We start from the raw sequence: 72,089 nt of genomic DNA, 5'->3' as shown, positions 1-72,089 counted from the left end.
ACTTGAGACTTAATTGCAGTACGAGGTTGATAGGATATATCATGCTCACTAAGTTCGACTGCCCACTTGGTTAGTCTACCAGATAGTTCTGGTTTGTGAAGTACATTCTTTAATGGAAATGTGGTAACTATAACCATCGGGTGGCACTGGAAGTAAGGTCTTAGCTTCCTGGCAGCCATTACTAAGGCCAGGGCAAGCTTTTCTAGTTGCCTATAACGTGTCTCTGCATTGAGTAGAGACTTGCTAACATAATAGATGGGTAGTTGCTTACCCTTTTCTTCCCGTACTAGTACTGCACTTACTGCGGTTTCAGAGACTACTAGGTAGACATACAAGTATTCGCCTTCTTGAGGCTTAGACAGTAAGGGTGGAGAGGTTAGGTACCCTTTCAGCTGCTGGAGTGCCTCTTCACATGCTGGAGTCCACGCAAATTCTTTGGCCTTCCGCAAAGTAGAGAATAAATGGTGGCACTTCTCAGAGGAGCGTGAAATGAAACGGCTAAGGGCTGCTACTCGACCAGCTAACTTCTGCACATCTTTGATGCATGTGGGAGAAGGGATGTTTATCACTGATTGGATCTGGTCCGGGTTGGCTTCCACTCCTCTGTGAGTCACCATGTAGCCCAAGAACTTCCCTGAAGAGACACCGAAGGAACACTTAGTAGGATTAAGTTTCATATTGTACCTTTTTCTAGAACGTCAAATGCTTGTTCGAGATGTTTGAGATGTTCGTCGACCACCAGAGACTTGACTAGCATGTCGTCGATGTAGACTTCCATGGTGTCCCCCAGCATACCAGCGAACATTTTGTTTACCAATCTCTGGTAAGTTGCTCCAACGTTCTTCAACCCGAATGGCATGACCTTGTAGCAGAAGATGTCTCTTTCTGTGATGAAGGCAGTCTTCTCCTGGTCTGCCGGGTGCATTAGTATCTGGTTGTATCTTGAGAATGCGTCCATAAAACTGAGTAGTTGGTGGCCTGCAGTGGCATCGACCAGCATGTCGATGTGGGGTAGCGGGAATGAATCCTTGGGGCAAGCCTTATTCAGGTCGGTGAAGTCGATACAGACTCTCCATTTTCCGTTCTTCTTCTTCACCACGACAACGTTAGCCAACCAGTCGGGGTAGTTGACTTCTCAAACAGACCCTGCTTCAATCAGCTTCTGGACTTCCTCATTTATCACTCTGTTGCGTTCTGGAGTAAACTTTCTACGCTTTTGTCTTACTGAAGGATGGCTAGGATCTACTTGTAATTTGTGTACTATTACCTCAGGGTCGATTCCTGTCATGTCAGCATGAGACCAGGCGAAGCAATCATGATGGGCCGTAAGGAACTCGACCAACTTGCTTCGCAACATAGGACTAAGCTTAGAGCCAATCTGCACTTTATGATCTGGGAAGTCTGGGTGGATCTGGACTTCATCTAACTCCTCTATGCTTGGGCAGTCTGGATCAGTGCTACCGAGCATTTCCTTCTGTAATTGCTATAAGGTTGACTTTGGCGCTTTCATTGCATATTTGTAGCAATTTCTTGAGGAGCTCTGCTCCTCTCTGACCTCTCATACGCCCCATGGAGTTGGAAACCGGAGCACTTGACGGAAAGTAGATGGTACTGCCCTCATGCTATGAATCCATGGTCTACCAACTATGATATTATAGGCAGAAGGGCAGTCTAACACAACGAACACAATACTAAGGTTGAGTCCTCCTGCGAAGACGGGAAGGGTGACTTCCCCTAATGTGTGCTTTTGCTCTCCACTGAACCCTACCAGGATAGTAGACCGTCGGCAGATGCAAGATTCGTCTAAACCCATACCTTGCAAATCATTCAAGAAAAGAACGTTAATAGACGAACCATTATCGATTAAAATACGCTTAACTAAAACATTTGCGATATTAAGAGAGATGACAAGAGCGTCATGATGAGGGTTGACGAGCCCTGTTGCTTCATTATCTACGAAGCTTATTGTCTGGTTGGTGTAAGCATGAGGAGTGGCTTCTGTAGAGTGGGTTAGAGGGTTGGCTGCAATTCTAGCACTCTTCTTGGCGGCAGAGTGGCTGACTCCACTCACTTCAGAACCTCCTGAGATTACTAGACAGTCTTCGTAGGAATCGGCTGCTCTGGTTCCTTAACTTGGGTGTCTTGTCGTGCCAAGGTATTCTTCCCTTTGTCTGTCAATAAGTAAGTAAGGTGACCTCTTTTCAGCAACTCTGCAACTTCTAGCCTAAGGGCTATGCAATCCGCAGTGTTATGGCCGTGATCCCCATGGAACTCGCACCACTTGGTAGTGTCCCTCTTCTCGCTAGGAGTCTTTGTCTTTCTTGGCCATCTTATTGTACTTCCCATGCCCTTCATAACTTCTACTAGTTCGACTGGTTCAATGCTTAAGTTGTACTCTGGAATTCTGGTGCGAATGGGTCCTTGAGGCTTCTCTGTTGGGCGACCTGGTGGAGGGTCAAGTGGCCTTCTGTTCTCCCTAGGCGGGCCACGTCTGGAAGTTGGGTAGGGCTCCCCTAGTCTGCTATCTGTTCTCCGATCTGGTTGTCAAGAGCGACGGTCCCTGTTCCTGTCATCATAAGAATAATATTTGCTTCGGTGGGCTTCGTCTTCTTCCAACCGAATTTCCACCCAGGCGCGAGCCAAGGCGTCTTCCATGGTAGTGTAGTTAAATTTAGGAAGCTTCTTGTACAGCTCGCCTTCTGGTAGCAAGCCTTTTCGGAATGCGTCAACTGTAATCTCCTGGTTGTAGTAGGGAATCGACACCTTCTCTGGATTGAACCTCCCCACAAAGTCTCTAAGTGGCTGTCCTCTTCTCTGGTGGACTCGGTAGAGGTCGCCTGATAGCTTTTCTAGCTTTTTGTTACTGGCGAACTGCTCTACAAATGTGTCTGTGAGCTGGGCAAAGGAGGCGATCGAATTGTTGGGCAGGTTCGTGTACCATTGCAAGGCTGGACCAACAAGGCTTGAACCGAAGCTCTTGCACATGCATGCTTCTCTAAGATTTCTTGGTATTGCAGCAGTGAACATCCTCTGCTTATATGAAGCGATGTGATCGTCTGGATCGGATGTTCCATCGTACATTTTCATGTTGGGGAATGAAAATTTCTTAGGCATTTCTACCAAGGCAATAGCATCGACGAAAGGTGAGTCTGCGTAGCTCTGGGGGCAGACTCTTCCTTAGTGGGGCTGGAACTCTAGGAATCTTAGTAATCATTGCCTCCATCCCTGCGAGTTTCCTAGCCATGATCTGCTCCAAAGGAGTACCTGTAAGAGACAAGTTTAGAATGTCAGCTTGTGAGTTAAAGGTTGTCCCACCTGCCACAGTGTGCGAGGGGGGGACAACAAACATTGAAGAAGAAAAGAGAGGAGCAGTAGTAGAGTGCAAGGGAAGAGTAGAGTGTAGGGGCGGAGCAGAGCTCTGGAATGAAGGTAGAAGCGTTATGAAAGGTGGTGTAGAGCCAGCTTGGGTTGCATGTAGTGTCGTAGAACCACTGACGGTAGTCGATTGCATGATAGGTTGGCAGGAAGAACTTCCTGGCTCCGGAGTTGAGAAAGGTTGCATTGAAGTAACTGGAGCTCGGAACCTTATTCTTGTTGTTCTTGGTACAGAGAGTTCAGTGATCTTCTTTTGAAGTAGTTGGTTCTCTGTTCTCATCAGAGAATTCTCTTCTTCCAGAGCTTTGAACTTTTGGGCATTCTCCTGTACTTGGGCCGTGAGAGCGGCTATCTGGGCTGAAACATCGATCAGAGTGGCTACCATGTCATCTGCCATCGCAAAGGTCGTCTTTGAAAGTTGTTGCTGAGGCCCCACGGTGGGCGCCAAACTGTGGACGGGTAGAAAGTCACACGGTTAGAGAGATCGTTAGGTGGGCACCAGCAACTAGGCTTCGGGCCTTCAAATAGACAGGTTGACGGGCAGAAGGTCGGGTCTGGTAGTCAGGTAGATGGGTAGACGAACGTCCGAGTAGAGAGCGGCTACTGGTAGACCAATGTCTGGGTAGGAAGCGGGTACTAGAGACCTGTTGACCTGCACAAGAGAAACAAAACCGTGAAGTCCAAGGGGGCAACGGAGATGGTGTCGGCCAAGGACCCTCCGACGGTCAAGTCAGTAACTTAGTTCGATATCGTAAATGAATAAACCGAAAGTAAAGTTACTAATGATAGTGGAGTCGTTGTAGCGTCAGAGGTGGCGCGACTCGTAGAGTGGCCGGAGCTCGGTTCTACGGAAAGATGAATCAGATAGCTTCTGGTTTACTCGGACGATAGAGTAAACTTCTGGTCACGGCAGAGTAGACTTATGATGATGGTAGAGCAGACTTCTGGCGATGACAGAGTAAGCTTCTGGTCACGGTAGGGTAGACTAGAAAGGTAGAAGAGGAACAGAGAGCCTTTAATAAGATCTGGTGAGGTATCGTAGACACTTCTGGCCGGAACCTCCTTCTTTGACTAACTTAGATAAGAGGTCACCGGAGTAGATGGATTCTAGTCGGAGCTTTAGTGGAGAATAATTGATGTGATCGGAGCAAAAAGGTTTCTGAAACGCCAAGTTGAGAGTAAGTAAGTAATTTCGAGTGAGAGTCAGATGATCCCTTCTGAGAATGAGGCCTCTTCTAGTTATAGAACTTAGAGAAGGATAACCACCCATTGGCGCGGGTTTGTTAGATCCAGAAAAGTAGGATCTCATTATAGTGCCTTCGTAGCCGTTGATCTCTGGATGGGGCGTCGTAGCCCTACGATGCCTACCGCCTTAGTCCGCTTGTTACCAGTAGAAGTGGCCTACTACTCCCTTAAAGTAGCGCAAGACTCGGTCTTCTACCATGACCTCAACGTATAGCGAAATGTTAGGTATTGAGGTGACTCGTTCTTTAACTGCTAGCCACGTGGTGGCGTGACCATACGGAGTCTGAGTGAGTTGACACGTCAGACTAGGGTTGTCACGCTAGAAGAGTGGGCTAGGGCGAGAACGCCAGACTGACTGGGCCTACTAAGCGTGTTGGGCTTGCTAGTGAGGAACTCTCGACGGGCTTCCTTGCCAGGATCGCTGGGTTGCTAGAGGAGCACACCTCATGTTGTATTAAGACGGGCGTAGAAGGAAGGCCCAACACGAATTTCGTCTCCATTAAGCCCAGATGCCGTTTTTGGCTATTACAATATACAAAAAAAAGTATAAAACTCTTAAACTACAACTTACATAAAAAAACCTATTTAGAAGGATTCGGTTTTAAAATAATAACCATTTTGATTATGAGAGAAGTCGTGAAGGTTATGAATCGTCGATTGTTAACCATATGATGGTTCGGTGGTCGCCGAAAGGAGTCGTTGAAGAGATAAAACTCGTGATGGTGCAGTGGTCGTGGATGGTTACACTGATTATCGAGTTTAGGATTGGTGGTGTGGTGGTGGTGTGCGGTCGAATGGTGGTGTACTGAGGTGGAGGTGGACGGTGGTGATGAGGCAGTTGAATTTTAGGGTTTGTAAAGAATGATTGTGTTGGTTTGAGGGTTTATATAGGGAAGATTTGATCCAATGGCTGGTGATGCTCAGCCGTTGGATTTTATAATTTGAGTATTATGAAGATGGGTTACGGGTACTTCAGGTGGGTATAGACGGGCAGGCGGGTCGCATGTATTTTCGGGCGGGCGGGTAATGGGCTCCCAACGGGCGGGTATAACGGGCCGGAACTCGGGCAGAGGGTCTTGCCTGAGTCCCGCCCACGCCCGCTCGAAATTTCGTGCCGGGTATGTCCGACTCGGATTTTATTCGGATTTCGGGTACTAATGGTCCGGGCGGATTGGGCCGGATCTCGGGTTCCCGGGCCGTTTTCCCACCCTAGTCACAAGAGGTAGAAGAGAAAAATTAGTGGGTGATGGCGAAAGGAGAATGTTTGGAGGAAAAATGTCATTTCCCACTAAAAATTTTGTGCTTGTTGTGGTAACAATCCCACATTGGTGGGAGACGGAATGTGGTGCTCATCTTAAGAGGTTAAACACCCTTCCCTAGTGTGGCATTTTAAAATCGTGAGGCCCAGATGTGCCAAAGTGGACAATATCACTAGTAGCCCAGAAGACTGGTCCACACCATCCTATAACACGTTATCAGCATGATTTGCACTACTATGATGTGGTCTTGGGAGGGTGTGTGTTTGCAACATCCCACATTGGTGGTGAGACGGAGTATGGTGCTCCTCTTTTAAGATGTTAAACACCATTCCCTTGTGAGGCCTTTTAAAACCGTGAGGTCTAGTTGTGTCAAAGCGGACAGAATTACTAGCAGTCCAGAAGGCTGGTCCGCACCATCCTATAACAGTGTTCTAATTTCTTTGTCTTTTTTTTTTTATATATTTCAAACAGCAGCCTTGACTATTAAACTTATTTGTTTATCTTCTTCTCTTGTTCGGATGTGGGACTGAATATTTTTATTTATTTATTTATTTATTTATTTATTTATTCTTTGTTTAAAACACGACATCTAGAATCTGTTAAGTAAGTTGACAATTATGAGTTTAATAAAAAAGAAGAACAAAAAGGAAGAGTTTGACACATGAATTATGGACATCCTAAATAATGTTTTTTGTACTTCCCATCTGTTATTTGGGTTTACCACTTCATTCATGGTAATTGAGTGTATCTGTGTGTATGTATTTTATCGTCTAAAACACAAATCATGTCCGTCTGCGCAAATGAAGAGAAGAATAAGATATCAAGAATAGTGACCTAGTAATGTCCTGATGTTTGTAAGGCCATACTGTATTGTACAATTTTGGTCAAAATACTATTGATAGAGATGGATTTTATTCGCAGATTACTTTTTTGTTTGTTGAGAGATTCGCAAATTACTTAGTTTATGAATCCACAAGAAAGGAAATAGCGAACTAGTATTTCTCTTGAGTCTAGCTATCCTCCTATGAGTTTGAGGTATCCTATTCTGCTAATAACAGAATTCCTATTCATTATCTGAATACCAAATATTATTTGAGAATGGGATTTTAGCATGCATTCATTTTCTACTCACCCAACTTAGTTGTAGTTTTATTGAAGAAAATGGTAAGTTAGAGGGTGGAAGCTTAGTCATTGTTTATTGAAGTGGTGAACTCAATAACTTCCTTTTAGAAGGCCGTGACTTTGGAGAATAAAGAAAAATCTCTAGGAAATAAATTTTTGGGGGAGTCTTTGTTCCTTTGTGAAATCTCTAAGGAATATTTTCCTGTAAGAAATACAGAAAAAATTTACAATTTACAAAATTAATTTAGGTAAAAAAAATTAATATTTTTTTATTTTAAGTCTTTCCTCTTCTTTCTTTTTCTTCTCTGGAGAAAAACTCACCCATCTCATCCCCCATAACTTCTAACCAAACGTTTTGTTATTCTTTCTCTAGTACTTTTCTTCTCCAAATCTCTAACTCCTACTACCCTTATTTCTCTAAAATCAGAAACAAAGTTAGAGAGCTAAAGAGGAAAAAAACATTATAAACCTTAAAAATCATCATACAAAATCTCTTGAAATTCTTAATATATCTTCTACGTGACGTCCAAAGCAAGTTTCTTCATCCACTAATCTTCCTCAAGAGAGGTAAACACATTCCAAACCTTAGAAATCAGTTAATTTTGAGCCCTAAAACATATTTTTCATCGCCTCTAAACATATTAGGTTTGTTCTCCATGTTTTTAGGGTTTAGTGATTATAAGAAAATAAAGTTTTATAGAAGAAGATGAAGAAAGAAGAAACACTTAATTTTGGGGTCCATGAAAAGATTTTGTTTACGTGTACAGTTCCTTCTAAATTTTTTAATGGGGTCTTCTAAAAACTTAATTATTTTTAACTCCAAAATTGAAAGCCCTTTAGCAACAAATAGAAACAAATGAACCTCAGTTAACCAATTTTATAGAAAACTTTTGTCCCCCGAAGATTTTTCTTTATTCCCCAAAGTCACAGCTTTTTAGAATTAACGAGGTAAGGTAAAATGACCTATTTGAAATATTCAAATGTGAAATATGGATAAAATTTATGTGTGGTTTAGTTGTTTGGATGCTTTTATCTTGAAAATAACAGTTCCCAACCATTAAAATAGATAAGAAAGACACCGTAAAACATCACAAACCTATTAAAAAAACATCAAATATAGATATAAAAATGGATGAAAAAACATCATTAAAAAAATCAAAACAGATGAAACATCAATATGACTCAAAACATATCTGATTTCCTAAAACACATACATTTTGTAGAAAACAAACAACAGTATGCAAAAAACAACCAACAATTTAAATCCTGCAAACAACATTTTGCATCTAGAAAAATAACAGTTTAACAAACAATTTTGTCACTATTACAAAAATATGAACTTCACCGGCGCGAGTGAACAAATTTATGACAGAAACTTTCATGTCATTGGTGTCATAAACTTTCATTAGATTATAATATTTTGTTTTTTTTGTGATATTGATATTTGGGTAGCTTTTTTTGGGTCATTGGAGCAAATTATTCTAGGCCAAACCACCTTTTTTTTCCTAATAAATTGGTGAATTTCTTATAGTAGTGTAAGCAAGCAAAAGTAAAGTGGTATATAGTAGCATCCATTATAAAAATTGAGTTGTTTGATTCAACTTAGTTTGCTGCGCTGGGCATCGGCGGTCGTACCTCTCTTATAAGTATTCGTACTTCTCACATCGGCAGTTGTACCTTTCTCTTAGTTTATGCTAACAAAAGGATTCAACTTGCAATAATTAATGGGTCTCTCTGCGTATTAGGTGATAAGTCAATTACAACCCACATGCTTCCAACAATTTCAGCCTAAATATTTGGGTCTTCATTCTATATAAAATTTTAGCCTCCCCTTATTTCTAATTTCTTTTTGAAAATGTCGACATAATTTACATAGTTTATTGAGGTAATGTGATAACACGAATAGACTACTATTTTGGTGTGGTGGTAGGTTACCCACTCTTTATCTGGAAGCTTCGTGTTTTATTCTTATAAAAGCGGAAACGGTGGTTTATTAAATTTTAGTACAAATGAAGTGAAAGTACATATAAATGAATTTTTAGATAATAGTTTTTCGATGACACTTAAGACTCAAAATAATTTTATGATGTAATTATAAAACATATCCACTTCATGATATGATATATTTATTATGTGTCTATGTGATGTAATGATGTAATGACTCTTCAATTGATATATGAAACAGAAAAACTATCTCTATAAAGTCAACCTCAAACGCAAATACAATATTCTACAACTTACTTATGTATATTCTCACTTAGTTAAAGGATTATTCGTATTTTACTCTGTTGTTCAAAATCAGTTTTCACATTACTCCTAATTGGCACAAAATGCTGGCCAACACAAGTATTTAAGTCTTAAAAAGTTGAGATACTCTAATTTCGAGAAAATTGAGGGCCAAAACGAAGCTGGTTATAAACTAGGTGGCCAAACAAGAACTATCTGCTCGAAAACTGAGTAGTCTAAGAATTACAGGAGGGTATCTATTCACCAACTTGCTCATGTTCGATTGAAATTTAATTAATGACAAGCAAACCTCCATTTCTGTATGGTTATCAAATTATCAATTAGCTTTATCTCTATAAAATAATAGAGGAGACTTTATGAAGTTGAATCCAACTTGCCACAGCCCACATGTTAGAATTGGTTTTAGACGAATCTTTGGGTCACATGTCAAATAGCTATATAAATTTAGAATAATTACAATGCCAAAATTCTAGACCAACTAGTGGTAAATGTTATTATTTTCTTTTTCAATCTGTCACTGGCATATAACATTTTTTCCGAATAAATTGAAGTAGCGTACATATTGTTAAGGAAGAAACATGCATCAAACCCTTAGAGGAAGAAGATGGGTATATATAACGACCAATTTACACGTCATGATGCATGAATCTGAAAAATATTGATGAGGATATGCTAACAAGATGTTGACAGAATGACAGGTGGATAGTTTCCCCGATAAAACAACGAGAGGGAACATCTTAATTGACTTACCAAATCTTGAATGAGCTCAGGAATACCTGAAAAGAACAGTTGAAGAGCAATGGATGTGAAAATTGAAGTACATAAAGACAGGACCGTGGCTGACAATTTAGGGGTCCAGTGCATAACTTTAGTAAGCCTTTTTGTACGAAAATATGTCGAGAGAATTTTCTTTTTTACGACGAGAGATATTTTAATGAGAAATCCTACGTTAGTCTTGGTAAAGTTTTTGGAATATGAAGTTTTTGGAATATAAATTTTTTATCTTCTCCATTAAATGTTTTGCAAAGACTTTAGATTTCCTACATAATTTCTTTGAAAATAGTAACTAGTAAGGTGCGAGCAGTGCATCTTCATTCGAAACGTATAACCCTTTTGTAATCTATTATTAAGTTGGATAGCTTATATATATATATATAGAGAGAGAGAGAGAGATAGATAGATAGAGAGGTTTGTGAGAAAGAGAGACTAGAGGGGGAGTAAAAATTTGGGAAAAGAAAATCTAATCAATGGCCAAGAGAAAAAAAAGACAAAAAAGAATCGCTTAGAGCATGTCCAATGTGGGGGGGCTGGGGCTCCCAAATTCAAAATTTGGGAGCCCCAGCCCCAGCCCACATGCTCCAACCCGGGAGCCCCGGGGCTGGGCTCCCGGTGGGGCTGGGAGCCCCATGCTCCCTGGCTCCCAAATGGGAGCCCGGGCTGGGTCTCCCAGCCCCAATAATATTCCCGTTGGGAACTCCCAACGGCTAGTTGGGAGCTCCCAACGGGAATATTGGGGTGGATCCCCTTTAAAAGGGGATCCACCCCAAATTTTTTTTCAAATTTCATTCTATCTCCTTCTCTCTCTCTCTATTTTATCTCTCTCTCTCTATTTCATCTCCTCTCTCTCTCTATCAATTTCTCCTCCATTAATTTTTTTTTTTCAATGGATCCAAATGTCAATTTGCATAATTTAGGCTATATGGAAATGTTGAACTCCGATTTCAATTATGTCGATGAAGTTAATTTATCCAATGATGGGATCGAAGAAAGGGTCGAAGAAAATCTTGATTGTAATGAAACGCCAATGTCGTCGGTTTCTAGTAAGCGTTATACTAATGACGATGATATTGTGCTCGTTCATGCTTATTTGCATATTGCCACCGATGCGATTATTGGTAATGATCAAAGAGCGGGTACTTTTTGGAGCAAAATTGCCGAACACTTCAACGAACGTAAAAATCAAAATCGTGTACCAAAAGGTCTTAAATGTCGTTGGGGCGAAATTAACAAGCAATGCGCGAAGTTTTGTGGGTATTTGGCATTGTTGCAAAGGAACCCAAAAAGCGGAGAAAATGATAACGATCGGGTAATTACTCTTATTTTACATTTTGACAACATTATGATTTATTTTTGACACATATTTGAAATTTTAAAATTTTATTTTTGTAGATAAAATCCGCAATGGCGATGTTTAAACAAAACGGCAACAAAGAATTTAAGTTCGAACATTGTTATAAAATTTTGAAAGACCATCCCAAATGGTCATTAAATTTATCTCAATCTTCATCACACAAAAGAAAAAATTCTTTTGACCAAGACGAAGGATCTCCCTCAATAACCCAACAAAGACCACTTGGAAGAAAAGCAAGCAAGGAGGCAAGAGATAAATCCAAAGGTAGTGAAATTTCCGCGGTGCTTGAATTTTGGAAAAAGAAACAAGATAGTAGAGATGAACTTATCAATGACGCCATTAATTCGCAAAAAGAAAGTCGACTACTTCAAAACAAACAATTAGAAATGAAAGAAAAAGAATTAGTCATCGAAGAAAGAAAATTAAACGCTAAAGTGATGCAAATGGGGATAGACTTGGTGGGCAAAGATACTTCATAGGATGTTGATCTCAAATTGGCAAAAAAATAATGGGGGTGCATTTTAGTGATTCTAATTAGATCCTTTTAATTATGTATGAATTTTAATTATGTATGAATTTCAATTATGTATGAATTTTAATTACTTATGAATTTCAATTATGTATGAGTTTTAATTATTTATAAAATTTTAATGATTTTAATTATAATAATGTAATGGGTGAAAATTAAAACACAAACCTCACACACTTACACCACACATGTACAAAATTTAGATTTGGGAGCCCAACATTGGAGTTGCTCTAAGACCCGGGGCTCCCAAAATTCAGGGGCTCCCAAAATTGGGAGTCCGAGCCCCACATTGGAGTTGCCCTTAGAGCTGGTGTCGAATCATTACCCTAAGAGAAAAGAAAGACAAAAATGAATTGCTTAGAGCTGGTGCCGAACCATTACCTCCTGCTTGGAACCGAGATTATGAGCCACTGCACCATTGATGTTTCATTGTCAAAGAAGGAACCATAAGATACTTAACAGTTTGCGCAATACAAGATGTTGGTAAAAATAGGCTCCTTATGGTGGGGGCCAGTGCGGGCGCACGACCCGCACACCCTACCACAGGGACCTGCGTAATGATACTATTAAAGTTGGATACATTTTGTTACTCTTTTTTGGTGAAAATATGGTTAAGTTGTTCTAATGAAACTTCAAACGAAAAAAATGAAACTTAAAATAAAAATCTAGGTACGGGGTTCCAATTTCAGGCCCAAATTGTAAATTTGGTGTAATACTAAAATAAAAGAAACTAGTTCAAAAAATAGAGATCTGGTCCAATATACAAATCACTATGCACAAAACCCAACCTCTGGGATAACTTATTTCTTTTAGTCCCCAATATAACCATATATATACACCCCTTATGATGCAGGGGCACCCGGCGTGGAGGCTTTTTCCATGATCAAACCGGGCCATAGGCCATCCGGTCATGAAGAGTAGTTTTTAGGAAGTTCCAATTTTAGTATGATTATTAGAGAATTTAGGTTTAGGAATTTATGCTATTTTAGTATTTCCAATAATTGGAAAGGTCCAGATTTGAGTTTAGCTATTTAGGAAGTTGCAGTCTTTTAATTATTTAGGAAAGTCTAATTCAAGTCTATCTAGGAAAGTCCAAAATCCTATAAAAGGATATCTAGTCTGTCCATTATTCTCATGTTGAAGAGAAAATCCGCTTGAGTTTAATAAAGTTTATCAAGTTTTAGAGTTATTTTAATCTTTCTTTTAATTGTTCTTCGTTTATTTATTGTCTTCTTTATTTCCGCTGCGTTCTACATCACCTTACTTCCTAAAAATAATTAAAATCCCTTCTTTTGTTGATCATCGGTAAAGTCCTTTCACTCGTCTTTTTTGTATCTTGATTTCTTCCGGACTTCGTATCACAATCCAATTTTTTTCACAATTACTGAGCTTTATCATCTCGTTATTGTTTTGATCTTGAGGCTCATCACCTGCTCTGTCTCCTTCATCTTCTTTTTATACCAAATCGCTTAATTTTTTAGTACTATTACGTTTTTTAAACTCTTAATGGTGTTAATGTATTTTGTTATGTGGTTTTTAATTTCTTAAAACCAAAAAATGAAACTTCGGTTTCGATCGAAATTTCGGTCGGCCAAAAGTGAAAACGTTGCGTAGAAACGTTTCAATCAGGGTGAAAAAGTTTGCAAATTTGAGAAAATGATATAAATGTGATGCAGTTGTGCATAACAAGACTTTCAACCATAACTAAGCATAAAAAGATGTAGTCTTGACTCTAACATGAACTAAGGGGTAAACTTGAAAAAAATTTAACGGTTTGTGACAAAATTTGTTGACTTGAGGGTTGCTTGGGGGGTTGACTTAAAAAAAGACAAATTCAAGCCGTTATAATAGGGGGTAAATATTAGAAATTAATTAAATAAGACATCCCAAAGAAGTGATAAGGGTGGATCATGTAGTGTTAAAGGCGCCTCCCTTGTGAGGGAAGGAGGTGTCCTTAACACTAAAGATTGGCGCCTTTATAAATTTCCATTTAACCCTAGAAAACAAATCGTCTCCTTCTCTCAGCTTTTCGGCCGACACCCTCTCTCTTTCTAAGTTTTCTATCAAGATCAACACTAAAAACTCTAAATATGAATCTTCACATGTAATAACACATAATTTACTTGTTAAGACGAATTGAAAAGATTTGTTGAAGATTTGAGAAGAAACTATGAAGAAAGATGAAGATATAAACCAAAAAATGAAGATACAAATGAAGGTAGGTATCCATTCCATCCAACTTCGAAACTGGATGAAATTGTTCGAAATTTCGATTGATTTCGAGCGAAATTTTACACGATATTTATGTATGTACGTTTCTGTATACCTAGATTGAAAATCTGAAAAGTTTCGGTGATTTCGACCGAAACTATTCGACATTTCATTCCTTGCTTAAAACCCCACTAACTTTAATTGTTGCAAACTACCTTAACACACAAAAGAAAAATTAGATTATCAAAATAAAAGCAGTGTATTGTTTATCTTGTTAATTGCGTAAGAAAGGAACAAAAAATATTTATAATTTAGAAAGCTAAAATATAAATATTTAGATTTAAAACAAGTAATTAGGAAGTTTAAGATTTGGAAACAATAATTTAGTTTTGCTTGTAATTTTTAGTTTCAGATTCTTTTTCGCTTTTTTTTTTCACTTTAACTTTTATTCTAAACTTTAACTTCCTCTTTAATTCAATTGTTGATTTATTTTAACTTTCAATTACAGTTATACTTTTAGTTTATAATTTTATATTTATTTACCTCTTGTATTTTTTAATTCAAACTGTTTTTTGCTTTAATATCTTATTTTTTATTTTAGTTTTTTATTTTTATTTGTTTCGATAATTATTTTGATGTTTAGGTTTAAATATATAAAACTATAAACTCAAAGAAATACATATTTAATTTTAAAACTAAGAAATAGGAAGTTTAAGTTATTAAAAACTATGATTTAATTTTATTCGCTTTTAGTTTATATTCTTAATTTTCTTTTTCTTTGATAGATGTAAAGAAAAATATGTTACTTGGTAGGTGTCTTTATAAATCACATAAACATGATCGATCAAATCAACTCAATATATACCAACTTAAGGAAGATCAAACTAAACACTTCAAATCTTACCAGAAACAAGAACAAATACTCTCTTTCTCTCTCTAACTTCTCTCTTCATCAGCAGCTTCGTCTCAACTTTGCTAGGGCTTACTTGGTAGCTTCATCTCTCTCTCTCTCTCACTCCCCCCCCCCCCCCCCTCTCTCTCTCTCTCCCTCTCTCTTTATCTCTGCGTGTTTCTCTCTTTCTCCTTTTCATTGTTATATCCCTCTTATCCCGAACTAGCTAGGGCTTACGTGGGTTTGTGTCAGATTCACATGGATTATATCCGGTGAACATGAGCTGTACCAGAAGCGCATAGGTTATGTCGCATTGGTTATGTCACATTGGTTATGTCACACAAAAAACATCATAAAACATCCAAAATGTATTGTGCACAAATTTATATGTGTTGCGTAAGATAACAAATAAAACGTATTGTGCATCAGAGAAATAAAGAACTTTTTCAGTATACATAATGTGATGTATAAGGGTAAATATGTTGTTGTACAAATTTTTATGTACCAGACCGGACAACTTTTTACCATAGAAATTGATGATGTCACATTTTTTCTTATTTTGAACTTGACTTTTGGACATGTATTCTTTTCTGACTCCGACTTCTCCCTTATTCACTATATTTTTTTCTACCTTTTGCCCAATCACCATCAAATGTTGCAATAAAAAGTCATGCTCCTTTCACAAAAGTATAAAAGATAACTTAGAGTAGTTAACTCAAGGGTGCTTCTAAAGGCACCAGGCCAAAAGGTTGTTAGCATGCGGACTCTAATAACACCAGGCTCAACAACTATTTTCTCTGTTAGCACCGTCCTAATCTGTAAGCACCCCGACTCATCTAACCAAACCCTAACCTCCATCCACATCTCAAAATTTGAAAATAAATTTGGGGAAAAACCTTCATTTTTTCTCTCTAAACCTCAAAACCGAACCTCCATCAATCTCCTCTTTTAATCTTTCATATCTCACTCGTTTTTGTCAACTCTTTCACTAAATCAGTCCTTTTACTCTCTAAGATAAAGAATCAACGAACATTTAGTGAAGACGAAGTAGAAATCAAACTCAATTTGCTCCTTTAAGGTTGTTCAATAACACTAAAGTTTTATGATTTTCTCGAATTAATTTGTTGTTTGATTGGTTGTGGACATCAATAGAATAGTATAACATGTTTATAATGTGGTTTACTATAATTTCGGACATATTTAGAGGGGTTTATGTCAAGATATTAGCCCCCATGAGTCTGCCTTAGTTCACTGCTGCTGTTACGGCTCGGACGGACTGGTTCAGTCCGTCATGGTCTTCTTGGTCACGGACTACCCTATCTGTGACCTTTAAGGACATAACGGATAGGGTAATCCGTGACGGACTGAAACGTCACGGACTACCCTGACTGCGACTTCTTCTTATTTTACTTTTTTATCTTTTCATCTTTTTTTTTAATCGAAAGATTTCCCGTGTTCCTCCAACTACGAGTGAAAGAGGTCGTAAGCAACGGCGAAGAAGATGGAAGAAGAATGAGTTGGACTTCCTTTCGTTTTGGGAGAAGAAGCAAACGAAGGTGAACATCACCCACGATAAAAACTGGTGCTTATAGAGAACTCGAGTCAATGGTCATTGACCTGAGCCAACGAAATGGCCGCCCGCTAATAGCCTTTTGGCCCGGTGCCTTCAGAAGCACCCTTAACTCAAACTATATTATTTATTCAAAATAGTACCAAAAAATATTTTAGGAAATTCTATCTAATAGTGTAAACTAGCAAAAGTAATGTGCTCTATAGTAGCATATATGTTATAAAAACAGAGTTGTTTGATTGAATTTTTTATTTTTTTTGTTTGATCCAACTTAGCTTGATGGATTGCAACAAGAAAAACTTAGCTTGATGGGCTGGCATATGTAGTCGTACTTCTCGCATAGGCAGCTGTACCTTTTTTCTTATTTATATTAAGAAAAAGATATTTCTTTTGACTTCATGAAATGTAATTGGAGAAGGTTTGATTAAATGAGAATATACATAGGTTGTTAGAGAAATTCTTTTTTCTTTTGTTTTGACTTTTTGATGATAGTTCCTTTGTGTTATCACCTTATATCGTTCGTACATTTTAAAAATCATGTCGACATTTGCAAAAAGAAAGAAGAAACAAGCCAACAACTCTTTCATATATATATATATATATATGTATGTATGCGTGTAATATACGTGTGTATGTGTAATTGTATATGTATATAGGGAGAGAGGAAAGACCCAAAAATTTAGGCACAAATTGTTGGAAGCATGTGGGGTTTTGTAATTGACTTATCACAAAGGAAACAAAGGCCTTATTATATCAAGACGTACTATATATCCATATATACTAAGATAATTCTCATTTGCCCCACTTTTATAACCAGATTTCTGTTTTTGCCCCCTATATTTTCTAAATAGCAGTTTGGACCCTTTTGAATAGGATCTTTTTAACTTTTTGAGTATTTATTGTACTTTCTAATTATACCTTCATATTCAATGGTCTCTCTCTTTCTCTCTCTCTCTTCTCCTCCAGTTCTCCTTAGTTACTTCGTGATCTCAATCTTCATCTTTGGACCTCTTTTCAGACATAATTATTTTCAGGTACCTCTATTTTCGATAAATATTAAAGCATTTAACCGTCTATAGGTAGATTGGAAACTGACAAGATAGAGGACTAAACAAAAGTTGGTCATAAAGTAAAGGACCTGACAAGAACTAGTGCTATATTCTAATAATTTTGATCATAGGATTGGAAACTGTGAAGGAGATAAGAAGTACACTAGGGTATCTATTCATCAACTTTGCCCATGTTGGATTGAGATCTGATAGAGGCAAAAGAGCCTCTCCTTGTGTACGGTTAGACTATCAAATTATCAATTAGCTTGTTTTTTTTCTTAAACAATGAAGATGAGATACAACTTGTCACATGTTATTATCCCTTCCAGGAATCTTTAGGTCACATTTGACATTTCAAAGAGTCCTTATAACTGAATTGGTTGGGCCACCAAAAAAAGTTCCTTTCTTAACCGCCGACTATACATGTCGGAGTTGCTCATCGGTAAGGGTCGGCCGCCCATTTTCAGTGACTTTTAATAAGATAAAAGTTTCATTTTTTTTCCTACCTCTCACCACAACCACCATTGCTTGAATGTGGTAAGGTAAGGTAAACTCTTATCTTACCGCATACTAAATATTCTATGGTATTAGTGTGACTAAGAGCTTCCACTTTCTTAACTTCGAAGTAGCATCGTTCTAAAGTTATTACTGCAAGTAGATTAATGGCCTAATGGGTCTTTAATATCTCAAAGTAATGATGCAGAGGGAGCACATACATATAACTAATAACATCTCAATCAAAACTACATTATATAACTAGTAATCCTCGTACAAAAAAGCAAGTAAAATTACATTACACGTCTATCTGATCATAACAAATATTTGAAACAAAATATGTAAATAGTAGTAAAAGTAGTAATATATATCACATTTGCTGAGATAACGAAAAATGCAAATAATCCGGTATAAACTAAAGAAAGTCTCTCAACCAACAACATAATAAATTATCTTTCAACAAAAAAAACAACATAATACAGTATATATTTTCTCTGCAGGCCCAAAAAAATACTTGTTAAATTAAAGGACGGTGGTACATGAAAGGACATAAGAATATAGTCCAACATACACCAAGTAAAATCTCACAGACAACAATACAATATATGTAGTCTCTTGCCATTCACTATCAATTTATTTTGAGTATATGATGCCTAAACAATGGAAAAATGATCAATTAGTGGGTCTAGTTCCAGATTTGTTAATCGGCTGTACGTCGGTACTGTGACTTTTGATTTTTCATGCTCTCATCATTTGTATTGTAAAAGTCTTCCTAAGGTGTGAGAAAATATAATCTAGTGATACTTCGACACATCAGCGGAGGACTGGGGAGGGACCAAAATGGAGGGATGAATAGAATTTGTGATGTTAATTTATACAAGATCGAATATCTAACATATGCCATAAGTATATTAAATCTATTTAGTCAAAACAACACAAAAATATTTTTTAGTTCTCTCTTCTTTCTGTTTGTGAAGAGACAATGTCAATCTCTCTCTCTCTCTCTCTCTCTTATTGAAGATGTCAACTCTTTTCTACTATAAAATGTAACCCATCGTACAACACTTACCTCCACCAAGAAACTCCTTTCTATCATTTCATTTCCTCCAAAATACCCTCTCTTTCTCTATCTCTATCTCTCTTTCACTAGATCTCAATATTGTTGTGATCAAGAAACATGACTGGTGGCAAGGAAGAAGGTCCCTTAGGGAGCTCCATGCATGGAGTAACTGGTAAAGAACAGTCATTTGCTTTATCTGTCCAATCTCCCATAGTTCACATAGATAGAACAGCCCATTTTGCCTTACCAGTGGACTCTGAACATAAAGCAACAGTTTTTAAGCTATTTTCTTTAGCAAGACCACATATGATGACTTTCCATCTCTCATGGATCTCATTTTTTACTTGCGTTGTTTCCACATTTGCTGCTGCTCCTCTTGTTCCAATCATCAGAGATAACCTAAACCTTGTGAGAGGAGATGTGGGTAATGCTGGAATTGCTTCAGTCTCTGGAAGTATTTTCTCTAGACTTGTCATGGGAGCCATTTGTGATCTTATAGGCCCTCGGTACGGGTGTGCCTTCGTCATGATGCTTTCCGCCCCGTCTGTGTTCTGTATGTCGCTTGTTTCAACTCCTGGTGGGTACGTAGCTGTTCGCTTCATGATCGGATTCTCTCTTGCTACCTTTGTGTCTTGCCAGTATTGGACTAGCACAATGTTCAATAGTAAGATCATTGGGTTGGTTAATGGCACATCAGGTGGGTGGGGAGATATGGGTGGTGGTGCAACTCAACTCCTGATGCCCTTGCTCTTCCAGGTGATCCTTAAAGCCGGGGCTACCCCATTTACGGCGTGGCGGATTGCCTTCTTTATCCCTGGGTGGATGCATATTATTACAGGGATAATGGTCTTAACTCTTGGTCAAGACCTACCTGATGGAAACCTTGCTGAGCTAAAAAAAACTGGTGAAATTGCAAAAGACAAGTTCTCCAAGGTTAGTATTTTCGAATATCACTACCCTCATAATGTTCCTACTATTTGCTAATACAAATTGGCTTATACTTTGTTTTTTTTTTATATCAAATCATCTTATAACTTTAATGTTTGTTTAGGTGCTATGGTCTTCTGTCTCAAACTATAGGACATGGATCTTCGTTTTTCTCTACGGATATTCTATGGGTGTCCAACTAACTACCAATAATGTCATAGCTGAGTATTTCTTCGACAGGTTTGTTTTCTCTCATTGTCCAAAGCTTAAATGGGAAAGACTGAAACTGATAGACATATGCTAATTTTTATTTTACTCTACGACAGATTTGATCTTAAACTCCACTCCGCGGGTATTATTGCTGCTGCCTTCGGTATGGCAAACATAGTATCTCGCCCTTTCGGTGGATACATGTCGGACTTGGGGGCACGAAAGTTCGGCATGAGAGCTAGACTTTGGAGCCTATGGATCGTACAAACATTAGGAGGAGTATTCTGCATCTGGCTTGGCCGTTCCGATTCTCTTTCAATCTCTATCTTGGCTATGATTCTTTTTTCCGTATGTATTCAGGCTGCTTGTGGTGCCACCTTTGGTATTGTACCTTTCATTTCTCGACGATCTTTAGGTATCATTTCCGGTCTAACTGGTGCCGGTAGTAACGTTGGTTCTGGGATAACCCAATTCTTGTTCTTTACAAGTTCAAAGTACTCAACTGCAACAGGAATCACATACATGGGGATCATGACAGTTGCATGTACTCTTCCAGTAGCACTAGTTCATTTTCCTCAATGGGGAAGTATGTTTCTTCCCCCAACTAAAGATGTTGTAAAAGGTACTGAAGAGTATTACTACGGATCCGAATACACTGAACAAGAGAAAGCGGACGGGTTACACGATAACAGTATGAAGTTCGCAAAGAATTGCCGCTCAGAACGTGGTAGACGTGTTATTGCCTCGGAAGTGACCCCGGATTCTACCCCATCACATGTGTAGAGAATATACGCTTCGAAAGATAGACAGAAGTTTGATTCAGTTGGTTTATAAGTCATATTTTCCTTGACTACTACTAACCACAAATCAAGAGAACTCTAGCTGTGGGAAGAGTTGGGGGTTTTTTTCAAAGTACAGTTTGGGTTTGTAATTGTCCTTTGTTAGCTTCAGAGAAAGCTAAAGCTCTCAGTTCTTCTTTATGATTCTATAGCTTATGTTTTGCTGTGATATATGTAAAATAAAATTTATATGCAAGTGTCGAAATAAATTAGGCTGGATTTCATGGGAAATAGGTTCTGTGGTTGGATTTCCAAACATAAATTTGATACTTTAAATTAGGCCTTGGGAAGTTTTTTAGGGGCGGGGGGCCATTCTTGTTAAAAGGGCCACCCTTTAAAAGCACCCCCAATATTAGAAATTTGTGTTAAAAGACCCTCCATTAACAAACCACCTAAAATGCCGGTTTGACCTAATGGTAAAGTTAACGCAGTTAGATTATTGTTAAGTCCAAATTTATTGACTTACTTTAACCACCCCTTCTTCTTCCTCATTCATCTTCTTCTTCTTCATCAACTCGTTCTTCTGCTATCCATCTCTTTATCTCTCTCATTTCATTGAAAAGCTCTCGCGATAGGAACCATCTCTATCTTTTCTGTCTTATTTTCTCTCTTTGTCTTTGTGCGATCCCCGATTTGTGTGATTCAGAGGTACAAAGAATCGAATTTACCCTAGATTTCGTGTTTTTGATTTCTTCAAATACAATGGTTCGAGTGCTTCACGCAAGTGATTAGGAACGTTTAATAGGTTATTTGAAGACATTATTATTAGAAGTCCATATGGTTCAGTGTTCTCTTTCTAAAGAAGAGGGAGAAAACCCAATCTTAGATAGGAAAAAGAGAGGGAGACCGAAATTATGGGCGTGAAAGTGGCGTGAATTGCCACCAACCCTTGGATTCACGCCACTTTCTCTCTCTTGATGAAATCAGCGTGTTCAATTCACGCCCAGAAGTGTCGGTCTCCCTATCACTGTTGTATGATGTTTGTAATCACATGTTATTTTATGGTTTTAAGTTTTGATCGTTAAAGTTTAGGTTCGGTCAAACCAGACCGAGTGTCGAATTACTATTCGACCTAATCCTACTGAATTCAAGTTTAGTAGTTGATTAGTTTAAGGAGTTGATTACGGTCCTCCGTCCCAAGTTACTTCATCACTTCGACACGAGGCCAATGTATATAACATCAGTTACACCTCCTATTTCCTGGTGTTAAATTCGGTGGAGGAAGACCGAAGAAGTGTTCATATGTCGGCTTGAGGACCTTCCTTTAGCCATCTCCATTAAGTGAATCGATAGGCTTCCTCGAAAGAAAGAAGCTTTTGAGTCAGGGGAATGGTGGAAAGCCACAACCTCCCTGGACTAAGGCAGAGACCAAACCCGCCCTGACTCCCCAGAAGCAAAACGCGCCGTCTGAAACATCCAGACCCATAGTCTTCCCAAAACTTCAGCAGAGAAGAAAATAGGTGTCCCCGTACCTGCCAAAGTTCATCCAGCCCTGAACCTCAACAAACCTGCCTTAAGCTGAATAACGGAAGCTGCTGAAAAAGGCTAGCCCTTACTAATAGATAGGCTAACGCGCTACGGCTTGACTTGACTAAGCCCCGCTTGTTCTAGCGCGCCTACTTATATTTTAGCACTTTTAAACAGCCGTTGCTTGCCCTTAGTTGGTTGGAGGTAAGTAAGGATATGAAGAGCGGGAGTAGTGCCAGTGGAAAGGGAAGCGGGAAATTAGGCCCTATGGGAGTCTCTGAAATAAATTGCAGTACTAGAGATAGCCTACTATAGTTGATTTCGGTGTGTCAATGTCGAATTTTCTCTTATATCTTCCGCATGAGATCCTCGAATTTTATAAATGACTTCGATTTTGGCTAGCCAAATTTGTGGTTGTTCCATTTTGCTCTTTAATTTTAACTTGTCTTTGTTCTTAAGTATTGTTTTATCAGATTTTGATGTATATCCCTTTATTTGGCTTAATTTTAGTCATGACTGATCGTGTCCCTCTAACGGGAAGTACAATCACGACCCCTCTACCAATGAAGTGGGGGAGTTGTCTAATACGGCGGAGAGTACATCTCAGAAAAAGGTGGCAATAGGTCCTAATGGTCCTTTTCCAGGAGGTCCAACTGACCGAAGCCTTCTGAAGAAATATGACAACCACATTGCGTATAAGATCTGGAATGACGAGGTACGTGTATATTTTTCGGAAATCTTTGTCCTCCCTTTCAAACATAACATATGTGTTTAATTTGTTGATTGGGCCGACCGGTTTTGAGACTTCACACTCACACTTCTACGGTGCAAGTGTCGGCCCTTCGGCATGAAGTGTTACGAGCATTGAAGAAGAATCACATTTGAGACATAGAACTCGAGTGTAAAGATGTTCCTGAAAAGGTGCAAGCGTCCGGACTTCTACAAATAGCCAGGGCCGGCCCAAGTATATCGGAGGCCCCAAGCGAAATAAAAAATTGGGGTCCCATACAATGGATATTAAAAAAAATTTAAACAATGCAAAGGGTAGGAATTGAACCCTTGACCTTTTATCCAAGACCTAAACTCTTTACCACTAAGCTACGCCTTAAATTATGTTTGAAATTGGTTAAAGTATAATTTGTTTTTCGAAAGTTACATACGAAATAGGAAACATGAGGCCCTTGATTATTTGGGGCCCAAAGCGACTGCTTTGGTGGTTTTGGTCACGGGCCGCCCCTGCAAATAGCTCAGTACTCGTACCAGAAACTAGACTGTATTTTTATCACGACATTCAGCGGTAGGTGGTGGCACAAGGACACTAACACCTGTCTCACGTGCTTTGGAGAGATGACGATCACAGTAGAGGGTGTATATCCTATTACCCGACTTCAGATTGAAGGTAACTCGATTCATTTGGATATAAATCAAAATTTTGACGAATGTGCTCTTCTTGTGAAAATATTAGGGGTGACAACTGAAGATATAGCAAATGAAATGCAGTTAAATAAGTGGAAGCGTGTCTGCATGTTGTGGTTAGGGGAGGATTGTTTGGGTAGCTCTGACAAAGATGAAAATTGAGAAAGAAAAACAACAGCTAAGTGGATCCTAAAAAAACATAGAATTAGTTGCAAAATGGTGCACATTTACACGTACTCCTCGAGTTGGCATGTAGGGAAATGGTGTTCTCTTAACATTTTTTAAACTAACTTCCAAAAAAAACATTTTTAAACTAGTAGCGTAAGGTACCTGGGAATGTTAAATTCGATGAACCCATACCAACAGGCTAAAAGGGAAATTGATTCGAGCATACCGATTTCAACTTCCTATGTTACTAGAGTTCTCTTTTGTTATGACCGAACCAAATTTTTTCTTGCCAATTCAGGACAACCGTATCGTTTTTATCTTATGATTCTTACTCTGTTATTTTTCGAGTTCAATTCGGTTCGGTCAAACCAAAAATTTAAGACAAATACGGTTGAACCAGACCGTGCTTACTTTCGTGTTCCACAAAAAAAAATTCTTTCATATAAACAACAAATAAACTATCAAACATGTAAAAATGTGTTAGGGAATCTTCGTATACCTCTTTAGAGACTGTTTCATGTCCAAAAATTGAGTTTTGGGAGATTTGCTGTTTGGACCCCTTTCCTATAATTGACTTGCTGTTTGGAGTCCATCTTTTAAGAGTTGCATTTTGGACTCCCTTTTGACGGAATCATCTCAGAATATTCCGTCTCCAAAGTTATACTTAAAAAATCCCCACTTTACCCTTACATTATCAATATTACAGTTTGGACTCCCTAATTTATTAAGGGTTATTTTCCAAATGACCCCCAACTTTGTGACCAACTTCCTGCCTGACCCCCTATTTTAGCAAAAATACCCATATGACCCTCTTTTTTCGTTATCCTTAACTTTCCGTTACTCTCTCTCCTCCATCTCATTTTCTCTCTCTGCCACATCATCGTCTTCACCGGCAGGGGTCGCCGGCCGGCGATCTTCAAACATAAAAAAAATTTCCCTCTCTCTCTAATTTTTTTTCCTTTTTCTCTCTAGATCTGGTTCATGGACCATGAACCAGATCTAGGTCTGATTCGAATAGACCTTCAAAGGTATGTTCGAATATGAAGGTCTATTCGAATCAGACTCGAACAGACCTTCATTGAAGGTCTGTTCGACTGAAATAGACCTTCAATGAAGGTTTGTTCGTCTGAACATACCCTCAATGAAGGTCTGTTAGAATCAGACCTAGATCTGGTCCATGAACCAGATCTAGAGAGAGAAAGGGAAAATTTTTTTTTAGAGAGAGAGAGGGAAATTATTATTATTATTTTTTTATGTTTGAAGGTTGCCGACCGGAAATTTGGCCGGCCGGTGACCCCTGCCGGTGAAGACCAGGATGTGGCGTGCTCAAATGATGTGGCAGAGAGAGAAAATGAGATGGAGGAGAGAGTGTAACGGAAAGTTAAAGATAACGGAAAAGGAGGGGCCATATGGGTATTTTTGCTAAAGTAGGGGGCCAGGCAGGAAGCTGGTCACAAAGTTGGGGTTGGGAGATGCTAGAGTTACAAAGGATTTTGACAAAAAAAAGTTCCCAGCTGATGTGGCGGTTGTGATATTCATCTCTCAACGGCCTAGATTTGGTCAAAGTTTTAAACCACAACCGCCACATCAGTTGGGAACTTTCTTTTGTCAAAATCCTTTGTAACTTTAGCATTTCCCAATCCAAAATCCGGAATCTGGTGAACTTTTACTGGTGAAGAAACTAAAATGTTTTATCAAGTAAAACTTACAACTCTTAGGAATTTTCAGAAGCAGTTTCACTACAGCTCCTTACATTTCGTGTTCCATTTACAATACCTATTACCGTGACAGTCTCACTCCTCAAAGGCTTACCATTTTCATCAACTGCATGACATATAGAATGTGGAAAGAGCTTAGTCGATGAAGTATTTAAACCTTAATTTGATAGGAAAAATGGGTACCTTCAAATTTAAATTCGGCATAATCCTCATTTTAGGTATTCCATGCACCATTAATATCAGGGTCAAGTGAGTTTCTTGTGCCATTAATGTCAGACAAAGACCGATTCCATGAGCCCCTACCCTCCCAATCAATAAGACTATTTATTCCCTGAATTTAGCTGTTCCTTCTTTTCTCCCCACTTTGAGCAACATCGCACTCTTCATCTCTCCAAACTTGTCTATAAAAAACTCCATTACTCAACCTAGTTAATGAAAAAAAATGCACTCTCTCTAAACTTGTCTATAAATCGAACCAGTAGCCAAACCTATGTTTGTTTTTCTTCATCAATCTGGTTCATACCTCATGGTTAATATTTAATTAACCAAAATTTTTGGTCCACATGATTTGTGTCTTTCATCTCATCTTCATACTCATCCTTGCAATACCAATGAGTTGTTATAGAAATTAGATTGATTTGGAAAATGGGTCTTTCCCGATTCTACATCTTCAATCTAATTCAATTTTGAGAATTCTAGTGAGAGAAAGAAAGAAAAGTTCAAGAAGAGGGTAAAACAGTATTTTCACCTATTATTATTTTGGAACTGTTATATTTAACCTTTTATTTTGAAAAAGGGAGTCCAAAATGCAACTCTAGAGAAAGGGAGTCCGAAAAGAAAGTTGATTATAAAAAATGGAGTCCAAACAACAAATCTCCCTTGAGTTTTTAGACTTCTTTGCTAATTCCTCAAAAATTTTGGAACTTGCTTCATCCATAGTGGTTTGCAACAATGAAGACTTGTTGGTCAGAATTTGAGAACAATAACAATGTGAGATGGCGTACGAATTCGGTGATGTAAGCATGTTTCTAATGCTCGTCGACGATGGATCAACAAAGAGATTCTGGTGAGAAGAATACTGCTATTAGAGATTTGAGTTTTGGAGAGATATAGGGTTGAGAGAGAAAGACAATTAAAGTGAGTGATATAAACTCTCAATTGTGGCTTTTGTACCCGTTGCAAGGGGGCCTTTGACCAAACTTGGTTAATGACAATGGACCAAGTCAATAGATTTATGGGTGCCCTTTAACAAAATAGAGGGCCTATAAAACCTCCCACCTTTTTAAACCCTACAAATACATGCCCCTATAGTCTTGTCTTCTATTTGATTAAAAACCCAAGTGGTTTAGCACCATGTACTTTACCATTATATATGTCTGATATAATTCATACGTGTCGTGGTACCTAATCTGTTTGTCTTATATAATTTATATGTGTAGTCATATTATTAAACTATCCAAACATAATTTCAGCCCATTTATTTTTGTCTTCAGTCCACATCATCAAATATGGTTAACAAGGGAGTAATTTTTTTTTTTTTAGTGAAATATAAATACCATTAATAAGACTGTTTCCAATACAAAAATCATAAAAGGAAACAAAAGTGAACATTAGGGTATCACAGCACAAAGGCTAATCAAGAGGGGCCAAAGCTATGGATGCAAGTTCGTGGGCCATGACGTTAGCTGTTATCCTGCAACATGCGAAGTGGACGTTAAAACGTGACGCGTAGTCACGTAGCTCATTTAGATGAGAGATCAAATGCCACGGAACCGTCAGATCTGGATCTGATAAGAATTCCCACAAAACCCTAATATCCATTGTTAGTATAAAATCATCTAAACCAATTAGTTCCGCCGACTCCAACCCTAGCAGTACTCCCTTAATCACGCTATGGAGAGGAGAGATAGGATCGAAAGTTGTCGTCGTCGAGAAGATGATGTTATTCATCGAATCCCTTATAACTTTTGCCGCCGAACTACCATTATCTCTGAAAGAACCATCGGTGTTGATTTTATATTGACCTTGAGGTGGAGGAGACCACTGTTCTACCTGCAACGATCAAGAAGGGTTAGTTTGTGATGTAGGATTAATTGATGAAAGAGAGTGGAGATAAATTTTTGTTGAACCCCAACAACGATTAACATCAATGGGTTTGTTGTTGAAGATGAATGCATTTCTGCATTTCCACCATTCCCAGAGAAGGGAAGTGTAGGTAAGCCATAAACTATCTTCGTCCCTTCCATTTGATAGTATCTTCTTTAGATTTTCTACAGGATCTGTGAGAAGTTGTTGTAGTTGATGTTCTCCAGTAGCTCTAATTAATTCTTTGAATTTCAAACAGGATCCAAATAAATGTCCGATTGTTTCTATTTTCCCCATCTCGCAAAGACAACATGTTTGCGGTAAATTCTGAACTCGTTTTCCTATATTACATTTGGTAGCTAGTCCATCATGTATAAGCTTCCATATCAATACTTGAGTCTTCGGATTCATTGTTGATTTTTACCAAAATCGTTTCCAAGGGAACAGTCTACTATAGTTGGTAAAGATGGTAGACTTTTGATTTCTTTATAGTAGGATTTAGGTATAAATTTTCCATTCTCTGTTTTCGTCCATACTAGTCTGTCTCTTGTGAAGTCCTCGTGAATGTGTATTCTTTGTATTGCTTGTACTGTATTAGAGCTGAAATGGTTCATTAGAAGTTGAATGTTCCATCTCTTGGGGTGATAGAGTAACAGATCTGACACCCAGAAAATATTATTTGGTAGTTGATTTGTGATGTTTGGTTTATGATCTTCCAGATCTGGTATCCAAGGATCAAAGTTGATTTTGATGGAAGATCTATCACCCACTAGCCACAAACAGTTGTTTTCCATTATGTGTCTTGAATTGATTATTGCTGACCATAATGGTGAAGGTGAGTAAGACTTTGGGGAAGTCCAAAAATCATCAAATTTGAAATATTTAGCCTTTATGATCTTCACCCACATAGCATTTGGATTTGTTAATAATCTCCATATAAGTTTGCCTATAAGTGCCTCATTCACCTCTTTCAATGGCCCGATTCCTAATCCCCCATTAACTTTTGGCGAAGATATTATTTCCTATTTTAGGAAATGCATTTTCCTTTCATTCTCATTATGACCCCACCAGAAGTTGTGTTGATGCTTTTCCAATTGCTGTATTATGCCTTGTGGAACCAATTGATAATTGAATGGATATGTGCAGTAGGAATTAACACTGATTTAATAAGTACGGTTCTTCCTGCTTGTGATGTAAATTTTTGTTTCCACCCAGATAAAGCTGATTGATATTTGTCTAATAACCATTTATGACTTTTGATTTTGTTTCCCGGCTTGAGCAACATGGAACCAAGATATTTGGCTTCGTCTGTCATAATTGGAGCTTGGAGTTCAGAGGTAAAGGTAGCTTTTGTTTGTAAAGAGACTCCGGAGCTGAAGAATAAGGAGGACTTTGTATAGTTGACAGACCGACTTGAAAAATTCGAGTATGACGACATAATATCTTTTACAACCTTTAAATTATTAGTAGTAGCCTTGCCGAAGAGAATTAAATCGTCGGCAAAAAGTAGATGAGAGATGTTGGGGCTAGCACTATTAATTTTGTAACCTATGTACAATTGTTGATGTTCATAATGAGAAATAATGAAAGAGAGGGCTTGTGATGTTAGGATGAAAAGATAAGGGGATAAAGGGCACCCTTGCCGCAGGCCTCTAGAGGCTTGAAAGTTTCCAAGAACCTGACTATTGATCTTTATACTAAAAAAGGGTGTGGTGACGCATGACATGATCAAATTCAACAAAATACCATTGAAACCCGTGGCTTGCAGGACTTTTTCAAGAAAAGTCCAGTTTACTCTGTCATATGCTTTAGCCATATCCATTTTCAGACAGAAATTACCCTTTTTGGATTTGGAATTTTTCATGGAGTGAAGCAACTCCTGGGTAATTACTATATTATCTATAATCTGTCTTTCTGGTACAAAAGCATTTTGAGTCCAATATATGCAATTTTCTAAGTAAGGTCGGATTCTATTAGCCACTATTTTTGTGATGAATTTGTATAGAGTATTGCAAAGATATCGGTCTATAATCCAAGGCGAAACTCGGATTCCGACATTTGGGGATTAAGGCAATAGTTGTGAGATTAAGAGACGGAGAGATACGACCTGATTGAAAAATCTCCTTTATATAGTCCACCAGTTTCTGTCCAATTGTGTCCCAATTATGTTGGAAAAAGAAGCATGGGAATCCATCTGGTCCAGGACTTTTAAGCGCCCCCATTTGCATCACAACTGCCTTTATCTCCTCGTATGAAGGAATTCTTGAGATGTCGTTCAAAGATTCTGCTGATAATACCTTAAAAGCATTCAATACTTCCGTCGGGGTAGGACTCACGGTACATGAGGTAAAAAAATTCTGAAAATAATTGATAAGTTCATTGGCTATAGAATTTTGATCGTATAGTTGTTCTCCTGTTTGAGTTGTTATACTTTGAATTCTGTTTTTAAACCGTCTCTGTGTCATTGCTGAGTGAAAAGCTTTTGTATTTCTGTCATCGTTCTGGGTCCACTTTGATTTTGCCCGTTGTTCTGCCTTTGATCTTTGAAGTTCTTCTAGAGTAATAATCTCTTCTTGGATATTATTTTCCACAAGCAATATGGATTCTGACGAGTCTAATTTTTGTAAGTCAAGCAATCATTTTCTTAAAATCCACAGTCTGCTTTTCAACACATTAAATGTTTTTTTACTCCATTCGGTGTCCTTTACTCTACTGATTTTGGTATAGAAAGGTCCATCCTCGCTGTTCCAAGATTCCTCAAATGTTCCCTGATAATTGATGTGTTTTGTCCAAAATACTTCGAACATTGAGGAGGCTGTGATAGTTGGACCTAGGGGTGGGAAATTTGCCCATGAGCCCGCACCGGTCCACGGGCACCCGAGGCCAACGAGGACCATGGACGCCCGTGCCCGTCTCGGGTATAACCCACCCAACCTGCCAAGTTTTGGTGGACGGGCATGGGTTAAAACCTCTACTCGCCCATGCCCGCGCCAACTTAACGACGCTCAATGATAACCAACCAAATTACATCAACTTTTTGGGTTGATGAAGCCCAACATTCTATGTTGTTTGGCTTAGTTAAGATGGTAAATAAAATATTTAAGGGCAACCATACAAACCAATGCATTGTTTTGTAGAAAACGGATCTGTTTTTGGTCATTTTGGGCAACCAAACTTTGTCCAAATCAGAATCAAGAGGGACCGTTGGATTCGTCTCGTCGAGCTCTTGAATTTAGACGTAAAGTTTGTCAAAATCCGTTTTCATATGAATGAGTTATCATTGATTTACTTGGGGATAACTACAACGTGTAGTTTCATTATTAGTACCGTATTGGACAAATAAGGAAAGTTCGACATCCTTATATAGAATTTTCCTTATGTAGTAATAGATTGGTTGGGACGATGGGGTGGTTGGCGTGGTTTGCACCACGCATCGCGCACGCGCGTGGGCGTATAGGGCGCTTTAGAGGCTCCCGCACGCATTTTGCACTTTGCACGTGCGCATCGTCGATTGGAGTCGTCCGATTTTAAGACCAGAGATTTGATCCGACGGTGGAGATGTAATCAACAAATTTGATAGATCCGTTGGGATCTAATGGTAGGCGTTTGTGGCGTTGGATCTAAATAGACCCGTTGAGATCTGACGATCGAAATTAAATCTATAACCCAACAGTCAAATGTGGTTGTTGGAAACATCCATTCGTCTATAGGCACCCACACGAAGTGGTGCCAATACCCCTATAAATACCATGAGAATTCAGCAAACTAAACATCAAATTTTTTTAGCATTCTCTGGGCATCCATCTTCAAGCATTAGAGTTTAAGGAATCATCGTCGTTCAGAAGTTCATAATACTTACAAAGTTCGTCAGATTATCATAACTAAGAGGTACCATCTTTACTTTGATAGGTAATCCGTTTTATCCTGGGAGACATACACCATTACTGTTGGTACTGATATACAGGGTGTAAATTGTCTTAAGGACAGAGGTATCCTCGACTCAGATATTTTACATTTGATTTTCTTTTTATAATCATTGTTGTTATCTTAAGTGTTAGTAGATAACTCTTTCTCTGATTTATCATATAGAAAATAATTAAAAGTGGGTGTACTCTGTTTTGTTAAACAGAAAGATTAAGAACTATTCTCTTAAAAGAGAACCAGGGAAACAACATGTTTTGCAATGACCCAAGAGAATTCCTGGTAGGTTACTGAAGTAGTGTTTGGCTTCAAAGGAGCAAAGGGAGGGATAAGTTTATATTATATCCCATGAAAATTTTTCATTAGTTATTAATGTGGGATTAAATTTCTACAAAAAATAATGTCTAATTTTAATCCCTAATTGCCTCTTTAGAATTAGGAAAGGTGTTTGGAGACTTTATAAAAGGAGGTGAAAAAGTGAATTTTTTTTCAACTAATGAGCTTACCCGCTACCCGCCCGCCCATACCCGAATTACTCGAGCTTCTTAATGGGCTTTGGCGGGTAATGGGCAAGGCAAATTTCGAAATTGTCCGCCCGATTAACCCGCTTACCCTAATAGCCATTGAAATTTCGTGCCCGACCCGCCCGGCCCGATGCTTCAAATGCCCATGGACGCCCGTACCCGCCCAATTCCCACCTCTAGTTGGACCTTGCACTTGAAGTTTGAGTAAAATTGGGGCATGGTCATTATTATAACGCGGCAGATGAAATAATCCCACTTCTGGATAATTTGACAACCAAGAAGTAGTACAAAAGACCCTGTCTGGCCGTTCTTTAGTCAGGTGGTGGTGTGCTTGGCTGTTGGTCCATGTGTAGCCCGGTCCATTGAATCCAATATCTAATAATCCAGCGTTGCTGATGAATGATTGGAACTGCGGAAGAAAAGGAATGTTATCAGTTCCGCCCCATTTTTCATTAAGAGATGTTAGAGCGTTTAGATCTCCCATACAACAGATGGGATTCGTGATCGAAATTATAAGAGTGAGGACAGAATTCCAAAAAGAAAGTATGTCCTGAAGTTTAGGGGGACCGTATATGCATAGAAGGTCCCAACTATGAGGGGAGTTAGCCATAATAATGGTGGTATGAATAAGATTAGATGAACAAGAATGTACATACAGGTCTATATTATCAGACCAATATAGTAAAAGTCCTCCGCTATAGCCTATAAGAGGAACAGTAAAATGGTTGGTTAGACCAACTTTATTAATAAAACTAAGAGAAACAGTGGAATGTAAACGAGTTTCAGAGAGGAATATTAAATCTGGTTTAATTGAAGACAGGAACTGATAAAGTGTCTTTTTTGTCGGGGTGTTCCCTAATCCCCGACAATTCCATGCGAGTATACTCATAATTCCATCGGCATTTGGGCTGCCGATGCCACTTGAGAAGAGTTTCCAAATGTTTCTCCTCGATCCTGTCACTTATAATGTTTCTTTATTCGGTCTCCATGATTGTCATCAGTAGTTATAGATTGCTGACGACCCTTGTGAGTAAAATCACGCTCTTCAATACGCGATCTGTCAAGGGTTGGCACTTGGTTTGATGATCCTATTCCCACAGAGGTTTTTGTCCTTTTAACCTGAGATAATGTGGACAGAAGTTCACCAAAATTAGTAGCAATAGAGTGTTTGATATGATCATATTCAGGATTAACATATAAATTGTCAACAGGGATATCCCATCCAAGAGATTTAGATTCCAGAACAACAGAATCCATTTCCTTGGATTGACCTCTCTGAGAATAAGGCACTTTAAATGACTCTTAATCTTGGGTTCCAAAACTTTCAGGACCATATTTCTATTGTTATCTGAAATGTTCATTTTAAGGAGATCCCTAAAGGGCATGAGCACCGGACAGAATCTTATAGTATGTCTGATTACACCACATGAAAGACAAAATCCCGGTAACTTTTTTACGCGGAGTTCCACCAAAATCAATTTGTTATTAGCAAGTTTTAGATAAACGTGCTGTTGGAGAGGCTTAGTAATATCATATTCAATCTTGACTCTGCCATGTACGCTCCATTTTGTTGCTTCTTCTGGTGAAGTCGGATCGTACGTTCCTAGTTTTCCTGCCAAACGGTTTACTGCCATAGAGTTTAGATGGCCATGAGGGATGCCATGAAATTGTGTCCAAAACCACGCTTTGTCAAAAACGTGATCTATGGGAGAAAGATCATTGCAACATCTTTGAATTAGGACAAGTTCTTCATGTAAAACCCATGGAGCACTCTCAATAGCCATAATTCCGAAGCCGTATCAAACTTAATCACGAATACATTTTCATTAACATCAATATGGGTGAATTTGTTTTGTCCGTGAATAACTTTCGATATTCGCTGTAATGCTTGGCTGATATCGATCCTTCTTGGGCTCTGGAACCAAAGTACCCCACTCTTAATGATATCGTCCATATTAGGGTTCAAATCTTCATCGTCTACCATCATCGGTTGTTGTTCTTCAGTTGTTAGTGCTGCAAATTGTTGGAGAAACTGCTGATCTGCGCCATCCATCTTGAATAAACGAGAGAGTTGACAGGTAACAATGAAAATTGAATCTGAAGATGAAAAGAGACTAAATCTCGTGGATGAAAACCCTATAGGGAACTAAAACTTATAAATAAAACACAAAGAGTATGAACCGAAGTGTTGATTCACACCTTAACCGACGAGTAACTGCCCAAACCGCTTATAACCATTAAAAGAAAACCATATCACCACCCAAACTGGTGGAGCCGATTGCAATATTAACTGTCTCCGCTGCAAAGCGAAAATCGCCTTTGCATTGCAATTCTCAAGTCTGTGTTTTACTTGAGCATGGCTTTTATTGTGGAACTTAGAGTGTGTTATAGGCACTTCCGATTTGTTATAATCACATTTAAGCAATTGGGGAACCTTAAGGCCATGTTTGGCACGCGGGAATCGCGTGAGAATGGAATGTGATTCCAGGGAATCACAATCCCGACTATAGTTTGGATTGCGGGAATGCAGGGGGAGTTTTATTCCTGAAGGAATGGGATTCCCTCAATTGGGGTAATAGCAAACCCAGGGAGGGGGTGGGTTTCTGATTCCCATTCTTGGAAATGATTTGATTTAATATTTTTGGACAAAATAATCCTTGATAAAACATTAGAATGACTATATTAAAATCGTCATTCTCATAATATTTTAACAAAAAAATTAATAACCTAGGTCAATCACCACCATAGCAACACTCCCTCTCTCTCTCTCTCGAACGTAACTTTCTCTCTCTATCTCTCTCTCTCTTACTCTCTCCATATCTCTAATTTTTTTTCCTTCTTTCTCGTTATTTGTTTATTCAAAATCGATTTCATATCGCTTAAAAAAAGAACTTTTTGTCAATACCTTATTTATTTTAAATAAATCTTTAAATACAACTTAAATTAGTGTCAACAACCCTTGACACTAATTTAATTGATAACTATGAGAGACGTTCCCTATTCACTGGTTATAGAGTTAACAGTTCGGCACCAAGAGTCACGCATCTACTCTTTGCAGATGATCTCCTTATTTTTGGAGAGGCGACAGATCAGAACTTGGAAGCGGTGACCCAGATCATGGAGGTTTATTGCTCCTTCTCAGGTCAGGAGGTAAACTACAATAAGTCATCCCTATTTTTCAGCACTGGAGTACCCCCTCAGGTAAAATCCAATTTTCAAGGGCGCCTAAACTCTGCATTAATGACGGATGCGTAGAAATATTTGGGTATGCTGATGTTGAAACCTAGAAATAGGATTCATGATCATGATTTTCTAATTCAGAAATTCAAAAGCAAATTGGCCGGATGGAAAAAAAAGCTTACTTCCCTGGCAAGGAAAATCTTACTCATAAAAACAGCTTTAAGTCCCATCAATATTTATTTTCTAGGTCTCTCCATTATTCCTCAAGGGACCTTAGATCAATTGGAGAGGATAAAACCTAATTTCTGGTGGGACCAGGAGGAGGGTCAAAGAAAGATGCATTTTATGCCCTGGGAAGCTATCCAGAAGCCAAAAGAATTGGGAGGTTTGGGTGTCAGGTCTTTGGCCAAAATCAATGAATCTCCTGTGGCCACATTGGCCTGGAGATTCATCAACAACCCAAATGCTATGTGGGTGCAGATATTAAAAGCTAAATACACAATTACAGGAGATTATTGGAGGTAACAGAAAAGAGAAAATGCTTCTCCAATATGGTCTTCTCTCCTTCATGTTCGCGATACCCTCAAAGATAATGGCTGCTACCAAGTGGGAGATGGAACCAACATCAATATCTATAAGGATCCGTGGGTACCTACAATTCCAAGATTCAAACCTCAAGTTAAAAATAGGTTAAATTACTTTTGTTCTTATATTTCAGATCTTATCACTAATCATAATTGGAATGAAGAGCGAGTGAAGGACCTATTTGAAGAAGAATCTTCTCTGGAAATCTTGAAAATCCCCATCTCTCAATACTGGACTTTGGACAGACTGGTGTGGACACCTCATCCCAAACGTTTTTTCTCTACCAAATCGTACTTTAAGCAAATATCTCAACATAACCCAAATACGAGAGGTCCAAGTAACTTTTCATGGATAAGAATATGGCAGAACAAAAATATTGAACCCAAGGTAAGTCTTTTTCTGTGGAAAATAGTAAATGATGGGTTACCTGTGAATACAAGTATTGGTAGAGGAAATCCAAATATAGATCAACTCTGTTTACTATGCAACCAACAGCCAGAATCAACGAAACATCTATTTGGAACTTGTCCCAAGTTTCAAGAGATGATGCTCTCGGCCTCATCCAACATGCAAGTCAACATCGAAACAGATCCAATATTATTCATACAAAACCTTCTGATTAACAACAAAAATGAAAGGGATCTAGTTTATGGAGCGTACCTGATGTGGAACTTCTGGAAGGCTCGCAATGATTTGTGCTTTGCGCACAAACAGATCAACATCAAATATATTGTGAGTCAATCCTTCATCAAAGCAAAGAAACACCTAAATCAATCGGGACCCCAAAGCCAAAGAGGGACAAACAACAATTGGATCCCTCCTACTGGGGATATCTTGAAGATAAACTTCGATGGGGATTTCTCGAGTTTGGGTTCATCTATAGCAGTGGTTGCAAGGGATAAAGAAGGGAAAGTGATTCACAAAATGGCGAAGAAGATTAAGGCATACTCGGCGCTGAAAACGGAGGTAAGAGCCTGTCTGATGGCCTTACAAATGAGCTTAGATTTAGGGTTGGTTGGGGCTTTATACGAGGATGATTGCAAGACCCTAGTCGATGCGCTATCGAACGGTGGATATGAAGTCACGTGGCGCTTACTACCGCTGATAAAAGAGGCCCAACAACTCATCAGCTGTAATCGGTTAGGGGCAGTCCTCTTCTGTCCTAGAGAGGCGAATACGGAGGCCCACAATTTGGCCCAAGAGGCCCTGTCCTATAGTTCTTAAGAGCACCAAGAATTGTTTTACTTCTTGTTTTTCTTCGTGTAACTTCAGTCCTTGTATTTCGCTTGGCTTTGCCTTTAATGAAGTTATATGTTCCCAAAAAAAAAGAAAACCCTTGATTAGAGTGGTAAGAGGTATAGTCTTCCATCCTAGAGGTCAAGGGTTCGAGACACGCTTGACAATTCAAAATTCAAAAAAAAAAAATTAGTGTATCGCGCTACTATTTCATATCTTCAAATTTGAATAGATAATACTAATTAAAAATATATATAACAAAGTTAACTTATAACTTATGTAGTTTAAGTAAAAGGATATAACAAGACTTTCGTAAAAGTTTACATTCCTATTCCTATACAAACCAAACACCAAGTTAGGAATCCATCAGGAATGAAACTTCTATTCCTGTTCGAAACCAAACATTAACCTAACTAATCTGATTCCCAAGAATCGCATTACTGGAATGACATTCCCAGGAATCACATTCCCAGGAATCACATTCCATTCTCGCGCGCCAAACATGGCCTAAGTTTTTTCTATTTCATCAGATGTATCAAATGCTACGTAGACCCATTTTTACCTAAATACACTCACAGTTATTCACATTCACAACGTATACCCATTTTTACCTAAATACAATCACATGTTTGTCAATAACTTGACCAGTTTTCGTCGGTAAGATGAAACCAATTTTGTACTCATATCATCAGAAAGATGAAACCGATGTATAATATAAGGTGTCGGTAAATCATGCTGACAAATACCAGAGAGGAGTATTCGAAGAGAATTTGGATAAGTTTTTGTCTGATAGGTTACCTTTATGAACAATTTTTCTTTTCAAGAATAACATCAATCTCATTGAAAAGAAAACTTAAAATTGAAGATTTATGGGATATTTCTATACCTTTTTAGTGGGTGATTCTTCCTTGTTTATAATTTTATGTGGGTCAAAATAAGAATGTGAAGTTTCACCATTTTCCGTGATTTTCACCATTGAAACACCAATAAAGAGCTTCAATAGTTTGAATATAATCCTTGAGGAATATAATTGTTTGATTCTGAGATGTTTCCATCGATAAAAAAAACTTTAAGTGGTGGGGTGTAGTGAATGTGGTTAATGGGAGAATCAATGGAGGAATTCTTGGTTTTGAGAGTAACAGAAGATTTTACGTATTTTTTAATTAGCTTGACCGATATTTGACTTAATGGCGAGTGTGAGTAAAATTTGACTCGGTCGATGCAAATTGACCAAGTCAACCCGAATGTGAGTGTGGCAAATAAAAATGTTGAGTGTATAAATTTCCCATAGAGGTAATTTCTAGAAAGGTCAAAATAATATTGAAAATGAATAGAAAAGCACACAACATTTGAAAATTGAGGTAATTTTTAAAAAGGTCAAAATAATATTGAAAATGAGTGGAAAAGCACAAAACATTTGAAAATTATTATTCAGGTCAAAAAGTGTGTGAATACTAAAATACCCTTTTTTGTCATTTTGTGTAACTAAATTCTTTTATTTTTCTTTAAATTTTAGATCGATATAACTTTTGTTTGAGATGTCGGATTTCTATAAAAATTATATATTTAGAAATGATTTTTCATTAGCTTTCTAACAAGATCCACTTTCAATACTTTTTTTCAAAAAAAAAAACTCAGAAAAAAAACGGTGTTTTTTACCTTTACGTTTTTCTGCAAACGTGTTTGCAACGACCTGTTATGCAAACGTGTTTGCAACGACCTGTTATGCAAACGTGTTTGCAACGACCTGTTCTGCAAACGTGTTTGCAACGACCTGTTCTGCAAACGTGTTTGCAACGACCTGCTCTGCAAACGTGTTTGCTCTGTTCTGTAAACGTGTGTTTGCATAATGTAAACTGCAAACATGTGTTTGCATATGTAAACGATAAACTGTATTTGCAAAATTTAAACCGCAAACATGATTTGCAAGCTTTGCAGAATATAATCTTGGGTTGCATATCGTGCAAACTCGATTTGCAAATCGAGAATATAAAGACTAAGAATATGTATCTACGAAATCTTGAGGTTTCGCAAACTGAGTTTGAATTTGAGATTTTACAAAGTGTGTTTCAATTTCAGATTTTACAACTTGAGTTTGAATTCGCAATTTTGCGAACTCAGTTTCTAAGATTGTACGAACTTTGGTTCTGCTTTCTTATAAAGATCAAAGTTGTTTGCCTTTTTTGTGATAGTTTCGGCTCCAGATACTAAAAGTTCGGTTTCACAAATTGAAACTACCAGTAAGAACAATTGCATGTACACAAGATCTATCAATAGTCCCTATGCTCACATTCGGAAAAACCTTAAATTAAATAAAAGTAGGAAAGCGTCGAACGACTGGAACGAGATCTCAGATCAGGTTATAAGAGAGAAACATATATTAACATCAATTAATGGGGATCCTTCTCCTACTACGTACTCATTCAAAACTTTGACAACATACTACAACACTTTTTATGTTACGTGGTCTGTATCACTCTTTTATGAGAAGAAAAAAAAACATCAAATTATGGAGAAATATCCTTCCCAAACAGTCCACTAATTCCCTTCCTGGATCATTCTGTTTCACTATCTATTCCCCCACCAATACTTGCAATTCCATACACCATCATTTTCAGTCTTAGAAGAATAGGTACTGATATTTGACATCAAAACCAACTTGGTATCATCGGCTCCATCTCATCTACACCACTAAATGTACTTGAAAAATAAACAAACATAGAAGAAATATGAAGAAACAAACAATGATGCTCTAGAAGATAGTACCGCCTTGCATCTTGTACATAACCAATGTCATCAGGAGTAAATATACCCGATTCCTCAATTACCTGAAAGTGTATCATGATGAGTAGTTAGTTCCATGTCAAATACTAATATCAACCTCGTAATACGACATTTCTACACATGGAATCTTCGTAATGCTAGTAGTATTACTTACAATGATTCCTTTTTGTCGGATAGCTTCCCCACGATCTCCCTCAAGAAGCTTTCTTTGTTACTAATATCAACCTCAAATGTTTCTGTCAGTCAGAGCAAAATTTGTTTATTAAACGACCGACCAACCTTATTATGTGCTCTGTTGTTCTTTGATCAATAGAAGGAATAATGTAAGTTCAGAAACTAACAACACGGAACAGTACGACACAAAATAAAGTGAAGCTAAACAAATATGAGAATCTACAATCATTTCCCGAAAGAGTGGATTAGCCTGTCTTACCAAGATTACGGTTGTTAATGCCAATGAGTTCAATACCGTCTATTCCTAGCATACGATCCATTTCTCTTTCATCATGCACCTGGAAAGAATCAGACATAACAGTTAGCTCATTTCTCTTTTATCATCCAACTGAAAAGGAGATAGAAAATTCTCCCAAAGAAAATGTACATGATCATCTTGGATCATACTTAACCACCTAGTGGGACTTCAATGGATACCCTTCCCCAGAAATCCTCCTAGCTAGTAGATTGATATTCATCCTTCATAAACTGTGCATGGTGGTCCTTCTCCAGCCACTCCACTACGGGTTATCCACACTTCACTCAAAGGTTGTTAATAATTCTAATAATCACGTTTTGTATCTGTCTAGAGTAGAAATATTTGGGTTTCTAATACGCTACTCCAAGCATGATAAACGGGCTAATCCCTCGAGAAATATATACAATTCATTAGCGAAACCTCTATGTCCACCCACCCTGCCTTCACTAAATAAGAATGCAAACTCTTAGTGTGGTCCAAAGAACCTAAATTCGCACAAGCTGCCATTAGTGAAACCACAGTAGCCACATTGGGCCGCACAACTAACTCATCAACCATCATTCTTCTAAAAAGCTGCACAACTAACTCATCAACCATCATTCTTCTAAAAACCCATAAACATTTGTCATAGAACCCTTGCCTCGAAAAACCCGAAATCAAAGTTGTCCAAGAAACAATATCTCTCTCAGTCATTTCATCAATCAACTTCCTGGCATCAGTGATAAACCCACAGAGAAAATAAGCATTAAGAATCATCTTGGTGACTACACTAAACCCTAGTTATGGTTTTTAACAGAACTCCCCCTATTCTTTAGGGGTTTTCAAGAATCTCTCTAAGGTCAGTAGTTAGGGCTTGTTGTTAGTCTTCATCATAAGTTATGAGTGACATTTTGTAATGAATTAAAAGAGAAGGTCTGGATGAAGAGAGGATTACCAGAATGTTTGGATTTGCTAGGATTGTTAATCGATTAGAAGTGAGAATCCGAACATCAGATAATACTACCGGATAATCGCTGGAATCTTGATAAGATGTGGTTAATTTATGAAGAAATGTCGATAGTTCTCGAGTGATTTGCTTCCATTGCTGAGAGTTTATTGATCTCTAAAGGAAAATCGGAGAAAAAGAGGGATTGGAGAAGAAGAGAAAAAACCCTAAAGCTATTTTTTTAGAGAGAAAGTAGTTTTTAATATGTAAGGGTATTTTAGGAAGCAAAATATTAAAAAATGACCTGATTACTAATTATTCAAATTATTTTAAACCTAATGCATCATTAGCCATAATATTTTGACAACTTTTAGTTAATTAAGAAACATACTTGCTTTTTTAGCAATTGTGAAATCTTTTACTACCTTAAGAGTCATTTTCTCTTGAAAATTATTATTCAGGTCAAAAAGTGTGCAAATACTAAAATACCCTTTTTTTGTCATTTTGTGTAACTAAATTCTTTTATTTTTCTTTAAACTTTAAATCGATATAACTTTTGTTTGAGATGTCGGATTTCTATAAAAATTATATATTCATAAATGATTTTTCATTAGCTTTCGAACAAGATCCACTTTCAATATTTTTTTTTCAAAAAAAACGCAGAAAAAAACGACGTTTTTTTCCTTTACGTTTTTCTGCAAACGTGTTTGCAACAATCTTTTCTGCAAACGTGTTTGCAACAATAGATTTTTACAAACTTGTTTGCAACAATCTGTTACACAATCTGTTCTGCAAACGTGTGTTTGCATAATGTAAACTGCAAACATGTGTTTGCATAATGTAAACTGCAAACTGTGTTTGCAAAATATAGATTGCAAACATGATTTGCAAGTTTTGCATAATATAATCTTGAGTTGCATATCTTGCAAATTCGATTTGCCAATCGATAATATAAAGTATGTGTACGAAATCTTGAGTTTAGAATTGATTTCATCATTCATCATATAAAACTCAGGAAGAAATTTTGTGGTCAAATTTAAGATCAAACCTTCAAAATTCTTATTGTTTTTTTAATTTAAGATTACACATTCAATACTTCAAGATGAAATAATGTAGAGAGTGAGAGTAACTTGATCAATGAATCATATAAAGACACAACAAGAAGCAAGAAATAAATGAATAATAAGCCAATGCATAATCGAGGCAAACAATAGAGCCGTTCACGGTTTACCGAACTCTTTTTGAGAAGGTTCCATATCTCCCGACATGATTCAATTCCATGTAGTTGCACGTTTTTTAAACATTTTATCGAACACCTTCTGAGCGTATTTCATATCACCGAGTTTTCAATCTATATTTTGTGAAGAAGAGTGTATTGGAAGCCCACTTTCCGACATCATAGAAAACAACGAACAAATACAACTATTCAATCATTTACCTTGCCCATAAAAGCTGAAGTTCTGCCTAATCTTCCTATCCCGACGACAACATTAGCAGGATTACCACCAGGAGCCTTCTTAAATGTTGGTGCTTCAGCAAGTGAAACTCTACCAACAATTCGAACAAAGTCTATTAGCATCTGGCCGAAGCAATATACAAGTTCTTTATTGTCTCCATTTCTTTCCATCAATTGAGCATCAGCTACACCTTTCAGAAGAACCCAACTCTTAAGCTTCATTATGAATTGAAATAATGGCTCTCGAAGATCTCATACTATATGAAATGAGTTTATGCCAAAAAATGAAAATGGGATCAGAAATCAAACTCCATAAAACAGGTAACTAGTATTATGAATAATTTAATGACCTAAACAATTATTTTTTCTATTTATATAACTCAATCAATGGATCAAACTACTCCATGAATTCCTGATGTATGTTTGCCAACTTTAGTTGGACCAGACAAAACATGAAGTCAATACATGTTTTGGAGTTTAGCAAGGAAAACATGAAGCGTTCTTTCAATCCAAGTTTGATCGACAATAAAAAAATCTATTCAATCCACTTCCAGTTTAGCAAGATAACTTGAAAGCTTCCACCTCTCATCAAAAAAAAAAAACTTGAAAGCTTCCATTCATACCAGAAATGTGTTCCGAATTTTACCGAGAGATAACTTGAATCCTTTCAATCTGGTCTCTAGCAACAAGTTTCAACTATATTCAGATCTTGAAGCTTTGCAAAACTTCTATAACAAACCGGAATTTCAAAGGAGAAATTGTTTCTCGGGAGATTCATCGGAGCAAATTACTATATTCAGACGAAAAATCTTATAAATATTCAGCGAATTAGACTACCTTGATGGAGAAGAAGATGAATGCTAGGGCATTCTAGAGAGAGAAAGTAAAGCTGGAGCGAAAAGTGAAAATGAAGAGGATAAGGGTATTTTTGGAACGATTTTTGTCAAAATGACCTTAAAAATAATTAACCATATTATTTGAAACAATAACGACAATTATATGTAGTGTTATGGTAGATATTAGTTATTTGAAAAAGTTAACTGCTTTTTTACTCATTTAGTAAAATATTCAGACCCATACACTCATTTTCTCTTTCCCATATTGGGAAGGTCCCGGGTTTACAAATTGATACGAATAGGTCTATAGGTGCCTCCCATTATTGCTAGATGGGAGTAGACTTGATCCGATCATATATGCGGGGTGTTTATTGATGAAATATACTGTATTTCAGAGTCATCCGGACCAGGGGCTCTTGAAAGGTTGACCCTCCCTAAAGTTGTTCAAAAATGACCAACCCATCTCTTTTTATGGACATTAGTATTAATGTTCTTAACTTTTTCAATAAAAATTCTAGTTCTAATTTTAACCAAAAATTTGACACCCCAAACAAAAGCCTTTATGAATGACCAACCCAACCGATATGTATGATATTATCTAGTGGATCCCATCTTTTTTTTTTTTTTTTTTGTTGACAAAGTGGATCCCATCTTAGCCCTTCCTAGCACTAATACTTGGTTCCACTCCGACATTAACTAAATCAATGGAGACATTTTTTGATAAATCCTAATCAATCGGTTTTGTTCGGTTAAAAAATCGGTTGGATCAGTTTGGTCTGATTTGGACTGGGCGGTTTAAATAATATTTGAACACCATTATGGCTAAACAAGCGATGAAGTTCAGGCCAGTGCTTGACCATATTAGTCTGAATCTATAAGTGACCATGGGCTTTTGAAACTTCCAACAGGCACTACCTGATCGACTTGACTGATTCCACAACCCAAAGTCTGAGTTTTTAAGCCTGCCCGCCTTCTCCTATATTGTCCCCGTGCGTGAGTATAGGTTTCATTACAGGACAACCGAGAAAGGTAATATCTCAAAGAGTCAAACTGTCCACTTCCTTTGATGGTCTTGTGGATAATATCTCTATAAATATCGGGTAATATAGTCCTAGGCCTCCTTGACCTGAAAGCTAGTTCAATAAGTGACTTTTTGTATCACACTCATAACTGACCACTTTGTTCATTCCCAACGAATGCGACATTTTGGTCCAACAATCTCAACCTAATACACCAGTTTTCAACTTCCATACGCAGTCAAGCTAAAAGTTGTCATTTCCTATGTAGGCTATGTTCTAATGCCATTGTTATTTGGTCTTCGGCTTCTTTCATCGTTAGTTTTGGGTATGTCACTTCGCGATGTGCTTATAGAGCCATTACGAAAGCGCTTTACCACCGACGAAGGCATCTAGAACTACCATTGCCAACTCATATCACCGAAGCCCAGTAAAACTCCACCTAAAATTATTTCCACCCATTACAGGCGCCCTCATGCAGCCCAATGTCACCCTGAAATTAAAATCATTAGAAAAGTTATAAAAGCACAATTTAGAATAATGAGTTTATGCTTTTTGTTAGAATATCAACTTTAAATACCGATGCTCCCACTTGGAGGAGATTAGAGAAATTACTTCTACTTTAACTACTTTGGGTGTAGTCATTGTAGGCACGCCCAGGGTACCAGGTACTGTTTGAGGTCCATTAGGGTGAAGGCCCTTTTCTAAATGGGCTGCACTGAGTAAACGGACCTATTGCTAAGGGTGTGTTTGGGCCTAGCACATTGTTAAGGGCTAATTAACCCACATTGATCAGTGGGATGAAAGTGTTTTATATAATGGCTTGCAACTACAAAAATATAAATCAACTGCGGAGTTTGCCTCTAAGGTTGGGGGGCCTGGGGGTGGGGTCGTAGGGGTCTCTTATGTCCATATGCCCCTACAAAGAACAAAACTTCGTAAGAAATTATTTTTTAGAATATATAATAATGGTTAATTATATCATAAAGATAAAGGTCATCTAACTGCTAAGTAAACGACTATAAATCACAGGAAGTAATGTGATCGTATAAACTCCAGTTTTCAAGAATCGAGTTTATACTTCTTTGTTTTAAGAGAAACTCCAAAGTAACGGAGTATAAGAGTATCTCTAATGCAAAACTAAAAGAAAATATAAATTGTCGGTTGTGACAAATCTCAAATGAGATTCTCTTTCTCTGATGACACTATTGAGATCTTCAATTCAAAACACATCTCTAATGCAACACTCTGAATACTTCTAAATTATTTACATGTCATTTCCTACATGGATAGTTTTGCTTTTAGTATTGAGAAGACAATTAAGATCTTCAAGAGAAATCTCAAATATTTAGTTTCTCCTTAAAACATCTTAGAATGAAATGTCGTCATATCATCTTAAATAGCAAATTTGAGTTTGGAAATTGAGAAAGTTTATTCTAAAAAATCGGAATATCCTAGATGGCACTTATAGTTTTTCAATTTTAGTCTTTCATTGGAGATGCTTTAAGTGGATGGAGGGTGTGGAAGCATTGTTACTATTATTCTTGTTGGTTTTGTTGAATTCATTTGTTGATGTATTTTAACATAGGCCAAAAGTTACTCAAAAAAAAAAACATCGGCCTAAAGTTAGGATGTTGCTAAAAGCAACTGACCTTTGTGTTATAAGCGGACGGTTGTTAGTTTGACTATGGTTAATGAACATTGACTCCATCACTCTATTATCACTCGAATTCTAAGTGTTTTCTTTTATCTTTTTCTTCCCAAAACTTAGAAAATAATCAACAAAAGTTTTTCCCAACCAATTTTCAGTCAAGGATAAATCTCTAATGATGTATATAAATATCCCCTAATCCATTATTTAATGTTTGAATGGGTCATGTATAAAGGTCAATGGGTGTTGGTAAGATAAGTCGAGTGTCGATGGACTTTTTTGTGAAATATACCAGGTGTTAATAAAGTCGCTCGTTTATGGCACAAAAGTCGTTTAAAGGTGCCCCGTCGTTTTGATCATAGCCCACCCTTCTCTTGGCATTCTCCGTGAGTCTTCGGACTGAGCAGTCCGAGGCCCAAAGATTGGGGCAGTCTCAAGGCACTCGGGTTGTCCTAAGTCTTTGTTGTTCAAGTCCGGCCAATACATTAGGTCCACTCTGAATGTCCTCGGACTGTGCAGTATCAGGACACTCGGACTATCCAAAATCTTTGTCATTCAAGTTCAACACAGATTTGGTTTAGTCTGAATGCCCTCAGACTGTCCCAATACAATTCGTGGGGAGACCCAAGACTAAAATAGAAGGGGGGCCTATAGACTCACCCAAATACCAAATTATGAAGTTGAGACAAGAAAATGTTTTTCTTTTGAATTTGGAGCATGGGCATACTTTGACTAACTTTATCATCCAAAAAGTAACGGCGTATAACAACTCTAAACGTTAGCTCACTCTTTCGATACTCCTAAAATGTAAGATGCTCCAAACTCTATTTTAACTTTTGATGCTTCAAATAAAAAAATTAAATTCAAATGCCCCTAACACTAGTTTTCAAAAAAAAAAAAAAATAACATTCAGAAATATCCCGAAAAATTAAACAACTTAATTTACATCCATAAATTATAAACTTACAAACCTCTTGCGCGTTCATGTTGATGATCCAAAAAATGGACATCAGTTGACTCCGGTCAATTCGTCAAGGAAGATACCAAAAGCCCGCCCGTATCAAGTCAACATGCAAGGAGGTTGAATCCGTAGGAGGTCTGTCACACAAGCCTAGAACTGCGGAGTCGGTATGATTGTCCTAGGCACCTAAGTCATGTCTTGGTTCAAATACAACCAGGTATGCCCTAGGTTTTAAGAGGAGACTATGAGGTCCGCTTAAGTGGGACCTATACCTTAATCCCGAAATATTAGGGGTATAAAGCGTGCCTAATGTTGTACTGATTAAATCTTGAATCATATTCAAGGTATAAGTTGGTGATGATCATAAATATTTTTTAAACTTGAGCTTCAAGAGTCCCGCAAAGAAAAAACTTCTCCTAAAGAATCTACAAGATCGAAAACACGATTTATTAAATATCCTTGAACAAGGTAACTTCTATTTATCAAACATACCGGATAATCCCACAACTACGTACGAAATAATAGTTCCAATCCAACACGGTAGATCTCAACCGCCTCATCGAAACCGCCTATCAACAGTCGGTCAAAGAAGCCCATAAAAGTTAATCAAATCGCCTCGATGAAGGCACCAACCAAATCGAAGAGTAAGTCACAACTCCATAAAATCGAGTTCACTCAATACTCAATATTTTAACTACAAAAACAATCTGTCTGTCTCGAGCGTCGGAGGGGTTTCAGAGTTCCTTCCAGATTTCATCCCGCAGATCATGAGGAGCATAGCGGGATTCAATGTAATAGTCTCAACATCTTGACTGATTCCAAAAAAAACATATTAACATTGACACACATAAATTCATAAACTTATTGAACACACACACCAATTCAAGAACCTATATAAATATGTTTTGAATCTTGAATTTAAAATTATGTAAGCTAGGTGAATTTATGTGAATATGTTTTGATCAATTCAAAACATGCATCACATTAAAATAGGTATTTTTGTCAATGTTACTGGAAAGACTGAGTTAGCTAGGTAAATTTAGGTCAAGACTTTGTGGAAAAACATTTTGTGTGCAGGAAATCCAAAATTTTGGGTGGAAAAACCATAGATGCCTTGAAGGATATATGTCCTTAGAGTCTGAAGGTATATCCTTCCGAAGGAATGTCCATCGACCAAGATGGCAATGTGTACGATTTGGCTCATAGGATAATGATGACTTTATTGGAAGATCAATCAATCTGGTTCAATTAGGAGTCGTAATGCTTAGCTAGAAGCCGCTTACGATTGTCAGATCACTTCGGTTATCCGCGGCTAACATAGACCGGATCCTACAACGGATTACACATAAGAATTGGTAACTTGAACAGTGAGAATAGACGAATGGGAACTAGTATATAGATGAATATGATCCAGTATAAGAGATAGAAAAAATCGGGCTCGAAAGAGAAGTACAAAAAGGCAAAAACCCACTTTAAGGGGGTAACAAGGGATTCCCTTATGGGAGATCCCTAGCCGGCCTTATTAAGGGGGTGGACCGGGAGAGTAAGCCCATTAAGGGCTACTCTGGCCGACCACACCATGGGGAAACCCTAATTAGGGTTTCCCCATAGTAAGAGTTGTAGTTAGTCTAAACACTAACTTATACTTATCTTTTCTGAGAGACTTTTAGGATTTCTTATATGAGTGGGACTCTATTAAGGTAATGCCTCTATATAAAGCCCCATTATGAGTTCAGAAGAGGTGTGGAATTTTCTGTGAGGAAAATCATTCTCTTCACACAACTATTGGAGAAAGAAGATTTTGGAGAAAAAGTTCCCATTCTATCTATCAAGTCTAGAAGAAGTAGTTCTTCATCTCAACCTTCAAGAAGGTCCTAGCTGACTGAAAGAAGGGAGTTCGAGTTATACAATTCGGTGTTTCAAGTAGAAGAGCTCCACTTGAAGCTCTTTATCTTTGGAATACTTGTCGGAATTTAGTTCGTGAGAAAGCGATTAAAGGTATTCTTCTTCCTTCTAGTTCATAGTTAGTTCATGTATAGATCCTGGATAACTTAGTGTTAAACATTAGATGTTTGAGATTCCGCTACCAATACTAGTTAGATATGTATTAGATACATATAAATCCCTAAAGTGGCATCACGAGCCGTTTGCATGAAACTATCTTTGGCTAGAAACTCAAGATTGATATATAGAATTGTTTGAATAGAGATTCGGACAAAACTTTGATTAGTTTGAAAAGTTTTAAACACAATCAAACATGTATTTGAAAGGGTTTCAATGAATAGAATCGTTAAAATTTTGTGTTTTTGAAAAGGTTTTTCGAAAACGGATCTAACGGATCAAAAATTTTGAAAATTGGATTTCAAAATCATGGATTTCAAAATCATGGATTTTGGGTGTTGAATATGAGAAAAACATCAGTTTTTTCATGAAAAATAGTAGGAAGAAGAAGGTAAAAGTCGGTTGGAGGGAGGAAATCAAAAGACCTCAGGTCTGGACCGGCCAGGACGCGTCCAGACCGGCCAACAGGTTTCGGAACAGAGTCCAGAGACCAGAAAACCAGGGACAAGAAGTCCCGGTCCGTCTAGGACCGGGATTCGTAATCCCGGACGGACTGGGAGTCCGAGATGTTCGCATATCGGACATCCCAGACGCGTCTAAGACGCGTTTGGGAAGTCCCAGTCCGAGTTGGACTAGGACGGTCCGAGTTGTTCGCATCTCGGACGTCCCAGACGCGTCTCGGACTTGGAGTTCGAGACAGTTTTCCTGTCCAACCCGTTCCAACCGAGCATGGCCTAGGACCATGCCGTGCTAGACCGCGTCTAGGACGCGACTAGCACGTGCCATCCGACACGGTCTAGGACGCATTTCCCGAAATGTCCGGACTGTTGACTAGCCTTGACCAAGACTAGTCAAAGGGACTTTTGACCAAGTTTGACTTGAGTCTTTTCGAGTTTGACTTGGGCCCATTGGGCCTTGACTCGAGTTGGAGATTTTCTTACTTTTTCTTCCGATTCCGAAACATTATTTTTCCGACATTGACCCGGGCTATCTGAAAGCCCATAACGGAATTTTTCCGAGTTTGATTTTAGAAATCATAAAGGAAGAAACTAAATGAGCCATTAGTCCGAATTTAAGCACAAACGATTCTTGTTTCTAAGCACAAACGAGTATGTGCCCGAATAATACTTTGAATATAGAGTCTAGAAAAGTCGTTGATGAATTGGATGATGAGATCATGATTCGAGTGGGAGTAATCAATGGTGGTTCAAGGATGAAATCCAAAAAGAACCATTAGGCGAACAAGAATAAACTAAAAGATAAAGATCTTGTAGGAGGCTCTACTAAGGTTTTAGATAAAACCGTACGAGAATTCACATAAAAATTTACGTATAAAAGTCACTAATAATTACGATAGAGTTCACAGTAACTCAAACCTGATAAAATACGAAATAATCCCTAAAAGAATTTTGAGTATAAGCCTACCCAGAAATAAGACACATGTTGATCCCTTATTCATCGATGGTGCGTCTGCCTCCGCAGAGTGCCAACTTTTACCTCGGGACAATACGTGTAGATCTATGAAGAGGTCTACGCGTCTAAACTGGGTTCACTCAGTGAGACAGCAAAAAGGTTTTGGATTTCGAGGCAAAGGATTAATTTAACACTCAAGTGTGAAATTAATCAACCAAGAATCATAGGAGTATGATCAGTAAAGATGTTACTCACCCAGGACGACGGAGGTAAGGGCAGTGCCCTAGTACGCTTAACTTCGAAGAATTGGGATCTTGGAATCGTATTATTCAAACAAGGGATAAAGAATTTTGAATAATATGGCAAAATTAGAATTTTGATAGGATAACAAGTTTAAGTCACTTTGCATTCTTTACATGTAGTTTAATTATGACAAACAAAGACATCCTCAACATCCGTGGGCACATCGAGAAAGAAAAGCTGAACGGAGATAACTTTAAGGTATGGGAACGGAATCTAAGACTTGTCCTCTGATCCGAAAACAATGCAGCTGTCTTGGACACTCTTATTCTGATAATATCTGAAAAATCGATTAGTGGAGAGAAGGAGCAAGAAAAGAGACTTCTGAGGAAATTGGAGCCCGTAATGTGCTTAATGTTAGCAACTATGGAACCCAATCTTTAGAATAAGTTCATGCACATGGATGCCTACACCATGATAGGACAACTTAGGGAATTGTTCCAAAAGAAGTCCAGAATGGAGAAGTACGAGACGTCAAAGGCAATACTAGATTGTGGCCTTGAAAAGGGTAAGCCTGTAGGGCCACATGTTTGCAAAATGATTAGTCTTTTTCAGAAACTAGCACGACTTGGAGTTGATCATGGTCGGGATTTCGCCACTGATATTATTCTACATTCCCTTCATAATGGGTTCAATCAGTTTAGAATGCACTACAATATGAATGGATGGGATAAATTTTTGGAGGAACTACACGCAATGCTCTAGACAGCCGAAGAGAATATCGTAGTAGCAGAACCTAAGAAAGAAGTTCTTATGGTTTAGAAGAATAAAGGATTTAAAAGGGATGGAAAACAGAAGAACAAGAGGAAATTTGGCAAAACAAAAGGCAAACAAGTTGTCAAAACCAAGAATTCCTCTTCTGACTCCAAGTGTTTTTATTATGATGGCATGGCCCATTGGAAGAGAAACTGTCTCAAATTCCTTGAAGACAAGAAAAACGGAACAGTGATTTCACCAGAGGTAAAAATGTTAAAAGTTGATTCAATTAAATACACTTCCCGTAAAGGTATTGGACACCTAACTCTCATTTCATTATGAATGACAGGAGCAAGTGGGAGCTAGAGTATTTAACTGAAAGGAGACGAACCAATCAAGAACAGAGGAAGCAATGGTTGTTGAGAAGGCTCATAAAGGATTCTGGTCTCCTATAGGCATTACTAGATATTAGTAATTTTTTCTTTTTTTATTTTGAACATCTCTCTGAAATAGGATTTATGAGAAATAAAGTAATCGGTTTTGATATTTTATGATGTTCTAAGAAAGGTGCCCATTTCAACTTACAAACATTAACAACGAACGATTCAATTAGTTATTCTAATATAGTCAGACAACTACGATGAACATGAAATTCGAAAGAGTAACATGGCTCGAACTAACTAGTCTGACAAGATCTCTTATGACAAAACAAAGGTCAATTAATCACTAAGACTTATGTAAGACATAAGATTATGACTAGTGTGACTAGAATCAACTAAAGTACTCGAATTTAGAAAAGTTTTAGAAACTTAACCTAAATCCAGTAATGAATCGAAATGACTGAAAAATTGATGAGATCAATAGTCTCACTCATAACAAGTCTTCCGAAACGATAGTGTCTAAATACAAGCTGCATACCCACAAGAAACCCAAAACTGCTATAGAAAATAAAAGGATCTCATACAAGTATGGATTTTAGAAGAATTCTAAAACAAGTCCTTCAATCAAAGTCTGAGAACGTCAGACATAGTTTTTCTTCAAAAGGAAGAAACATGGGGTGTTTTCCCTCACAAAACATCGAAACAAAATTGGAATGTTGCTCTCGATGGTGTCTTCCTTGAAAAGAGTTCTTCAAGAAGACAAGTGGGAGAAAATATTCGAACATGATTCGAACCGAGCAACAAAAGAACACAATGGGAGTACGAGAAACTCAACTAACTTCTTAAAAAGAGTTAAGAAGATTCTTCAATATTGTTTAGAAACTCCATTGAGTCTTCAGAAGACTCACATAAACTATAGCAGAACCAGACTCTAAAAATTGGCTGAAAGATAATAGGATCAAAAGTAAGAGTTGATATCTAAAACATTCATGAAAGAAAATCAAGAGTTGATTTTCTGAAAAAATGATTAGATTCCTGTTCGACAAGAGGGTAAGTGGCAGTGAAACAAGTTAGTTTCACGTCCTGCATGTGAGACATACTAGAATTGAAAACCAGTTAAGCAACGGACTTAATAGGACACCTGACGAGGGTAAATAAATAAATAAATTGGGCATCAAAATATATAGAGTTATAGATTAACAGATGATAAGACTCGTTCAAAAGAAGTTTTGAAAAGTCTAACTAGAAATACTCTTAAAGAGAGATTCTACCCATCTCTCATGGATCACTGCTAAGCAAGTGATGGGCCTAAAAAGTTTCCTAAATAGGTCTACACCCGCAAGTGCACGGGTGTCAAGTTGTAAAATTCCGGTAAGACCGGTTCGTTCCTCAGAGACTAAGTGAAACCTATTATAAGACTTGGAAGTAACTTGGTTTTTGGTTTTAATGAGGTTTTGGTAATAAAATAAATAAAATATTAAAATAAAATTACGGAAAGAAAATAATTACAAATGATACAAGGAACTCAAATGGGGGAGAGCCTAGGGTTTTCTGAATCCGTCTTCCTAACAATTCTAACGACAAATTAATTTGGTCTAATTCGATAGTTCTTTGTATAACTCAGGTTTTCAGTCCATGGACGGTCTAAAAACCCGGAAGATATTATCGTTAAAATAATAAAAACTGTTATAAATTTATCATTAGGATAATTATTGAAACTTCATCTAAAACCCTAGATATAAAATTAGTTCTTCATGATAAAGGATGGAAGCTTAAATATATGGAAAAAGGAAAGAAAAGTAGAAAAGTTGGATTTCTTACTGATTTTGTAGCCAAACAGAGCCTTAGGAAGTGATTTCCTTCTGATTTTCCACAACTCTGCCAAACGCGCCCTCTGGGAAAACGATTTTCTCGTCTTCCCGGAAATATTTTCCCTGTGAGAAAATAATTTTCTCACCTGTTTTCTCACCTTCTCCAATTCTCTTTCTCTCTCTACACTTTCTGTTTCTTCTTTATAAACTCTCTCTAACTTTTCTTTTCTATCTCTTGAACTTATTTAACCAGAAATAAGATTGAAACAAATCAAAATTTCCTTAAAACCGAAAGAAATAATCTCATTGTTAATCTCTCTCTCTCTACAATCTTTCTGTCTTCCTCTATAATCTCTCTCTCTCTCTCACTAAGAAACAGAAATAAAGATGGAAAAGAAAAAGAAAATCAAATAAGAAAGAAAGAAAACTAATGATAATCTCTTTCTCTCTAGCTCTCGGTTCTCTCTCTCTGTTTTCTCTTTCTCTCACTACAAATCTCTCTTTCTCTCTCTACACTGTTAATCCTTCCTTTCTCTCACATAAAGGATAAGTTACAGGAGAAGAAGAAGAAGGATAGGTGATGATGATGATGAATGATCTTTTCTTCTTTCTGTTTTTGCTAGCCGTGAGGAAATGTGATTAATTCCTCACAAAACCGAGCTTCCTGTTTTTATCTTCTCTCTCTCTCTCTACTTCGTTTCTGTCTAACCCGAGAGGACCCCAAAGATGAGATAATCTGCTTCTTCTCTGTCTCCTTCTTTTATAAAACCAAAAAAAAACATCTCACCCGATCTTCCTCTTTCCTTTTGTAGTTCGATTTCTTTCCTTCTCTATATTTTCGAATCAATCTCGGTTCAAAGAAACTTTCCAAACCATTTCGATTTTTTGTATAACAACTCACAGCCTCCATCTTCTCTGATTTTATCTTCCAAATGAATCAAGGAATCTCCAAATCTTTCTTTTATGTGTGATTGATAATCTTTCCATCAATCCATCTCACTTTCTATAAACAACTCCACCTCTCTGTTTGCTTAAAATGGTTAACCAAATAAAATAAAGGAAAAGAGAGAATTTGGGATCCACTCACGTAATGCTTGCTGGTTGAGTTTATTAGGGGTTAATTCACTGCTTCACGAGGTAGTGAAGGACGTGACAACACAAGTTTCGATGGAGCCACGTGTGTTAGAGACAAAAACGATCGTTCGATCCTCCATGGAGCATTTTAAGATGAGAGGAGCGAAGCACCAAATCAAGACTCAAACTTAAGTCCCGAGGGCTGTCCCAATGTACCCAACAGTGTACCACATGCTCATCCACGCCATTGATCTTTTTCCATCTTGCGCGCCACGTGTCACTGACTGCTACGTGTTCATATTTGGTCAACTGGTTTTGACTCCACTCTTTGACTTGAAATATCTTTCTCATCCGGACTCCGATTTGAGTTCCGTTTTCGCCTATTGATTCGTCTTGGACTCTACTTTTACATGAGCACTAATATTGACTAGAATACTCTTGTCATTAAAATGACCAAAATGCCCCTCAAGTATGTCTTTATCACGATGTTTTCGCATCGAACTCCGTAAATGAGACCTGAGAAAGAAAATCAAACAAATCATCAGAGTAACCGCTCGAGTTGGACTAACTAACCCGAGTTAAGAGATTCAGATGGGACATTTTCATGTCTCATCAGCAAGAAATCAGAATTTATAAGTCCTGATGAGCAAATGCGCACATGAGGAAAATAATAATATGGCGAGACATGAGATCGATTATGAAGATGATCGATGTTTACCCGCACATGTAGAAATACATAAGTATTTGATGTCGTCGCTCATAAACAACAGAGAAGTTCCTAAGATACTTGGAGTATCTAAGAATGTGTCTCTGAAAGTAAAAGTTGAAGAAAGTCATAAAAGCAATCTTCCGAAAATAAAGATAGGAATCTTTTAGGAAGGACAACTAGGTGAAAAAGAAGTTTTTCACAGTGGGAGTCGTTGCAAACTCTACTAGTAAAGAAAGTACAATTGGGACTTATGAAGTTTTAGTTTCAGTTTAAAAAAACTGACATTATTGTGAAAGCTGATGAAGGCGTTCTTCAACATAATAATGATAAGCAAAGTGAAAACGAATAGTGGATTGAATCCACAAAACTAAACTATCACCTTTAATCAAACATGAGAGATGTATGAATCTAAAGAGTTAGGGTCATGAAAGACTTCCCTAAGGGACTTGTAAAACTGGGCACGTAAAAGAGTTTACGTGGGAAACTCACTTTTACAAACTCTTGTTATCCGAAATAAATTAAATTTATTTCGTCATTTAAATTGTGGTTTAAAATTTAGACGACAGTCCAAAAATAATGGAAAGTTCTAGGCAGGTTTATTAGATACGTGATCTAATGAAAGAAACTCTGCTGAGTGAACATGAAAGCATTCCATTATATAAAATAACGCTAGTCCAGGACATCGATTGGACAACGATGACTTAAGAAGACTAGCATGAGTGATTGACAAGATAACGTTGTTTCTTGGGCTATATAAATTAGAAAATTCAAGTCAAACTTCATGGGTGTATAAAGATACACTGGAACCCACCAAGTGAGAGTACTTCAAGAAGTTGAAGATACGAACGTCATAACTCTCATTTAGCAAATCAAAGAGATTCCTCAAAATATGAGTACTCACTCATCTTATGTAAGGAATGTCAAGCCTTGGTCCCATCAAACGCCGCGTCGTAACAGGAGGTTATAAAAACGGAGGTCGGGTGAAACAAGGTAGACATAAAGCTGAGTGGGAGTACACGAATGGAATATGTCTTCCTAACGAGAGTTAGGATAAAGTATCTCTAGGCCACTTGAGGAGTGACAACTAGAAATGCATGGTCGTGCTCAAATGGATTAAAAATTAATCATTTGATTTGACAGTTTGTCCACCCAATCAAGAAAGTCTAATAAAGTATGACGTATCAGATGAGATATGAAAGGCATGGGAATCGAGCATTGCACTTCTAAGTACAAGTGGGAGACTAAAGGATATATGTCCTTGGAGTCTGAAGGTATATCCTTCCGAAGGAATGTCCATCGACCAAGATGGCAATGTGTACGATTTGGCTCATAGGATAATGATGACTTTATTGGAAGATCAATCAATCTGGTTCAATTAGGAGTCGTAATGCTTAGCTAGAAGCCGCTTACGATTGTCAGATCACTTCGGTTATCCGCGGCTAACATAGACCGGATCCTACAACGGGTTACACATAAGAATTGGTAACTTGAACAGTGAGAATAGACTAATGAGAACTAGTATATAGATGAATATGATCCAGTATAAGAGATAGAAAAAATCAGGCTCGAAAGAGAAGTCCAAAAAGGCAAAAACCCACTTTAAGGGGGCAATAAGGGATTCCCTTATATATGGGAGATCCCTAGCCGGCCTTATTAAGGGGGTGGACCGGGAGAGTAAGCCCATTAAGGGCTACTCTGGCCGGCCACACCATGGGGAAACCCAGGGACGGAACTACAGCTAGGCCGAAGGGGGCCATGGCCCCCCTCGACCTAGCCGTAGCGGTTTACATTATAGTCCCAAGTCACAAAGGTTATGCTATTATTTTAGGTAATACGGAATATATAACAACAAAGTTTAATTGCCCCGCTTGTAGAACTATCTGATTACCACCTAATTGTCCCAGGTTCAATCCCTTGGATCAGCAATTTTTTTATATGTAATCTTTGTTTTAAAACTTTTCTCTAATTCCAATTACATTGGCCACCCTAGATCATTAATCCTGGTTCCGTCCCTGGGGAAACCCTTTTCCTCATATTAAGAGTCACAGTTAGTTTAAACACTAACTTGTACTTATCTTTTCTGAGGGACTTTTAGGATTCCTTATTTGAGTGGGAATCTACTAAGGTAATGCCTATATAAAGCCCCATTATGAGTTCAGAAGAGGTGTGGAATTTTCTCTGAAGATAATCATTCTCTTCACGCAACTATTAGAGATAGATGATTTTGGAGAAAATGTTCTCATTCTATCTATCAAGTCTAAAAGAAACAGTTCTTCATCTCAACCTTCAAGAAGGTCCTAGCTGACTGAAAGAAGGGAGTTCGAGTTATACAATTCGGTGTCTCAAGTAGAGGAGCTCCACTTGAAGCTCTTTATCTTCCGAATACTGGTCGGAATTTAGTTCGTGGGAAAGCGATTAAAGGTATTCTTCTTCCTTCTAGTTCACAGTTAGTTTATGTATAGATCCTGGATAACTTAGTGTTAAACATTAGATGTTTGAGATTCCGCTACCAACACTAGTTGGATATGTATTAGATACATGTAAATCCCTATATGCCTCCCACAACCTCTTCTGATCTTCACAATACTTCAAAAAAATCTTCATTTCCTCCTTTCTTTTTTCCTTCTCCTCTCTCTTTCTCACTGTTCCGGCAAATAGAAATATTCAGTATGCAAGTTTTGGTCAATAAATTTTATAGATATAAATAGAATTTTTATTTTGAATATTTTTATTTGCATTCGAAACTTAGTTTTTGGGTGATCGAAAATTCAAAAGATATTAGTGTTTGATGGGTCATGAAAATGCCCCATCTGAGTCGTTTAATTTAGCCAAGTTAGTCGATTTCGAGTCTTTATTATAATAAAATGGTTGATTTTCTTAATTAGGTGTCTTTTGCAGAGTTAGGTGTGAAAAACGGTTAAAAACGAAGAAAAGATGCATGAAGGGTATTTTGGTCATTTTGAGTCAAGGACATTCTGGTAATTTGGTCAAGGTCAGTGCGTGGTTGAAAAGTAGAGGTCGAGACGAGCCCGTAAGAGAAAACGGAAGTCAAATCGGAGTCCGGACGAAGGAATAAATCAAAGTCAAAGTTTAGTCAAATGTTGTTGACTAGGTGGGAGACTTTCGGTGGACATTCGGCCACGCGGTATGGAGGAAGAAACGTGGCGCGCTATGGAGGCTGGGGTGCATCTAAATCCCGTGTTTCCGCTAAGCATCGAAGTGGACCCTATAGGCCTGATCCGGTGGAGCGCGCAGTAACTTGCTTCGGTAGTCCCACTTCAACGTTTTAATCTTGACCGTTCTTCTCCGCGTGTCCCAGATCGACGGTTGCTGAGCGTCCTTCTCAATCTAATGCTTCTGTGTAGCCCGTTGCAACTTAGTTCCGTAGCCCCGATCTCACGTTTTAATCTTAGCCGCTCCCTTCCGCGTTTTTGAGATCGGACGGCTGCTGTGCATCTGGCCCTTTTATTAGTGTTTCCTTGTTACCCGAAGTTGCGTATGAGGTTGCTCCCGGACGCGTGTCCATGCCCCGACCATCCAGATCCGGGATTTTGTCATCCGACGGTCACTAGCTGCTGCCGCACGTCATTTTAGCAACCAAAAAGCACTGTAGCCGCGTGTTCTTACACCCTAACGGCCAGATTCTCCCTCCCAATTCATAGCCGACACATGGCACCTTGCTAGCTGCTCGGAAACTTCCCTTTTCACCCATTATTCCAGAAATAACCCCTCTTTTATTCTTTCTTACCATTTAATCCCAACCAAAACCCTAACCCATCTATAAATAGCACTTGCTCCTCCATTAAAACCTAGACTTGCAAACCCTCTCAATATCCCTTCTTCTCTATTCCCATACCACCTCTTCTTACCTAATCCCTCTTCTCTATTACCTATTTCTTTCTCCAACCTAATCCATCTTTTCCATTCTTTTTCTATCTTTCTCTACTACCACTACTACTTCTTCTCTACCACTATTATTCTTCCATTAATAGTCATCTCCTTCTTTCTTCCATATTCTTCTATCATCTTTATCTCCTTATCTATTCTTTCTAACTTCTTTCTACATCTAATTTCTTCCTTCTCTTTCTTTTTCTTATTTGGGTGGCAATAAAATAGCTATTACTTGGATTTCTTGGAGTAAAATTCTTGAGCATAAATGGAGCAAATCTTGGATAAAATGGAGATACATGGGGATATGGAATTGGACATTCTTGGTGATTTCTTTCCATTAATTTCTTAGTATGTTCATTTATTTTACAATGTCAATGAATGTTATTTCTAGATTCCATGTATAGTTACTTTAGCAATCTAAGGTTGTGAATGAAACCCATTTTGGATCTTTATAATACTTGTTCTTGATTAATTAAATCCTTTGATGTGCTTTAATGTCTATTGATTGTTTATCTATATGGATTGGATTTTCTTTCCATTACTCATGCCTCATAATTAGATATTTCATACTTTCGTTAAGTTGTTAGATGGAGTATGCTTTTTAGATGATGAATAATAGTTAAGTGATCTGAATCTCTATAAGGAAGACAATTAGAATTAGTAATTATAAAATTGTTTTATCTAGAACATCATCCGGAATCCAAATAGTTCATTATATTGGATCCCGAGTAAATACAAAAGAGATTTAAGTAATTAAGTGCTTGTTTATAAAGTGAAATTATACGGTGGATTTTATAACCTTAGATATCCTCTTACCTCTCACTTAGATAGTTTAGTTAGTTCTTTTTGTTTTCTTATTTCTTGCAAATCAAATCAAATTTATGAGTGGGGTGTGTGTGTGTGTTAGTCTAAGTTAGCTATTGACATTTTGATTATTGGGTTAAACCCGCATTCAATATCTGAAGTTACCTACCTATCTCTTGGGACGATACTCGATCTTATTTTCAATACTATAACTTGACCCCGTATACTTGCGGGAATAGACCTATTTTAGGCCTATCAAGTTTTTGGAATCAAGTAAATGAGCTCTTGTAAAAGCTAAAGGCCCCTAACCGAAAAGGGATTGTTTGGAGTATCTCACATTTCTGGACTAGGAAAGAGTTAACTAATGTTAAGGATTGTTAGATGCCATTATCTGTTTATGATAAAATTAGTCGAAGTTAGTTCATGACTTAAACTCAAAAAAGAGTATTGATTGAGAACCGCAGATGTTAATCATTATGGGAACGTCTATAGGCGCCTGCGAAAAATGTTACACGCGCCTCAAATCTGTAAGCGCCTCCCTTTCGGTACCAAAAGGCGCCTCCCGCTCCCCCAGCGCCTCTTATTCTTTTGTTCTACGATACTTTTCTTTGTCTCTTTCTACTTGAAGAAATGGTGAGTTCATCTAAAAAACTTATTATTCTTGAAAGAAAGATCAATCAAATTTGAGGTTAGGGTTTGGTTAGATCAGAATTAGTTACTGATTCATCATCCGAGGAGATGAAATATTCATTGGTGACATTTTATATGCTAAAACCCTAAAACCAGCTATTGAAAGAAATTATGCTTTGATAAATCTTAGAAGTGCTTCTTGGATTTGTTTCTATTCATTACTATACACACTAATAATATCAATAGTAAAGACCATGGAAGAACAACCTACAGACTAGAGAGAGAATGAGAGTTTTAAAGGGAGAGAATAAGCTAAATCCCTCTGTCGAGTGATATATCTAACAAGAAAGGTTGAGAGACAAATCAATGAAATGTGTAGTATTAGATTGTTGTTGCTACCTTTACCAGGGAAAAATTCTTACTCCATTACAAGTTGTACTCTATTGTTATTGGTTCAAGATCTACACACTGGACAAAACGAATCCATTTGGTCTAGTCAGTCCGAGGGCCAAAATAAGGCCTCGGATTGGGCCCCAATCCGAAGCCTATTGGAATGGACAATCCGTCTTCTTTCGGACTGGGCCAGTCCGAGACATTACTTTAGGCCTCGGACTGGTCAGTTCCAAGAGAGGCGCTTATAGTTGTCGGAGTTTGACCCCAATAAAACTCTTTTGAGAGGCGCCTACAACAATTTTGGGAGGCTCTTTTAGACGCTCCCAACTCCCAATCTATTATATTAAAACAACTCAGTCGGTTATCCAGGGGATAAGTCTGACCGTTCATTTTCTCTACGAGATTTGCCTTTGATTAAATCGAACGACTGATATAAAATCTTTTTTAGTGTAATTTGACTTAAAAAATAAGGGTATTAGTGTAAACAATTAATTATTTTGAATATTCGGTTACAATCTCCCTAAAATAACTATATCTCAGGCATCTTCTCACTCACGATTGCACATCCACTTTCCCCTTAATTTTAGTGATTCGGTTAGACTTCTAAGTCAGTTCAAAATTGTATAAATACGGTTCTCCCTCTCTATTCTTCAAACACATGGTTATCACTCTCCCTTGTAATTTTATCTGATTTATGTTGTGATTTAAATTTATTTTCTTCTCTTCGAAGGCGTTAGCCAAGAGGGATCTTCCCCGTCCGTAGGACGGGGAGGGATCCTAGTCATTATAACTTACAAACTGTCATCCATGTAAGAGATAAAGAGAATATAAAAGATTCAACCACTTTCATTAAACTACATACTATACACTTGGGGCATGTACCAGGGTGGACCGCCCAAGCTAAACTTTTCACAAAAAATAGGAATCTAGGTAGAAACCTTGTAATATTTTCAACAGTAAACAGTGTGACACATTATATAATCAGCATGATTGTATGGATATCTAGTTGTAACTTATACTAACAGTCAGAGAATACTTGGGGAAGGTAGGTTTTAGTTACAACTTAGGAGAGCCATGAGACAAAAGAATCTCTTAATTAATTGTAGATTAAAGATCTTAATTAACTAAAACCCTTTTGCTAACAATATCTGTTACATTAAAGTACACATATTAGGTCATCATTGAATTCTTTAATAAACTATAAATCAGAAAAATCCCTCAAAACATGCCAAGGGGTAAGAGATAAGATTATAAAAATGGAGTTGTTTGGTTCAACTTAGCTTGCTACTAAGCATAAGCAGTTGTATTTTTCTCTTACCTTGTATCAAGAAGAAGATACAGAGTTATTTTCCATTTGGCTCCTCATTTGTGACCAATTAACTGGGCAAGTCCTCAATTTATGTAAGATTCTCAAATGACTTCCTTCATTTTCAATGAATTGTTTGGAAAGTCATGTTTTTTACTTTCCAAAGTGTCTATCTTTCATTAAATTTTTGTTTTCTTTTAACTCATCCCTTCATCTTTTCTCTCTCTTTTTCATCTTCAACAACCACTTGTCGGTCGAGGGTGTCGACCGGCAACTACTATCAACCGACGATTTTTTTCTCCTCTCGCTTTCCAGGAAGGTTGATTTTTCTGGTATTACCATAACTTTGTCTAAATCCGGAACAGGAAATAAGAAACTAAAATTCGGTCTTCTCTTTCCCTTTGATCTTCATCCTCATCTTTTCTCTCTCCTTTTCATCTTCAATAACCACTTGTCTGATAGATAAATAATATAAGAGGAAGAAGAGTATTGATTGAGATTGATTGTCTTAGCTATTACACTTGAGGCCTTTATATAGGCACTATAAGAGAACACTAATATTAGCCTATCCAATGTGGGACTATTCATCTAAGATATCTCATATATTCTCTAACACTTCCCCTCAAACCAATGTATTTATCAAGATATTGACAAGTACAATAGTTTGCTACAATAAATCCTTACTCATTACAATAACATCTAAAAAACAAAAATAAAATAACTTAAATGCAAAACACTTTTGTTCTTCTCTTGTACTCATTGGTCAATGGTGACTTGGATTCCTCCATAATACTCCCCCTCAAACTAATGGGACTTGTAAGTGTGGAAGACCATGAGTTTGAGTAGATACCGCTTTGATGATGTTTCAATTACTTTCATTGCTAATGTTGGTGTTGCTTTGATGTGTGATTGTTGTGGTGCTTGAGAAAGAAATATGATGAAGAATAGTGGTAGTTTTGCCCGCTTGGGCTTGAAAAAGAAAGAAAAAGCATTGATAGTTATGTCACTTGAGAATGAGGAAGAAAGTTGTGAAAGAGAAAAGCTTAATAGCTTGACCCACTTGAGCTTGAAAGAAAAAGGGTTGAAAGAGAGAAGCTTGATAGCTTGACCCACTTGGACTTGAGATAAAAGAATTGAAAAAGAAAAGCTCAGTAGCTTGGCCCATTTGGGCTTGAAAGAGAAAAGAATTGAAAGAGAAAAACTTAATAGCTTGGGCCACTTGGCCTTGAAAGAGAAAGAGTTGAAAGAGAGAAGCTTAATAGCTTGACCCACTTGGACTTGAGAGAAAAGAATTAAAAAATAAAAGCTTAGTAGCTTGGCGCAACAACTTTAAACTTGGTCATTTGAAAATTTTAACAGCACCTGTCAACAATTGGTTGCCCAAGTGGTCCAATGTGTTGACATAAACTCCAAAATCCTAGAGGTCCCAGGTTCGATTCCCACAGGAGGTGGTTTGCATAGTTTATTAAACTTGGGTTATAAAGGTATAAATAATGTTGTTGGGCTTTAGGCCATAGCTTAGTAGGGCTATAGACCCGTTCTTTGTAAGAGTTTGAATTCGGCAGTTTCGTGCTAATCACATCTTTGATGTATCAATGCCAATGTAATGACTTCGTAGATCGTAGTCAATTTCCAAACAAAGAAAAGAAAATTTTAACAACACCCACGTAATACAGAAATGGACTTTGAGAGTTAAAACCCCAGATCCCGTTTGCACTTTTCTTTCTCTGTTACAAAATAATGGAACCCAAATCTCTATAAGAGGCTTCTATCCCTCCATCTCTATAAGGTAAATCTATCACTTCATCTTCTAATGAGGCTTGATTCTAATCCGTAATCTGAAATGGAACCCTCTAGATCCGGATGGAACCAAGCACTGAATCCATGAAGAAGTGAAGATAAGCTTCCAGTTGCCATGAAATCAGAAACAAGCAATTTCTCATCGTTAGAGAAGTAAAAGAAAGAAAAGTAGTTGAATAAAAGCTTAAATTGCCAAATTGTAGATAAATCTGCAATAAATTTTTAGCATGAAAGAATCCTTATCTCTTTATTCTCTTCTTCTTCTTCACCTTTTAGAGAGAGATAGAGAGTGAGAGAGGTGAAAGTTAAGAAAGAGATGATACTAAGGAGAGAGAGAGAGAAAGAGAAAGGATTTTGCAAGAAGAGGAAGTCCATCTGGAACCACTCTATATTTGCCTTCAATTGAGGTAGAGAGATAAGCAAAAACAAAAGTAGTAGAAGAAGAAATGAAAGTAACCCATGAGAAAACTCCATATTTGCCTTCAATGGTATTTCTCTGTGGTAGCTAATATTTCTGTAACCAAGAGTTTTAAGTAAAGAGAGAGTGAGATTTTAAAACAAGGTTTTTAGAAAAGTGGAGTCGAGAATGAAAGAGAAAGAAGAAATTAAGGAAAGAAATTTTACATTTAGGGTTTGAAAAGAAGACCACCATCTAAGTTGAACCAAAAATAGTTGTTTGCTTTAGTCTTTTAGATATTCATCTCCTATTATTAACAAGTAAGGATAGATAGATCTAAGAGTTAGAAATTAATGTTCAAACTTTCAAACTTTTAATGGTGAAAACCATACATTGTAGAAGACCTACATAAAGAATCAAAAATCTTTGAAACTAAACTTGACTACTAAAAATAAAAAGCCTAATTTATTTGATAGAAAAAGAAAACTAGCCAATTAAACCGATGATATTTCGGCGGCCGGTAGCGCCATTGACGGAGCTACCGTCCCCGGTTAGTCGGAAACCCTAATATCGAACTCGTTAGAGTAAAAATGCTCTTGATACCCATGATAGATAAATAATATAAGAGAAAGAAGAGTATTGATTGAGATTGATTGTCTTAGCTATTACACTTGAGGCTTTTATATAGGCACTATAAGAGAACACTAATATCAGCCTATCCAATATGGGACTATTCATTTAAGATATCTCGTATATTCTCTAACATTGTCGACCAATGGTGTCAATTAACAACCATCATTAGTCGACGACCTTAATTTTTCTCCTATCGCTTTCCACGTAGGATTTTTTGACTGGTATTACCAGACCTCTGTCTAGATCCGGAATCGAAAATAAGAAACTAAAACCAAAGATGCGGTCCCAACTCGACTTATCTCTCTACTTTCGCAGATAGTAGAGCTAAAGCGTTATGCCTAGAAAGAGATATTCTATTTCTATGACTAATCATTACCATCTTCTAGAACGCCTCGCAACCTAAAGAAACTACTACCTGGTAGTCAGAGCATAAGAGCATCTCCAATGCAAAACTCAAAAAAATCTCTATTCGTCCTATTTGTCAAGTTCCAATTGAGATTCTCACTCCTAGGTGTCGAAAATAGAGATCCTCAATTCTTGTATGTCTCCAATGCAACACTCTAAACTCTTTTATTTTACTTACGTGTCATGGTTATTTTTGTAAAAAAAAATAATTAGTTATTTTGGAAATATAGGAAGACTTGATTTCTATTGGTTGAAATTTAAATATTGATGAGTTGGACAATTAGAGATATCTCAAGAGGACACTCTGAAAATAGAGTGTCCTCTTGAGATATCTCTATTCCACTCTCGACACATCATCTTTGAGATCTTAGTTGAGTTTTGCATTGGAGATGATTTTTTAAGAAAAACTCAGAAAATCCTATGTGGCACTCCGAGTTTCTAAGATTGAGTTTTGCATTGGAGATGCTCTAATTCTAATTCCATCTCTCATTTTTTTTTCCTTTTTTACGTTCCTTACTGTTTTATTTCTACTCCGACTGGGAAAGGTTGATTAACGAGATCCGTAGCTTCAAATTCTTACTCTTTTTGCACTCTTAAAAGAATCAGACCTTAGGGAATGAAACATGTAAGATTGAAAACCTTTTATAGGGTTGTTTCCAAAATACTTCTCCGTCTTCAAAGAACATTTGTGGTCTCTTATTAGATCCAAACTTTATTTCAGTGAAACCCTTTTTAGGTGTTATTGATTTTCTTTTTTTTTTTTTTGTTAAATTTGAAGTCTAAAATAATTAATGCATATTTTAAATGTATAGTTTGACTATTTGTATTTTTTCTCTAATCAATTCAGACCTTAAAACTTGATTTGAAAGCTAACCTTCTTTTTGATTAAGCTGAAAACTTAAGAATTGTAAACAAAAGACGTATTTCAAGATCTTAGCATAAAAACATGCAAAACAACTAAAATTACTTGTACAATTGTTTCAGATTTCAGATTTTATATTCATATCTATAAAAACAAAGGACCTTAAGGTTATTTCCCGAATCTCATAGCTAATTAGTTGTGAAGCACTAATCTCTCTCTAACCTAGATTTCTAATTCATAGGTTTAATGCATGACAATTAGGAACTTAAATAGTTAAATCTGATGCAAGGAGTACAGGGTGATGGTTCCTTAGCCATGGCCCCTTAGGCCATATGAATAAGTATTGATCAAAGCGGTCAATAAAAAATAAATCCACTCCAAACAATGATCAAGCACCACCAAAAGATGAGTGCCGCCTTCCGGGGCAGCCAAAGATGGATTTTTGAGGACTTTTTAGTTTTCAGTATGATTTAGATAGATCGACTCCACATCAAGTTCAAGTGTCGATAGGAACTATTGTTGCTGATTCAGTTTATGTATTACGTGTTTATTTTTATTTTTTTGAGTACAAGCCAAACTTTCATTAATAAGTGATAACGATCACGAAGTTACATTGTACATAATTCTTATTTCTCTCCTCAACTTCATAAGAGTTACATAAGATAAGTACATAGTACTTTCAAATGTAAAGTACCTCATGAAGGGACAGAAATTGACATGACACAGACGCAAAAAAGACCCTAAAGGTCGACAAAAAAGATCCTAATGATCGAGAATTAAAGACCCTAAAGGTCGAGAATGAAAAGACCCTAAAGGTCGACAAAGTTTGAAAAAACTAAAACAAACACCGACGCTTTCACCGGAAACCCCAACGTCGCCGGAAAACCTCCACTGTCGCCGGAGAACCGCCATCGTCGCCGGAAAACCGCCATTATCGCAACCCACTGTCCACCATAATCATCAACAGTTAATAAAGATGATGATAGTTCTTATGAAAGCGATGAATCTCTTATATCTGATTCATCTCCTTCGTCTTCTTCATCTTCTTCTTCATCATCATCATCATCAACAGTTAATAAAGATGATGATCATGTCTTGGTAGTTGTTGTTAGGGAAGCATGACGTGTTTATTATATTAAAGGGTTTTACATCATCTAATATGGATGAGGCATCTACTATGAGATGATAGAGAGAGGAGGAAAGAAAAGGCTGATGGTGGTAGCCATCCGACACCCTAGTGATTGTTAAAGTCTTAAAGATGAAGATGAAGGTTGGAGAGAGAATAAAGTGCTGAGATAAACAAAAACACAAAAAATTAAAAGAGTGATGCTTCGGAAAACAAAACGTTTCTCCCGTAAATGCCTTGAAATTGTAGAAAGAGAATTATCTAAGTATTTTTCATAAAGTAGGGGGCTAGGCGAGAAACTTATAATAAAAGGGGGCAAAAACATAAAACACCCCAAAAACTATTTTCCTTTTTTAAGCTGGGAATAACATTAATAGATATTTTCTTGTGACTTCATTAAAATATATAATTGGGGGTGTGATTAAACTATTGGAAAATATTTATTGGTAGTTAGGAAATATGTAAGGTTAGACTTCTTCCCACCATCAAGATGTTGACATGTGTTGGACTAAAATTATTAGTTCATCAGATCAAATTTGATTACCTGTAATGAAGTTGTATAAATCTCACAACTAGTAGATGATGATAACACGACTAGGTCTGCCAATTAATATATTTCATTAAATCATGATACCCCTAAGCATGACAAAGCTAACTTATCAATAAGCTCAATCAAATACCCATGTCTAATTCCAAAGTCACGCTCTCACTTTCTTTCTTTTTTTTCTTTTTTTTTTGAAAGTCGACTACGATCTACGTATGTCGTTACATTTGGCACTTGATACTGTTGTTTCTCTGGTATTATGAAAAACCAGGGTTATGTCTTCCTGTTTTAATAAAAACAAGGATATACCTTCCTGTGTCTTTCTGAAACAAATTCTGAGATAACACTTTTATGTCTAAAACTTAAACAGTAAAACTAGTATAATCAAACAAAGATTAATAAAAAAAAAAAAAAAAAGGTTAGTGAGAGAAAAGCCGAGTCGAGTTGTCTCTTTCCTTAAGACAGTGAACACCCTGGTATTAGTACTAGAACCAGTAAGATGTTTGTCTCCCAGGATACATCGGCTGTACCTTTCAGTATGACGACGAGAGTACTTCGTTTCTCTGAAAGCGTGCGAACTTAGAACAAGCAGTAAGAACGACAGATGAATTGACTTCTTAAACTCTAAATGCTCTTAACTTTGAATGCTAAAAATTTTCATTTCTTGTTTGCTGGATTCTGTTTGGTATTTATAGAAGTATTGGTGACACTTCAGACAGGTGCCTTGAAAAGAATGGATGCTTCCCAACAGTCATATTTGTCTGTTGGTTTTCGGGTGTCATGTTGACCGTCAGATCTTAACGGATCTATTAAGATCTCGCGCATTGAACGCCCACCGTTAGATCATCAACGGATCTATCTTAAAGAGCGCCAAATATCCTGACCGTCAAATCATATCTATGATCGTAAAATCCAAGGCTCAAAAGCGCCCAATGCGCCCTAAACGCCCATTCGCCCACGCCGCGCGTGCGTGGTGCAAACCACGTGAGTCACCTTTCTATTCTAAAGAACATACCATAAATATATGGAAGGTTCTATATAAGGAAATAAAACGTTTCCTCCTTCATAAATGTGGTACTAACTCAAAATCCCGGTTTTGAGTTAATGGTACCCATACCAAACGAATTTTGTAATAACTCACTCATACGGAATCGGATTTGGACAAAATTTGAGTCTAAATTCAAGAGCTCGACGAGACGAATCCAACTAGACGTCTTGATCGAGATTCCGATGAATGTAGGTACCTCAAATTAAGGAAAAACCGGTCCAGCTCCTTTTGAGCTAAGTACCGATTCCAACAGATACATCATAGATGTGATAAGCTCGATAACCGCCCACTCAAACACTAACAGGACCGGGCCTATAGCCCAACTAGAACATGCCCTAAAGGCCAACAACATTATTTACACCCTAATAATCCCAATTCAAATAACCAAAGATTCCACCTTCTCTGGGATTCGAACCTGGGACCTCCAGGGCTTTCTGGAGTTTATGTCAACACCTTGGAACCACTTGGGCTACCAACTGTTGACCACGCTCTCACTTTCGGACTACTAGGAAAATCCCTTGTTAATCTTTTCGGTTGCCTTATTCATTCATCCTTTTGTTCACTTCCCAATCAAAAGGATCTACTTGAACTGTTTTTTAAGTGTATACAATATATGAAAAAATATAGTCAATGATGTTTTAAATTTTTCGTTTAGTAATTCATCTCTCAAATCTCAAGAATGTACATATGATTTTGATCCAAAGATAGGTGCTTTTGCTAAGTTAGTAAGTACACAAAATCACAGACGACCTGGTAATTTTTTATTTCCTACAATGGAATCACTTTATTTAGAAATAAAAGGGTTATTTCCCAAATGGCCCCCTACTTTGTGACCAGCTTCCCGCGTGGCCCCCTACTTTACAAGAAATACCCATATGGCCCCCTTCTGTTATAACACCGTTACTCTCTCTCTTCCATTTCTTTTCTCTCTCCTCCAGCATGTTTTCTCTCTCTGCCACCTCGTTAAAACGAGCCACATCATCGTCTTCACCGGCGGGGTCGCCGGCCGGCCAAATTTCCGGCCGGCGACCTTCAAACTTTTTTTTTTTTTTTTTCTCTCTCTTCTCTCTCTCTCTAAAAAAAAAAAAATTTTTTTTTTTTTAAAAAATCGCTCACCTCTCTCTCTCTAAACTCCGGCGAAGTTTTACTTCGCCGGAGTTAGGTCTGTTCATCACGAACAGACCAGATCAGGGTCTGTTCGTGATGAACAGACCCAGATCTGGGTCTGTCCGTGATGAACAGACCCAGGTCTGTTCATCACGAACAGACCGGATCTGGGTCTGTCCGTGATGAACAGACCTGGGTCTGTTCATCACGAACAGACCGGATCTGGTCTGTTCGTGATGAACAGAGGTCTGTTCATCACGAACAGACCAGATCGTGGTCTGTTCGTGATGAACAGAGGTCTGCTCATCACGAACAGACCATGATCTGGTCTGTTCGTGATGAACAGACCTGGGTCTGTTCATCACGGACAGACCCAGATCTGGGTCTGTTCATCACGAACAGACCCTGATCTGGTCTGTTCGTGATGAACAGACCTAACTCCGGCGAAGTAAAACTTCGCCGGAGTTTAGAGAGAGAGAGGTGAGCGATTTTTAAAAAAAAAAAAATTTTTTTTTTTAGAGAGAGAGAGAAGAGAGAGAAAAAAAAAAAAAAAGTTTGAAGGTCGCCGGCCGGAAATTTGGCCGGCCGGCGACCCCGCCGGTGAAGACGATGATGTGGCTCGTTTTAACGAGGTGGCAGAGAGAGAAAACATGCTGGAGGAGAGAGAAAAGAAATGGAAGAGAGAGAGTAACGGTGTTATAACAGAAGGGGGCCATATGGGTATTTCTTGTAAAGTAGGGGGCCACGCGGGAAGCTGGTCACAAAGTAGGGGGCCATTTGGGAAATAACCCGAAATAAAATCACCATTAACAACTAGGATGACATTTGCAAAAAGACAAAAATAACTTTTAAAACAAACCAAAGAGCTAAAATTTTATATGATAGTATATATTTATAGAGAAGGGCCATTATTAGAAGAAGGGCCCACTGAATGCACAAATTGTTGGAACCATGAACAAGTTGTATTCTTTTTTTTGTTGAAATCTGAACAATTTGTATTTGACTTTAACAAACATAGACAGAGATTGCTAATATTAAGACGTTATCCATTATATATTCGTGTGTCTTGTTCACAACAAAATAATAGAATTGCATCTATCATTAAAATAAAATTGTGGATGAAGTTTTTATGTTAAT

General features: G+C 37.6%; 1 protein-coding gene and 2 long non-coding RNA genes across 3 annotated transcripts; 2 read left to right on the top strand and 1 right to left on the bottom strand.

The window, feature by feature from the left end:
- Positions 1–19,137: 19,137 nt before the first annotated feature.
- LOC147558244 (high-affinity nitrate transporter 2.1-like) lies at positions 19,138–21,129 on the top strand. Its single transcript, XM_086664618.1, has 3 exons — positions 19,138–20,118; positions 20,237–20,352; positions 20,439–21,129. Exons 1-3 carry the CDS (start codon positions 19,303–19,305, stop codon positions 21,103–21,105), a joined length of 1,599 nt encoding a protein of 532 aa, XP_086520744.1. The 5' UTR covers positions 19,138–19,302; the 3' UTR covers positions 21,106–21,129.
- A 6,659-nt stretch (positions 21,130–27,788) lies between these two features.
- On the top strand, positions 27,789–29,632 carry LOC147558243 (uncharacterized). The gene is made up of 3 exons (XR_015235461.1): positions 27,789–28,145; positions 28,275–28,335; positions 28,735–29,632. It is a non-coding gene; the product is annotated as an uncharacterized LOC147558243 (long non-coding RNA).
- A 10,592-nt stretch (positions 29,633–40,224) lies between these two features.
- Positions 40,225–40,763, bottom strand: LOC147558242 (uncharacterized). Its single transcript, XR_015234312.1, has 3 exons — positions 40,679–40,763; positions 40,400–40,481; positions 40,225–40,289 (listed from the first exon to the last, which is right to left on the bottom strand). It is a non-coding gene; the product is annotated as an uncharacterized LOC147558242 (long non-coding RNA).
- Between the last annotated feature and the right edge of the window lie 31,326 nt (positions 40,764–72,089).

Source organism: Eschscholzia californica, unplaced genomic scaffold, assembly GCF_041429995.1.
Source record: "Eschscholzia californica isolate CP2 unplaced genomic scaffold, dmEscCali1.0.p SCAF_2, whole genome shotgun sequence".
Classification (NCBI taxonomy): Eukaryota; Viridiplantae; Streptophyta; class Magnoliopsida; order Ranunculales; family Papaveraceae; genus Eschscholzia; species Eschscholzia californica.
This window is presented reverse-complemented; position numbering and strand designations above follow the sequence as displayed.

Coding starts and splice junctions, on each gene's coding strand:
- LOC147558244 (XM_086664618.1), top strand. CDS start 19,303: ATGACTGGTGGCAAGGAAGAAGGTCCCTTAGGGAGCTCCATGCATGGA. Junction 20,119..20,236: donor CAAAAGACAAGTTCTCCAAG/GTTAGTATTTTC, acceptor ATGTTTGTTTAG/GTGCTATGGTCTTCTGTCTC. Junction 20,353..20,438: donor GCTGAGTATTTCTTCGACAG/GTTTGTTTTCTC, acceptor ACTCTACGACAG/ATTTGATCTTAAACTCCACT.